Here is a 72,089-nt window from a genome sequence, read left to right as displayed (position 1 = left end):
ATTCCTTAATGCAATTATCTTGCTATCCATTGCCATTTCCCTAAATATGGCAATGATCTGACTGTTGTCTCTGATAAAAAAAAAAATACAGAATTTTGCACATGAAGAAATGTATCTTACAAAACAGAAGATTTAAAATTCTCCCATGCTTACCTGTTCTCTTTAAAAATGTGTGTCTTTTGGGATTTCTCCTAAGGAGAAATCCCTTAGCAACTTTAAGAAAGATTTGGACTTAATTATCCCTTGCCTACAGTGTGTACAAACTTCAACTATTGGACTTATGAAGTATAGAAGTGTTATTAAAAATAGAAATGTGGACATAGAATGTTATTTTCAAATATTAGAAAAACAAGGAGGAAAAATCAATAGACAACGAGTGTGAAGTTCCTAGAATAGTCATAATTACCTGTGTGTCTAATCTGTGTTTATTACTTTAGGGATGTTCCATGTTAGAGTAATTGTCTCAGATTTAGTAGTGTTAGAAGAAGTAGTTTTGGTTTTGTATATTATAAAAATGCTTTTTTGTATTGTTTTTGTCTATCCCCATTTATTTCTGAATAAAAAAATAATTAAAATGTGTATATTTTAGAATCTGGATATTCAAACCATCTTCATGTTATCCATCCCCTGAAATTTGCAAATTGATTTGAAAACGAGTGGAAACAGATCTGTGGTTTCATCAATTTTTTAAAAAATCTGTACAAAGCAAAAGAGGCAGGTTTGTCCATCCTTGTTCATAATTCATCCTTGATATCCCAGCAGAACTTGAAGGGCAGCTTTTCCATTCGTTCCTTGAAAACACTGTCAAACCTTTCATTCTGTGCAACTGTCATTATGTTTTTCCAGTCTCCAACTGTACCTGATATAGGATTCAGAAAGACAGTGATTTGAAAATGATGGTTAGCATCCATTATACTTAATTCTTCACCAAATTTTTACTATGTGGAACTGATGCTATTTGCCTTGCCACTATCGTACCACTACTTGCTGTCTCATATTCCTTGTGAGATAAGATAAAAAATACTACAACTGCCAAGGACTGTAGTGGGAGTTCCTGGGATTTTTTGAAGTGCTCAAATGTGGGAACTGTTGCTCATATAAAATACAGAGAATCAGAGCCGGCCCTAGGTATTTTTCAAGTGTAGGCGAACAGAATTTTGCCCCCCCCCCCAAACCAATCACTGAAAAATAAAAGCGTTGGATAAGCAAAAATGTTGGATAATAAGGAGGGATTAAGGAAAAGCCTATTAAATATCAAATTACATTAAGATTGTACAAATTAAGCACCAAAGCATAATGTTTTACAACAAATCAACATGTTTTGCGCCCCAAGCGACCGCTTAATTCACTTAATTGTTGGACCAGCTCTGCAGAGAATCCAAAATTAAAATATTATGGCTCTTGATTTCAATGTGGTTCATTTGAATGACACAGATATTATGTTTCCATACATGATGTAGCAGTTAGAGCTTTGGACTATCACTTTGAAAACCAGGTTTGATTCCACCACCCAGCTTTTCTTTCCAAGTCAAAAGGGAGGAGAGTGAATTGTCCTTTATGGAAGTCTGCTGGAATGGCAAATCAGTTCAATTTGTAGAGCTGCTTTAATACTGTTTAATTGTTTAATATTGTATTTTTCGCCAAAGCAAAAAGGCTTTTGGCTACTTCTATTTGTTTATTTATTTTTGCACTTCTCGTACATCCTGGAAGGTTTTGGGCAGAAAATTGACTTCTAGATTTAGTAGAGCTGCCTACCTCTAATTTAAAGCCTTAAAATGAAACCATATACGGGCAGTTCCTGAGTTGCAAACATCCAACCAGATATGACTCCGAGTTTTAAATGTGGGAGGTGGTGGCACCAGGTAGGCTCAGGAGCAAGTGCACCAGCCAGCAGCGCACCAGGCCTTTTACAGTATTTGAAATTTTTTAAGCATTTACATACATGGGTAAAAGTAAAGAATATGTTATGGCAAAAATCTGTCTAAGTTGTATTTAAAATAGAACTCCATGCAGATTTTATTTATTAATTTTGATTAGTATGGTGTGGAATTATTTCCTGATTATAAATATTTTATCTCACATCTTGTCTCTGAGACAACAGGAAGTGAGAAGAAATCTGTCCTTAGGAAGGCAAATTCACTTCTGAAAGAGTTATCATGGGAAAAATGTGTCTCCACTGCAGCTTTATCACCAATAAAATTTTTGAATTCCAGTTGTCACAGGGACAGAAAGTGAGCTGAAATTTTCTGAACAGGGGTACAGACAGCAAAACAAATATTACAAGTGTATTAACCCTTTCCTATGCTATCCAAAACTTTAAATTTACATTAACTTAATTAAGAAAGATGTTTTAAAAATGCTACCTTTTATTGCTCTTAATAGTCTGCTGTGATTGTTTCCAAGTTTTGGTTTGGGGAAAGGGACACCTATGTTCCGATTTACATACAAATTCAGCTTAAGAACAAACCTACAGAACGATCTTGTTCTTAACCCAGGGACTGCCTGTAATTCAGCACAATAAAGCATATTTTCGAAGCCTCAAAAATTATAGACTTTTTTTCCGTATAGCTGAAATTTGTAAGAATAGAGGTCTGGTATGGTTATGGGATATTCACACAAGTTCCACCCCACTGACATCATTGGACACTGATTTACCTTTGCGCAGAAAGCGTCCTTTGCTGAAATCTAGGATATCAGGAGGCATGGTGGTATAATTGGTTCTGCGATCCACACTCATTTTGCCAAATGAAGCCTTATCCACAACATCATCTATCTCTTCTTCAGTCAGTCTCTTTCCTAGGAAGTCGCATATTTTCAATACAGTGCTTTTCAGATCCTAAAATAGGATATGGTTTACAAATGACACTATGTATAACTGGAAATTACTACAGCCTACTCATGTTACAGATTATACTGGACAGTAAGAACAGTTTGGTATGAAATAAAAAATGACCTCTTAAAGCAGTGGTTTCCCAATTGCGTTCCGCAGAAGCCCAGGGTTCTGCAAAAACATCACAGGAATTCTGCAAAAACCTTAAAAATTAAATTTAAAATTAATTTTTAAAAATAGATGAGGTAAACTATTTGATTTTGCTGCTGCTCAGTCATTTAGTCATCTCCGACTCTTGGTGACCTCATGGACCAGTCCACGCCAGAGCTCCCTGTCAGCCATCACCGACCCCAGTTCCTTCAAGGTCAACCCAGTCACTTCAAGGATACCGTCCATCCATCTTGCCCTTGGCCGGCCTCTCTTCCTTTTTCCTTCCATTTCCCCCAGCATCGTGATCTTTTCCAATCTTTCCTGTCTCCTCATGATGTGGCCAAAATACTTCAGCTTTGCCTCTAATATCCTTCCCTCCAGTGAGCAGCTGGGCATTATTTCCTGGAGGATGGACTGGTTGGATCTTCTTGCGGTCCAAGGCACTCTCAGGATTTTCCTCCAACACCAAAGTTCAAAAGCGTCTATCTTCCTTTGCTCAGCCTTCCTTATGGTCCAGCTCTCGCAACCATAGGTTACTATGGGGAATACCATTGTTATTTGATTTACAGTTTCTGTAATAGCTATTTTGTGCTACAACTATTGCTTGTAGTTATTTGCTACACATTTCAACATTTTTTAAAATGTTGCATTACAGTTGGTCTTCTCAGCTACTTTGAGAGCTTGAAAAATATTGTAGACATAAACATTTGAAAATTGAAAAACATTTGTGTACAGAACTGAGGGTGACAGGGAATGGAATCCCTTTAGAATCCCTCCGCTTGCCACCAATATGTGCAGAGGTGAGGTGTCTGACAGGAATGTGTGACAGAGATGGAATCCTTTTGATCCCACACACACACACACACACAGATACCACCACTTAATAAAGATGTCTTATGAGAGATGATGTTAATTAATTATTTATTTGACTATCTTCTTCGCTGCCACCAATGGAGGAGATGGTCAGGCAGATGGCACTGGTTCTTTTAAGCTTTCTCTATTTGTTCCACTTTAGATGTTGTTGTTGCTTAACTTAATATAAGAGTATGACAGAGGCTTAGTTAGAATAAAATCAAAATAAGTTTATTGCAGGTACAGAGCTTGATGGTTTCATATAACTTGTTAAAGGCACCGCTTAATGGTTACAAACGGATATGACGTGGTCAAACTTTCAAAATATTCCTTTCTCTGGATTACACTAAACCCTGATCCTCCTGGATCCCCTGGGATTAACTTTCCCTAATCCACAGGTTCTATAAATGACCCTAAACAAGTCACCTAACTTGCCTAGTCTGGTCCAACTTAGATCTGACTCAAATCCTTCTATTTGAGCCAACCTGATCCTCTACACAAGAATCAGTTCCTTCCCTGTGAATGGAAATCACAGACTGCCTGGGTCTCCAAAACATTCCCCCTTTTCCTTTCCAAACGGCGGTTGGCTCCGCCCCTGTTGCTATGGTAACCTGCCTTAAGATGGCTACCTTCCCCCATACATCATCAACTCAAATACTCACCATTTTAAACTTAGCCAAACCTGACTGTTCAAACAAAATCCAATAAACATGTCATCTATAAACAAAATATAATTATACACTTCTTCACAATTTGCAATCACGCTATTGATGCAAGAAAAGCCTGCTACATGTCTTCAACAGTGAAGTATATGCAAATAGTCAATTCTTTTCCAAAATAAGGTGTGGTGAAGGAGAAGGGTGGAGAAAGGCAGGAAACAGTAACATTCAGTTTAATATGCATACAAGCCCTCACTCTTCTTGAACATCACCATTTGCCTGTCCTGGCCCCCAGCCCTGGACTTCCTGACAAATTTGGGTAAGCTAGCATGGCTTTTTAATACCAAGTGAAAAAGTTTTGCTGTGACTTACCTTCTTCATGTCTTCATACATAAGGAAGAGAATATTCATGTTTTCTCTCTGAGCATACCAGCCTTCGATATGATCTAGCCATAGATTACCCATCACTTGGAAGAAACAGAGTAAATGTTAGAATAGCTGAAAACAAATTTTGGCATCATACATTGCAGTGTTGTCTGCTGCTAAGTTCCAGTGCAGTGTTGGTTTCAGACAAATCTTCTGGGTACTATGTGAAGCCTTCCTTTTGCCTTGAGATGCAGTATCTCAAGGCAATTTTAAGGAAGATAGAAAAGCCAGCATTGCTGGCTTTTTTCATTGAATGGGATGCCCTTCTTTTCCTTGCCTCAGGCTGCATTATGTCATGGACCTCTCCCACTATCTTCAGATTGGGAAAGATGCACACAACACTGTATGTGCTAAGCTGGTGAACCAATCCAATGAAACAGAAGATGGTTGTTCTGTCTTTCCATGTGAGTAGCAGCACTGGAGATCAGTTTATATTTTGTGCTTTTATGAAAACATTCTAAAACTTAGAGAAATTACGAGGCAATATGACAGTGTAGCTATGTGCATCACACAATAACCTTGCTGACACATCGTGTACTTGGTACAAGTTTCTGAACAACACATCCCCATACTTAATGTACTGACACCAGATCAGTTCTCCATGGTATCCTGGCAGGGACTCCCTGAATGCCTAGTCATTCTAACATGGTTCACCGCTCCTGGGGAACCAACTCCTACCCCGCATCCCAGTGTTGCGGCTCTCCTTAGCGGCAACATGCCTCCTAGTTGGTCTTTGGCAATTTGGCTGATATCAGTCACAGTACAGTCTCACTAAGGTTAGTGGAGAGGGGGGAAAGGAAAATAGGGGATGATGACAGGGGATTGCCATCCTGTATCCCCAGGCCACCTGAGCTTGGGGAAAAAAGGATAACAGTCAAGAGAGTTGCCACCAGTTCTGGTTAGGAACAAGCCCAGCTGTCTTGGTGGCCCTTCAACCCTGGGTCTGAATTTGAGCTTTCTCTTGACTTAGCTTAACCCAGGGCAGGACTGCATTAAGATATCTTTACCCAGCTTAAGCCAGATCAGCCCCTTATGGCATTTAACCATTCTTGGGCTGCTCTGAGTATACAGCAACCTAAGTGACCTGTGTAGATGAGCCCAGTTATAGTATACCAATGAATGGGTCACCTGAACTAACTTATCTTTATCAAGAAATGACTATAATTCTTGCATAAGTGGAATCTGGTAAAAGGTACTCCTTGTTATATTTGGGGCTCAACTCAAACTTCTAGGATGTAATTACCAGACTATAGAATTGATTGCTCTTTAAGAGGGAGCAGAATCTCTTTTAGATCACAAAATACTTCTTCTTATTAATGTCTCTGTAAAGGTCTTGCAAACTCAATACAACGAGTTGCTTAATTGAGTCTCTGCTTGTGTGAGTCAACTTCCAGCTAACTTCAAGTTGTGGAATCAGATGGTCTTATTCTGTCTCCAGGACTGAATGCCATGTAGTCATTGTCAGTTGCTTATGAACTGTATTATTCCTATAACTTTCATTTTTTTTCTTGTGAGCTTGTGTTGTAGCTCAGCCATCATGGCCTGTATTCCATCAAGAGATGAAGTTGGAAACAGATGATGCTGTGGATTTTGCAGACATTTCTGCCTCGGACTGGGGCCCCTTGGCCTTGCAGCTGCCTGATATGGTTGTTCCAGAAGAACCGCTAATTGCCGAACATTCCGATGTCTCCTCATTGTTACCTACACCGGTGTTGACCTGGGTGAAGATGAGACTTTTAATCGGAAGGAATTTGTTACAAAAGATAGGAGCAGGAGAGAGGGAGTGAGATGGAGTTGAAGGTTAGCTCTCAAGTTGGATAATGGCTAACTTTCCCATGGGAAGTTTTGTGGGCCCTGTACTCCTTAATTTTGCAGACTTGGGATTCTTTAAAAGTGCCCCTCACTGTATTCTCATTGCGGTGTCAAGAGGTTCCAGTTTCCAGCTCCTTGCCTTGTCTCCTGTTTCCGTGCCAAGTTCCCAGTTCCAGGCGAGCCACGCCGTGCCACGACTCCTGAGAAGAGCTCTCCTTGCACCAAGTTTTCCTTGTTCCTGAATCGAGATTGACTCTGCCTTGTTTACCTTGCTTTCTTGCTCCTGTTACGAGACTTTTCGAGTGGATTTGGAGTTTGCAGATTTGCAGCGCTCTGTTCCTGCTATTGTTTCATGGACAAACTTTGATTTCTTGAAGGAAACTATTGAGTTTTCATTTGTGGATTACAATTTGGACATTTCTGAACCCATTCTGAACTACAGTTGACTATTTTTAAGGAACTATTTCTTACTTTGACTTTCTGCCTTAATTCCACATAGATATATATTCTGTTTCAATAAACGGCTTGTGTGTTATATTGGCTCCTGTCTGGTTTTCGAGTGCTCACACTGCCTTGGGGTGCAACAGCTTGCACATGAAATAAATCTAACTTCAGTTGTTGCCTCTGCCCAATAAGGTGTCCACTACTTGTTATTTGTGTTCAGAATGTGTGGCATTACAGTAGAGTCTCAGTTATCCAAGATAATGGGGCAGGCCCAATCTCGGATAACCAAATGCTTCGGATTGCTGGGAGGCCCTATTATCCCTCCTGGCAATCTGGTTTAGGGAAGTGCCTGTGAGTGCATCCCAAGAGGCGAGTGGTTGCCAAAGGACGGGGCTCCGTCCCTACGACGAGCACTCAGCCCAGGGAAGTGCCTGTGAGTGCTGCTGCCTAGCAATGCTCATAGGTGCTTCCCAAGAGGCTAGGGCTCACTGAGGGATGTCTCCCCGGATCTTCCTCGGCCAGGCCCTTGCTGGAGGAAAAGGTTGCCTCCAGTAATGGCTTGGCCAAGGAAAACCTGCAGCATGCTCCTCATCTCTCGGAGGGACAGGCCCTTGCTCCAGTAAGGGCCTGGCCCTCTGAGAAATGCCCCTCGATCTCCCTCGGCCAGGTCCTTGCTGGAGGAAAGGGTTTCCTCCAGCAATGGCCTGGCTGAGAAAAACCCGCAGCACACTCCAGCAAGGGCCTGTCCCTCTGAGAAAAGCGGAGCACGCCAGGATCTCCCTCGACCAGGCCCTTGCTGGAGGAGACGTCCCTCGGAAAGCAGCGCTTGTGGGGTGCTTCCCAAGGGGTGAGGGCTTGCGGGGCGCTTTTCTGGGCCCAGCCCTTGCTGATCACGGGGTGCTTCTGGGGCGCTTCCTCCTCCCTCTCCCTCTCTCAAGCTCCCTTCGCTTGAGAGAAGGAGAGGGAAAGGGAAGGGCACCCACAGCGGTGCCTTGAATAATACTTAGGTTCGGTTAACCAGGGCTCGGTTAACCGAGACTCTACTGCATATAATTATTCTTCCCACATTGCACTGTTTAGTCAAACAGTATAACAGGCAAAATAACTTCCTATTTTAAATCTATCATAGCTTACCTTTTCCAGCCAAAAACTTCTCCATAATAATTTCAAAGTCTTCAACTTCTTCAAGTAGGACAGAAACTTTGGAGAAATGATAGTAGGAGACCAAGACATCTTTTGGGTTTCTGGCCACATAAATAACCTGCCGAAGCAATGATATTAAAGATCTTGTGAGTTAAAATATTCTGATCAACCAATGTCTTCGTAATTGGACTTTCTCTCAAATCACATGCTTCCAAGGCTGGATCTACACTTGCATATAATGCAGATTGAACTGCATTGAACTACACTGTCTACACTGACCATACCTTTTGTGGTGATTGGCATGGGATCTGGGTCAAGGGCATCATTTATGGATATCTCACCGGCATTAATAAGATAAGATTAAGGGGGGTCCCCTTAGAGGACTTGGATGGAATAGATCTTGCCCATTTTGATGCTGGATGTTTTTTCTGCACTGCCTGCAGAAAAAAAGGGGGACTGTGCAGGGCTCCACACCCATGTGGATAATTTCCTGTCATCCCAAGAATTCTGGTGTTGGGCTGGAAGATCAATCAGCAGGTGAGTTGGTCAGTTTCTGGATCCAAACATAAACATGTTTGAACTCTTTTCCAAACAGTAGTTAATAAATCCAACTTCTGAAGGGAGCTATGTCAGTTTAAGAAATGTTTCAACAAATTAATTATAAAATAAAGCATCCCCTCTTGAGTATTTTCCAGTTGTCCTATCATAACTTTTACAGTATGCATGTCAGGTACTTTTATTATGGAAAATGATACCTTACCCTTTGAAACGTTTGATTATTAGCCTTCTGTCAGTAACTGAGCAATGTGCCCTCCTTTGATAAAGATACTAATTTGTATCTCAGTTTTTAAATTCTTCTCACTCCAATATCAAAACTGTCTGTAGATTCTTTAAGGCAGTGGTGCTCAACCTGGGGGCCCCAGATGTTTTTGGCCTTCAACTTTCAGAAATCATAACAGCTGGTAAACTGGCTGGGATTTCTGGGAGTTGTAGGCCAAAAACATTTGGGGATCCTAGGTTGAGAACCACTGCTTTAAGGAAGGTCTCTTCCCCTGTTATGACAGCAAATTAAGTGAATGAAATGATAGAAGTATTAGCCCTTACTTTTCCTCTCCCATTCTTTAATCCCTTTGGCATTAAATAATAGGGCAGATGGCTGGAAAAGAGACGTGGTGATGGGCCAGTTCCATGTCTTCAGTCCCATTTCGATGACCTTCATGATAAATCAAGCTCAAAATATTCTGTGTCCATACTGTTCCTGTGTGGATATGAACAAATTAATATAATACATTGCTGAGCATCAAGGGACCTTTTATTTTTAAGATAAACTAAATGAAAAGATCGTATCTATTTCTGGGGAAAATATCTAAATTGCTATACTGGAGAGAAAATACAGGAATGACAGGAAAGGAAATGCAGGCAACCATAGCTTAACCAGATCAACAGAGGTTAAGATATAGGAATTTTAGGAAAATATAATAGCATCCAAAATTCTAGCTAAATGCAGTCCCAATAAAAAAAGGTTTTGAACTTCTCCACTCCAAAAACCTTTTTAGTGCTGTTGAAATCTCAAAGAGCTAAGTCCAATTCCTTGGTTTTCTCTTCCAGTAAATTTCTCCCGTTGCAGTAAAAACGAGGTATTCTCAAATCTGGGAAGGGGGGGGGGGGGCAGAAGCAGCGATGAAAAATACCATGCAAGCTTTCAGAGCTACACTGGTTTCTGTGTTTATATGTTGTTAATATTTGTTTATATTTTCCCCAGGCCATTCTCAGTTACAATCAGTTTATACTCCATAATATACCCGTACTTCCTTTTGCAATTTCTTCAGACATATCCTTCTGTGGACCAAAATGTTTTTTTGGGTGGGATTTTTTTTATATATTTGACTGCCAGTCATAAGTAATTCATATAAATGGAACCCATCATATAAATATCCATCAACAACAGCCCCATAAAATGCTATTAATTTACATATACTTAAAATACTTTTCCATCAGTGTTTTCTCTGTTATTTCACAATACCCTTCTGCCCTCCCATCAAAATAGGGTTGCTTTAATTAGTCAGTTATAACACTCGATTAATCTATTATATGAAACAAAGAAAATATCATTTCTTTTGAGTAAACGATTTCCAGTCCTACCTGATTTTGGGAAAGTGACCAGAAATACATCACTGTCCAGGATTTCAAAATCTTCCAAGGAATCAATGTATTCAGGGGTAACCATATTTTGCATAAAATAGTATCCTTTGTATTTCACCAAGTACTTATCTAATGACTCCATTGCTAATGCTAGTGACAGGACAATAGAAAAAATGGCAATAGTTCTTCTACCTAGTTGGGAAGAATGAGAAACAACAAAGTAATATTAGAAAAAAAAATTATTCTAAGTTTTCATGAAATCCAGTTTTCCATTCTTCAGAGATCAATAACCTAGGGAGGAGAGAATAACAGGCTATGCCCAGGAGCTAAAAAGCTTTTGAATTGTTCAAAACACTGCAAAGGTCTAAAACTTACTGACTAGGGTTATATTTGTAACTAGCTGTGCCTGGCCACACGTTGCTGTGCCTTATGGGAATCATTTGTTGACCAGGTGGAATAGCAGTGAATAGTCTTGCAGCCTGAAAGCCTGGTTGTTTTCTTCTTATGTGAATCCTTGTTTGATGAGCTGGAATACAATGGAATAGGCTTGCTGCTTGGAAGGCTGGGTACTTGCGTTCTGGGGAAATGCTTTTTTGGCCAATTTGAATTGCACTGAATAGCCTCGCTGCTTCAAAGCCTGGCTGCTGTCTATATAGGGGCATCCTTCCTTGGGCAGGTTGAATGGGATGGAGTAGCCTAGTAGCTTCAAAACCCAAGAGTTTTCTATCTAGGGGAAATCTTGGTTGGTCAGGTTGAACAGCACTGAATAGCCTTGCTGCTTGCAAGCCTGGCCACTTTCTACCCTATCGAATTCTTGGTTGGCCAGGTTGAATAGCAATGAATAGTCTCAGTGCAGCAAGTATGAATGCTGTAATTAATCACCTTGATTAGCATTTAATGGCCTTGCAGCTTCAAAGCCTGGCTGCTTCCTGCCTGAGGGAATCCTTTGTTGGGAGGTGTTAGCTGGCCCTGGTTGTTTCCTTTCTGGAATTCCCCTGTTTTCAGAGTGTTGCTCTTTATTTACTGTCCTGATTTTAGAGATTATATTATAAATACCACAGTAATTATTATATATTATATTTATAATCTTCTATTATCTGCATAGAACTGGATTATATGAGGCCCCTTCTACACAGCTGTATAAATTCCACACTGAACTGGATTATATGGCAGTGTGGACTCAAGATAATCTAGTTCAAAGCAGATACTGTGGATTATCCTACATTGGCATTCTGGGTTATACTGTGTGGTAGGGCCAGGGGCGGCCCTAGGTAATTTCGTCTTGTAAGCAAACCTAGTGCCCCCCCCCCCCGAAATTGCGCCCCCATCCCAAGGCTCCGCACATACCTCCTTTGTCATCGTTGTCATCAGCAGGGAGGACCATCACCTCCCTCCGAGGCGAAGCCTTTTCTCGCAAGGCCTTCCACATTCGCCGAGGGGGGAGGCGGCAGCAGGGACCATCGCGTCCCTCCTTGGCTAAAGTTGAGGCCTTCACCGAGGAGGGAGGCGATGGTCCCTGCTGCCTCCCTCCTCGGTGAACGCGGAAGTACAGCGCCATCAGCCCAAATGACCAATGGTGCTGTGCGCATGCGCACAGTGTCAATCTGCGCTGTGTGCATGCGTACAGCACCATCGCCTATTTGGGCCGATGGCACTGTACTTCCCTGTTCGCCGAGGAGGGAGGCGGCGGCGGCGGGGACCATCGCCTCCCTCCTTGGCAAAGGCCTCAACTTTAGCCGAGGAAGGAGGCAATGGTCCCCACCTCCGCCTCCCCACTCAGCGAACGCGGAAGTACAGCGGACACAAGCGATCGGCGCTGTGGGCATGCATAGAGCACCATCGGCCCAAATGGGCGATGGTGCTGTGCAGGTTGGCACGGGATTTCTATCGCTCGTGTGGACGCGAGCGATCGAAGCCCTGCGCCAACGGCAGCGGTGCGGCAGCACTGGTGGCACTACGGGGGCACTGTCAAGGCCTCAACAGCGCCCCTATCGGCGTGTGCCTGAAGCGGCAGCTTCAGTTACCTCTACGTTCAACTGGGCCTGCATAGGGCCTTGAATCTACACTGCCATATAATCCAGTTCAAATCAGATAATTTTATAGGCAGTGTAGAACAGGCCTGAGTGAAGAAGCCCTGAGCTCCATTGTGGCTGAGTGGGTTGCTAGGAGATGAAGTGGGTGGGGCCTACCCTTCTAACTGGCAGCTATGGGAAAAAACTGTTTTTCCTGGTCCTCTAATTTGGACTTTATTTTTCTAGTTTTTTTGCTTGAAAGACATATTTTGGATGACTTTGTCTTTTGTGGCCAAATTTAGTGTGATTTGCTTCAGTGGTTTTGTTGTTTACTCCATAGTAAAATGCACATAACATTTTTATACATATAGATAGGTGACTTGATTGCATAGATGCAGCAAACTGGCAGAGTAGTAGGACATCAGTCAGGCATTGTGATGGGGAAAGCTCATTAATAGCCTTCAGCTTCACAACACAGTGTGAGGGCTCGCAGTGAGCCCAGGCACTTATGTGGCAGCATCTGGAAGAAAGTGGCACAGCAGGAGGGAAGCACAGCTTCACACAGTTGCATGTTGCAATTGAGTGATGCTAGCAGATTTATGAAGTCACTCGTCACCATAACATAAGATGCCGCTATCCCATGTCAAACATTCTATAATGTCTTCAATGTAGCCTCAGAAGTGGAATTCTGAACAATTTTTAATCTTCTTTTAAGCTAAACATTTTAGGACATAACTCATTGATCACAACTGATTTAAAAAATAAGGTTTAAATCTCACAGTGAATCACAAATCCACTAGGACCTCCTCTACACTGATCAAGGGACTGTGCCCAATCTATTGTGCCAGATGCCAGACTGGGCCTGGTTGGAGTCCTCATTGGTTCTCTCACATAGGTAGAAGGGAGTCCCTGCTGCCCAGCAATGCAAAACTGACATCAGAAAAAGCTTAGGAAAAATGTAGACGGTGAATGTGTGCATTGTTCTCATTTTAGTCATATTGACCAGGCTGTGGCACAGCTGGTTAGTAGCCAGCTGCAATAAATCACTACTGACCAAGAAGTCATGAGTTTGAGCCAGCCCGGGTCGGAGTAAGCTCCCGACCATTAATAGTCTAGCTTGCTGTTGACCTATGCAGCTGAAAGACAGTTGCATCTGTTGAATAGGAAATTTAGGTACCACTTTATGCAGGGAGGCTAATTTAATTAATTTATGATGCCATAAAATCTCCAGCAGCATGAGGAAAAATGAGGAAGTACTGCATCAAGGACTCGGTTTCACAAGTGGACAGTGAAGCAGCAGCTCCCCCGTGGCCGAAATTGCGCATACTCTCATGAAGCCAGAAGCTGGAATGTTAAATTGCCTCTGTGTCTGTCGATATATGTTGTATGACTAATAGCATTGAATGTTTGCCATGTATATGTGCATGGTGATCCGGCCTGAGTCCCCTTCGGGGTGAGAAGGGCAGAATATAAATATTGTAAATAAATAAATAAATAAAATATCAATGGTGAGTGCTTAGAAAGGAAGGGAGAGAAAGGGAATTTCTTCCTTTCTCCCTCCCTTCTCCCACAGCAAACTGTCACTTTGCCTGATGTCAGAATAACTCCAGATAAAAGGTAGGTATCATGTTTTGGCTAGGAACTGCTGTAATGTGTGTGTGTGTCTGGGTGGGTTGGGGGTGGGGGTGGGGTGGTCTAGGCTGTTCAACATGGTTGGGCAGTAGGGACTCCTAAGGAAAATCTGTCAGTGAACTATCTTTTAATTTTAATTAGTGCTTATTTCATGTATTTTCAAAGTGCCATAATACTGTTTTTGTTTGATACAGAAATTGAAAATGTGATGGTAAGTGTAGAAATATTAAAAATATCCAAAGGTTCTGAGGAGATTATTCTGTGTAAATATATGTGTATTTCTGTGCAAAAATGTTTTCTGCGCAGAAAGAAATGTGGATAAAAATGTGTATATCCTCACAAATGCATCTCCTAGAAGACATCAAGATGTTTGAATAGTAGGAGAATATGATGTAAAAATCTCACTCTCTGTTCTTCATTTCAACAGACAGTTAGGAAACAACGTTTTCACCAGGAAATAAATAAACTAAGCTATCCTTCCCACCCACACAGTTGATACGTACATTTTAATGTTACATGTGAATAGTAAAGAAGCAGTATTCAAAACAACAGTCTGTGTATACATGTTCACAGACTGTGCTAGTGCTGTTAAGGATGAACACTCTTAATTTTTCTCATTCTCTTATGTTCTTATCCTGCTTTTCCTCATAGCACAATTTCTATGGCAGTAGAAAGGAAAAAGAATATTTCACATGACAAGAATTCTCATGCATCTCAAGTAGTAAGATGTCTCTTCTGAAAGCTACCTTCCAGTTTTGGAAGAAGGAAGAGACAACAACAACATAATTTTCACAAAACTATGTATTACTTGCATTTTATTTGTTTGCTTGTTCATTAAGCCAATCCTGACAGCTATATTTAAACAACACTTACCTCCTGAGTTTTGTTAAATAAGTCAGCAAAGTATATTCTGTTGCTTGGACTTTTCAATTATCAAAACTGATTTTGTAGTTTTCCAACAAACCAGCTGTTTAACAGTATATTTTAGGGAGTGTAAATTTCAATATTTAAATAGAGGGTTGGATTCTGGTAAATCATTACATAAGCTGCTCTATCATTACATAAACTGCTGTACACAAACACTAGAGTTCCTCTTTCCTGCCAAGAATGAACACAGGAGTCAGAGGAGTCAGGAGTTGTGTAATTCAGGACAAATCAAACGCTCAGTCAGTAAATTGGGCATGCATCCAGTTTACTGCTTTTTCAAACTAAATAAACTAAAAAGTTATAAAACAAGACATATTTTTGTAAGGATTGTACAAGTTTTGTAAGGATTGTGCAAGGACTGTACAAAACATTGTTAAATTTCTCTTTCTTGCCAAAAATGAACACGTGGGTTGGGTAAGTCATGGGTTATAGTGTAGTTCAGGTCAAATCAAATGAGATACAAAACATTGATCATGCATCCAATTTATTGTTTCTTGAAGCCAAATAAGCAGGGAAAATGGTTATAAAACATATGTTTTTATAAAGAGTGTACAAGTTTCAGCCTTCATTCCTAAATCTGAATATATTACATTCCGGGTTTCTGAATCAAAGTCATTAATAACCAACACTTGTGCTAAGTAGCTGATCAAGCTACACAGAGTAGTTTACCATGGCCACAAAACCTTCATCGACATTAGCCAAAATTATCTGGAGTATTGTGCTATGGAGCTGCTCTGATGCAGCACAGGAGCATCCTCAGAGCCCCTTTGGTGTCCAGATGGTCTGTTAAGGCAAGAACACTTTTGAGCCACTACTACTGCCAATGTGTTGCTGGCCAAATGCAGCCCCCTTGCAGAGGCTTGCTGATGATGTCAGTTGTGCTGAGGTCACAAGAGGGCACGGTGCCCCTGGTGGGAGTACGGTGCTGCTGGACTAGTCAGCTATTCGGTCTGATTGGCTGGAACACACCACAGACATGTAGGGTGTAAATGTTGCTGTATTACTATCTTATTATTTGCCCCTCATATTTTCCTTTTTTGTATTTGGTTATTTGTTCCTGTACTGTTTGATTTTAATCCAATGTACATGGAAACTGAGGCTACAATACAAGTTGTACAGGGCAGAGGGAGATATGGTGATGGCAAGGGGATGTGCTCTTATAGAGGAAGGAGAGGAAGGTGCTTAATACCTATCTCACCTTCCAGTCAGGAAAAGAGAGAAGGGAGCTGGTAGATATAGTCTATAAAGGCCATCTTAACCTGACCAGATTGCATACTTACTAGGCAGCTGAATCAAATTGAGTGTGTGTACATGAGTCTAAAAACCAGGGGTAGACTGGGGATTCTGTTAGTGTGCCATCCATCCCACTGCCTAACAAACTCCTTGCCCAAACTCATAGAACTTGCCAAATGTGTAGGTCTGGAAACCAAGGGGGAGAGGCCCATGTTTGTCATGGATACCATGAACTCTTGAGCTACACCTAACAAACTGGCCTCTACTGGTAGGTTGAAATAATCCAGATTTTTGTTTCCAGGTGACTCCTGGCCAGTCAGAAGGCAGATCAGGAAATAGGGATCCAGCCTGTGCAGAATGGGTCACACTCCTCCTGAAGACACAGGTTCGCAGTTTGGAGGCCCTCCTGGATTGGGGACTGAACCTGGAGGCCCAGGTATCATTGGTAGCCAGAAGGGTCTTTGCACAATTAAAACTTGTGTGCCAACTGCACCCGTTAGTTGAGAAGCCAGATCTGGCCATGGTGGTACACACCTTAGTTACATCCCGTCTGGATTACTGTAACAAGCTGCATGCCTTTGAAGAGTACTCGGAAACTTCAGCTGGTTGAAAGAGCTGCAGCCAGGTTGTTCACTGGGGCTGGGTACAGGGAGCAGACAACCCCCCTCCCCCCCTGTGTCCCCTGTTTGGACACAATTCAAAGTGCTGGTTATAACCTTTAAAGCCCTATGCGATTCGAGTCTAGGCTATTTGGCTAACCACATCCCCCTGTACAAACCTGCCTGGGCCCTGAGATCTTCAGGACATGCCGTTCTCTCAGTCCGCCCATCTCAAGCTCAGTTGGTGAGAACGAGAGAGCAGGCCTTCTTTCTCGGTGGCTGGCTACCCCTAAACTCTGGAACTCCCTGCCCAGGGAAGCCAGAATGGCCCCCTCTTTGTTGTGCTTCCACCAGCAGGCTAAAACCTTTTTATTCAAACAGACTTTGAATGAATAAGGTTTTTAGATCCAGTCAGGGGGTGCTGTGGGTGAAATTGCAGGGGAATATGAGTTTTAAAAGCCATTTTAGTGTATTTAGTGTATTTTAATTTTGTTTTTACCACACTTACTATTTAATTGGGTTTTTTTTAACTTTTGTATTGCACCTTTTAAACTGGTCCATTGTGGAGTGCTAGCCACCTTGAGTCCACACGGGAAGAAAGAGGTGTATAAATAAAGACAATAACAACAATGACAACAACAACAGTAACTACAAACACATTTTTTGTAAGACCAAGTTACATGTCCTTTATAGCATATGTACTGGCCATAGCCAGACACGTTTAACTTAACTCCTACATTTCTCTATTCATTCTTATCTCGGTTTTTATTTCCTTTCTTTTTGTTGTGTATTGACAAAAGGGGTGAGGATATATCATTTGTAACTACCATTGGAAACAAAACATAATGAGAAAGTGGAGCAACTGGTTTTTCAATTATATAGAAAGATATAAGGAGACTGAGGGCATGAATGACACTACAAGTGAGTCACTGTAAGTGAGAAAGAATCAAATACTCTGCAGGTTCGATGAAGCTGTGAAAGCTGGCTGATGTTTATAGGCTGATCATCTAAAAACATAGAATGAAAATTTAACAAGGAAACTAATCAGGGTGATGACGAGAGTGGTTACAAAATACTTCGACTTACCATGTCTCTTATGAACTTGTATTCAAATGAAGTAAAAGTTCAAACACAAATGAATTCAGTTCTACAGAAAAAAGGAAACACAATCATTGTGTTGACTTGGGGCCCTTTCACACAGCCATGTAACCCAGAATATTATGGCAGATAATCTACAATATCTGCTTTGAACTGCATTATCTGAGTCCACATATAACCCAGTTCAATATGGATTTTATACAGCTGTGTAGAAGGGGTCTTGGAGTGGTTACAAAATTAACAATATAGGCAACAATCTAGATGGTTTAGCTAATCTGAAACTCAAGCCCCGTTTTTGGAAGCCCAGCTCCTATGTACTATATTTATACCTACAAGGTTGAAACCCTATGCTATTTTACTATTTTAACTTTCTAATACTCATGCGCTCTAGTAAGATTTGTCATTTTTACCCCATTATAATGACAATTCAAATTATGTGGCTTCCACTGCACATGCTACAAGCACTGCTGGTTTTTTTTTAATTCATTGATCTTGTCAAATGTTCTGATATTTTGGCTACAATATTGTGGCATGGTGTAGTGTAGGATGAGGTCCGTGAAGGTGACTTCATGCACTGGCGACACCACTGTTTTTGAGTAGTTAGTGTTCTCACACATTGTCTAATGCGAAAAGGAAAACCTTTGTAGGTCAGGGAAGATCACATCCACATTATGATGAGAATCTCACATCCGTCCACTTTTAAGTCATTGTTCACACTGTTCAATTGCAACTCCCCCCCCCCCCCGCGAATGATTCCATAACATTGAACTATGGCATTTAAAGCGGTGCAATCATCATCATCATCATCATCATCATCATCATCATCATCATCTAAAGTTGATTCTACACTTTAGATGAAAATGATGATGACGATGGTTCCAGTAGATCTGAAATGGTGGGAACTATACACTGAACTCCTATCTCCTTTTTCACAATCCAAAATGTGAAAAAAACCAAAACAATTTTTTTAAAATCAGCCATTTAATACTTTTTGTGTGTCCTATTGAAATCGAGCTATAATTTGGGGGTTCCCTTCCTTGGGAGGGGGGGGACCCAAGCTCCTTCCGGCAGGTCTGATGATCCTGGCAAGAGGGGATCCCCTAAAGATCAAGGTTATCCCGTTCCCAATAATTTCACCCGCAGACGTGAAGAAAGAGCACAGAGTTGATGATTTATTCAATTCAGCTGAAAGGGATGACCCCTGCAATCATTCATCAGGGAGCCATAACATACAATACAGAGCATCAACCTTTATAACACAGAAAACAGGGAGGCGCGATTTGAAATTTGCGACACTTGTTCCCCCGCCCACTTGTGCACTGATTGGTCCCTGAGGGAGCAGCGCGAACCCTCGTCCAGTCAGAGAGCTCCTGCCGCTTCAGTTTCTCCGCCAACCAGAGGCAAGGAGGTGGGCTGAGCCGAGAACAATGAATTTCTGAGCGGATTATGAATGAGCAAATGGTCAGATGTGCGAAAAGGAAATGCCGAGGACCCTGCTGAGCCCTCAAGGCAGCTTCCAATGGTGCAAATATACATATGTGTCTGACAAGCCTTGTCAGACCCTACGAGTCAGCTGTGCAAACATTAGTTTTATGAATGAGTCCAGTCCATTGACAAAGGAGAGCTGTCACCCAGGATAATCCGGGCTTTCCTGCTTCAGGTGTGAATGAAATGTCAACCAAGCGGCCAATTCCTTGCTTAATGGTCTGCTCCGAGGTTAAGAATGGGAGAGGCCAAATCTATTATCCATGCAAGATGATATCTGGTAGTCTCCTGGGGTGAGGAATAATTTCCTCCAGTCAGTGTTGCAACTATCTGTTCATACTGGTTTCCAGGTCAGATTTCAATCACCCTTTAATATTTCATAATACAGTAGAGTCTCACTTATCCAACACTCGCTTATCCAACATTCTGGATTATCCAACGCATTTTTGTAGTCAAGGTTTTCAATACATTGTGATATTTTGGTGCCAAATTCGTAAATACAGTAATTACTACATAGCATTACTGAGTACTGAACTACTTTTTCTGTCAAATTTGTTGTATAACATGATGTTTTGGTGCTTAATTTGTAAAATCATAACCTAATTTGATGTTTAATAGGCTTTTTCTTAATCTCTCCTTATTATCCAACATATTCACTTATCCAACATTCTGCTGGCCTGTTTATGTTGGATAAGTGAGATTCTACTGTATAATATATATTTTATGGGGATAAAGGAAAAAGGGAGCATGCGGGGTACAAGGGACACATGTGGGAACATAACTCATCTTGTACCACCCATCCCAGAGCCCAAGATTTAATACATAAGATTCATAAAGAAATAAAAGTTAAGAAAGGGGGAAGGAATCTGTGGCAATGCATATGAGATGGCCATGCTGGGTCAAAGGGCAGCAGGGGTCTCCGATGGTGAGGGCAGCTCACAGATGGCAAGCAGATAATCCTAGGTGACCCTCTCCATGCCCAGCACGCAGTCCGAACCTCCCATGACCCGATTCCGCAGGGAGATCCCTGCCGCGGCTCGAGAAGCTTCATTTTGACAATAAGCTGATTCGCTTCTTTAAACCTTATCATTTTGAGAACGGATGGTCTCCTCGTGGTGGGGAGGCTTTACAAGTTATTAGTTAGGAAAATAGTCATGCTTAGAGTTGAGATGAGGGAGATATGACCAAAAATGGAGGCGGGGGGGGGGGTTAGTCCACATTTTTTAAAAGGGGAAAGCCTCTCTCTGGGGACTGGGCTTTTCCAGCCGGCTTGGAGTGAGGGAAAAGGCAGCGAGGCTGTTTTTGAGAAAGGGAGAGGGTTTCATACTGTAGCCAGGAGAAAAATACATAATAACCACCAAGAGGAGAAGTTAAAACGAAAAGATACTTTTGATTAGGGATTAGTTACATGGTTAGGGATAGGAAGGGAATAGGAAGGAGGCAAGAGACGTATCTTAAGCCAGATTGGTTCCAGCCGATCAGTGGAACTCTCTGCTGCAGGTCAAATTAGATTAACTGCAGATGGCTGGCCTGATTCGACCACACTATATATACAAAATGTATATGGTACAAGAAATAAATTCCTTGTACATTGCATAATAGTAGTACAACCTATAAATCTGCAGGTTAAAACAACTTATCCATTAAAGACCTTTAAAAACATTTCTGTTATTATAGTGAATGGCTCTGGAATTCCTGAACTACAGAGATGAAGATCAGTAACATGTTTCCTGCCCTGATCCAAGTTCAGTTATTCATAATTGCAAGATTTGTATTATGTAATTTTCTATCTAAAGTGTCTGGACAGAATGTTCTGTGATAACTCAAAGAACTTCTCCCTTTGGACTATTTGTTCAAATACACTTTGAAAAATGTGCTACCCTGTTGCAAAATAATTGTGAGGTGAAACAAGTTCAGAAGAAATTGGATCCATTTCAGGGCCTTTCTACACAGTCATATAACCCAGAATTTCAAGGCAGATAATCCACAGTATCTGCTTTGAACTGGATTATCTGAGTCCACACTGCTATATAATCCAGTTCAATGTGGATTTTATTGAGCTGTGTGGAAGGGGCCTCAGTCTCAGTCAGAAAAGGTTATTCTGCTGTCTGAAATATTTCATTTGAATTATTAAGGCTGATCTTTGGCTTCTCCAAGCCACAGCTTTTAGATAATATATTCTCAGGGACATGTGCTTCTTTATAGCATCCAAGAGCCCTTCCGCACAGGGCCCATAATGTGGGAGCTCCCATGGTTTTACCGGAGGCATCCAAATGACATTTCCAGTAAAACCGAATTAATTCAACACAAAGCAGGAAAACCCTGCTTTTCCCCAAATTAATTTGATACTACATTAAACCCAGGTCTTCTTGAAATACCAGGGTCTAATGCAATATAGGCACTTTGGAGACTTGGCAGTCTTGGGACTACTGAGGGGTCAGTCCACACAGCCCTCTTGAATTTTCCAGGCTGAATCAGCCCTGAAAACTCCAAAGACACCAACCCCCCAACCCCCCCCCCAAAAAAAACTTTTAAAAATAATATAATTTACCTGATTGCCATTTAACTGCTGCCAAAGCTCTCCTGGTGCATCATTTTTATGTGCCAGGAGAGCTCCGGCAGCAGTTTAATGGCAGCCAGGTAAGTTATTTAATTTTTAAGTCTTTTTTGGGGGGGAGGGTTGGCTATCTGGGTGTTCTCTTGAAAGGTACCGTGAGAACATCTAGACACCCCCTGTGAAAAGCGCGGGCTTTTGGGGCTGGTGTGAGAAGTAAAGTCCACCCTGATTTGGGTTTTTTAAACACAGTTTGAAGCTGACTTTTCCACTGTGTGGAACTGACCCAACTAGTTAAATGAAAAAGCAATCTTTAGTAAATAATTGCCTCTCAGATTACACATTCCCTCAGTGCCGGTTCAATATGGAGGCCAATGAAGCCCCCGCTTGGGGCGCAGGTCCCCAGGGGCGCCATTGAGCCCCCCCCCCGCGGGGACCACTGGCTCCGTCGACGGCTAATGCGATAGGCCTCAGTTGAAGCCTTCCATGTTCGGCAGCGGCAGGCATGGCTTTTTCTTCCCTTCTCTCTCCTCTCTCCTCTCTCCCCCCTCCCTGCTTCTCTCTCTCTCTCTCTCTCTCTCTCTCTCTCTCTCTCTCTCTCCCTCCCTCCCTCCCTCCCCTCCCCTCCCTCCCTCCCTCTCCCTCCCCCCCTCCCTCCCTCCCTCTCTCTCTCTCTCTCTCTCTCTCTCTCCCCCCCCCCAAACTCTGAGGCCTGGATCCGCCCTCCTGGGCCTTCTCCCGGCCTCCGAGGCCTGGATCCACCCAACGGGGCCTTCTTCCGGCCTCCAGGCCCTTCGCTCGCCCTCAGGGGCCTGTGGCAGGCATCCTCAGAGGTTTTGAGGTCTGTTGGAAGCTAAGTAAGTGGGGTTTATATATCTGTAGAAGGTCCACAGTGGGAGAAAGAAGTTGGATGGCCATCTATAGGGAATTGTATCTCCTTGCCTGGGAGTCTGCTTATCTACTTATCTGGTGCTTTTTTAAAGCAGAGGCTGGATGGCCATCTATTGGGAGGATTCTAATTGTATCTCCTTGCCTGGGAGTATTCTTATCTGTTTATCTGGTGCTTTTTTAAAGCAGAGGCTGGATGGCCATCTATTGGGAGGGTTCTAATTGTATCTCCTTGCCTGGGAGTCTGTTTATCTGCTTATCTGGTGCTTTTTTAAAGCAGAGGCTGGATGGCCATCTGTTGTAAAGGTTCTAATTGTATCTCCTTGCCTGGGAGTCTGCTTATCTGCTTATCTGGTGCTATTTTAAAGCAGAGGCTGGATGGCCATCTATTGGGAGGGTTCTAATTGTATCTCCTTGCCTGGGAGTCTGCTTATCTGCTTATCTGGTGCTTTTTTTTAAAGCAGAGGCTGGATGGCCATCTATTGGGAGGGTTCTAATTGTATCTCCTTGCCTGGGAGTCTCCTTATTTGCTCATCTGGTGTTTTTTTAAAGCAGAGGCTGGATGGCCATCTATTGGGAGGGTTCTAATTGTATCTCCTTGCCTGGGAGTCTGAGGAAATTTCCTTCCCTGGTGCTTTTTTAAAGCAGAGGCTGGATGGCCATCTATTGGGAGGGGTCTAATTGTATCTCCTTGCCTGGGAGTCTGAGGAAATTTCCTTCCCTGGTGCTTTTTTAAAGCAGAGGCTGGATGGCCATCTATTGGGAGGGGTCTAATTGTATCTCCTTGCCTGGGAGTCTGCTTATCTGCTTATCTGGTGCTTTTTTAAAGCAGAGGCTGGATGGCCATCTATTGGGAGGGTTCTAATTGTATCTCCTTGCTTGGGAATCTGGGGAAGTTTGCTTATCTGGTGTTTTTTTAAAGCAGAGGCTGGATGGCCATCTATTGGGAGGGTTCTAATTGTATCTCCTTGCCTGGGAGTATGCTTATCTACTTATCTGGTGCTTTTTTTTAAAGCAGAGGCTGGATGGCCATCTATTGGGAGGGTTCTAATTGTATCTCCTTGCCTGGGAGTCTCCTTATTTGCTCATCTGGTGTTTTTTTAAAGCAGAGGCTGGATGGCCATCTATTGGGAGGGTTCTAATTGTATCTCCTTGCCTGGGAGTCTGAGGAAATTTCCTTCCCTGGTCCTTTTTTAAAGCAGAGGCTGGATGGCCATCTATTCGGAGGGGTCTAATTGTATCTCCTTGCCTGGGAGTCTGCTTATCTGCTTATCTGGTGCTTTTTTAAAGCAGAGGCTGGATGGCCATCTATTGGGAGGGTTCTAATTGTATCTCCTTGCTTGGGAATCTGGGGAAGTTTGCTTATCTGGTGTTTTTTTAAAGCAGAGGCTGGATGGCCATCTGTCGGGAGGGTTTTAATTGTATCTCCTTGCCTGGGAGTCTGCTTATCTGCCTATCTGGTGCTTTTTTAAAGCAGAGGCTGGATAGTCATCTGTTAGGACAGGTCCTTTTTTCTCTCTCAAGTCTCTCCTCTTTTTTTCTTTCAAGTCATCCTGCATAAAGGTAACTATCATGTCTCCAGTGGGTTAGTGAAATGATGTCCTTTTGGATTGAAAAAATATTTTCAAGCTATTGATGGTTGAATATGTGGGTACAGAGTTGGTTCAGATAACTTCATATAGCTTTATCAAACCACTTCTTCTTCTTCTTTTAAAATATTTATTCAGGTTTTACATATATATGATAAAAGAAACATGGCAACGCCAAAAGACAAAAGAAAAAGAGAAAAAATAAAAAGGGGGAAAATGTAAAAATAAAATAAAATCAAAAAATAAAGTTCCCTACTTCTGGTCTGTAGGATTCAGGAAGAAAGGCAAGTGGGGTTTATTTATCTGTGGAATAATGTCCAGGGTGGGAGAAAGAGTTCTTGTCTGTTTGAGGCAAGTGTGAATGTAGCAATACAGTAGAGTCTCACTTATCCAACATAAACAGGCCGGCAGAAGCTTGGATAAGCGAATATCTTGGATAATAAGGAGGGATTAAGGAAAAGCCTATTAAAAATCAATTTAGGTTATGATTTTACAAATTAATTACCAAAACATCATGTTATACAACAAATTTGACAGAAAAAAGTAGTTCAATACGCAGTAATGCTATGTAGTAATTACTGTATTTACGAATTTAGCACCAAAATATCACGATATATTGAAAACATTGACTACAAAAATGTGTTGGATAATCCAGAATGTTGGATAAGTGAGACTCTGCTATACTTTTATTTTTGAGCTATTGGTTTTTTTGGGGGGTGGCAAAATTCGGGGGGGGGATGGCAAAATTCGGGAGGGGGCACCAAAATTCTGTTCGCTTACACTTGAAAATTATCTAGGGCCGGCTCTGCATTCCCTCTTTATTTCCATGAATTAACTGAAAAACACAGCACATAAATGGGTAAAAAAAAACACGTTTAAATCCCTCTTCAAACATGACAGAATGAAATGACCTATAGTAATAGTTTTACTGTAATCTCCAGCAACTCTAAACAAAATAATTTCCACAAGACCAGTTTCACTGCTAAGGTAGAATGGCAGTGACATCACAGCATCATGGGAGGCAGGTGTGGAGACAATACAATGTTGTTGATCCCAGGCTATGTGTTCTGTGGGCAATCACACAGTGCCTCCCACTGAGAAACAGCCAAAGGATATGGTGATGTAAACTGGGGAAGCCCAGAGTGGGATAAATGAAGATCCCCAGATTAACACTGAGGCTGCTTCACCGGATATTGGAATGAACCCTCTAAGCAAATTGTGGGAGCCTTGGAACCTGCTAAATGCCAAAATGAGACAAAACTGGCAATTCTATCTTGTATTCATACAATGACTGACTGGGGAACCTACTCAAGAGGTGGTACATGTCTTGGGGAATGGATATGAGATCACAAGCAGGAGTAAGTTCTACCTTCATCAGTGGTAATGTTTGACCATATCCAGTTCATCCAGTTATTAGTTAAAGCATTGCCCAATTATTCCCATTGAATTATGGGCTTTGGTCCATTTGCAGACAAGAGCAGGCTTACTATTCAAAGCATTAGAAAGCTCTACTATCAAAAACCACATTTACCGTTCAAAGAATCGGAAGGCAAGAAAAGCATTGTGTTCTGAGAGAAGGACAAATAATAATATAATCTATATCTATAATATATCCATACTAAAAGAGAAGTATGTATGTATGTGGCTGGAGGTCCCACTTCCACAGATAGGCTTCCACTCCCACAAACAGATATGATCCTCACCAATGAGGAGTCATCAAAGGCCCTCCCTCCAATAATATTGCAGGTTATAGAGAGTGATCATGTACAAGACCCACCAAACTCTGCCAATGTCCTCCACAAACACAATACTGCCCTCCACCCAAGTGAATGCTTTCATACAGGGACAATTTCATCCTAGATTTTATGTGTTTCCTCCACCACAGATAACTCAGTGTTTTTTACTCTCTCCATTGGTGTGGAATTTGCATGATCTCGCCACTACCTCTACCATAACCCTCTCGTACTCTTTTCTATGGGTCATAGCAAACAGAGTGGAATTCATCAGCTACTGAACATACTGGAAAGGTTTGGGGGACTGTCTCTACATGATGGAAGTTGTAGTCCACCCTGCATTAAAGTAGAGCACTGTGATCCCCACTGACAATGGACCTGGACCAAATTTGGCACACAGAATCCCTAGAACAACGAAAAATACTGGAGAGGTTTGGGAGGAACCTCCTAAACCCAAACAACGATGGATCTGGATTAAACTTGGCATGAATACACAATATGCCCAAATTTGAATACTGGTGGGGTTTTGGAGAATTAACCTTAACATTTGGGAGTTTAGGTGCTGGGATTTACAGTTCACCTACAATCAAACAGCACACCAAACCCCCATGACCAACAGAAAATACTGGAGGGGTTTGGGTGGGGAGTTGACCCTGCTTTTTGGGAGTTGCCATTCACCTACATCCAGAGAGCACTGTGTACCCAAACAACAATGGATTGGGACCAAACATGGCATGCATACCTGATATGCCCTACTTTGAATACTGGTTGTGTTTGGAGGAAATTAATTGTAGATGCTGAGATTTATAGTTCATCTACAATCAAACAGCATTCTGAACTGACCCACCAGGTTGGGAGTTATAGTTCACCCTGCATCCAGAGAGTACTCTGAATCACACTGATGACTCATCTGCAGCAAACTTGACACATATGCAGAACATCATCAACTTTAAGTACTGATGGGGTTTCAGGGAGTTAACTAGGCATAATGTGACATGTAGTCCTTATGCATTTTCTTAATGGGACCATTCATAAAATTTTAAAAAATGACTTTTTCAAATAACCTGGGCATTGCCAGGTACCTAAGTAAGATAATAAAAGGAAATGAACAGAACATGATGGAATTGGTTGCTTGGATATTTGATTAAGCAGGAGTGTTGGTCAAGACTCAGTCATAGGGGCCTTCCACACAGCCATATAACCCAGAATATCAAGACAGATAATCCACAATATCTGCTTTGAAATTGATTATCCTAATCCTCACTCCCATATAATCCAGTTCAATGTGGAGTTTATATAGCTGTGTGGAAGGGACCATAGAAAGTGTTATTTTTATTTCAACAGATTAACATAATTTTCATTGACAGTGTCAAGGACAGCACAGAGTGTCAGAAGAAATAGTGGTCATTTAATTAAGTGGTATCCATTCAGCTTTTTTACATATGCATTAATCCTACCCATTAAACACTAAATGAGGAGTTTGACACTTGGGGTACTATAACAAACACCCCTCTAAGAGTGTGCTTTGCCCCTAATTCATCCAATAAAAACTTCCCCTAGCAAATCACCTAGAAAATTTTGGTTCCCCATCTCAGGCAGAATGAGGTGTAAAGCAGCCCTTGTGCCATAAAATGCATAGTGTCAAGGTTTATGCAGTTCATGCTCAATTAAGGCAGAATAGTACCTTGCGCAAAACTGTTACAATCAAGATTGTGCACACAGTAACTTACACCCAGGAGGATTGGGACTAGCTCAATAGCAAGCCATGGTCATTCTCATAAAGGCAAATGCTTTGATGTGTGATGGAGGACAATGGCACTGCCCACAAAGTTAATTTTGTTAGGTTCTGGGTCCATAACTCTTTTGTTATGTTTTTGTTAGGAAAAGCTCTCAAAAATACAGCAGAGCATCCAAAAACACAAACAGGATACTTATAGTTGAGCATTCAATTCACAGCAAACGAAGTGTGAAGTGTTGTGGCTGGAAAAGAATGTAGAGCTTAGCAGGCAAACATGCAGAGTTCAGTCTTTAAAATTAGAAAAAGTTTATTTACAAAAATAACTACATTTCTTAAAAGTAAAGAACTGGGTCTGAGCTACTCTCTAACTCCATCTCTCTAGGGTTCAAAAAAGAGGGGGGGGGAACCTCTAAGCACTACATCTCTCCTGACACACACAAGCAGAGAGAGGTCTCAATACTAAGATGTAAGCAGAAGCCTGAAACAAAGGCATGCAGCTGGAAAATATCAATTCTACATAACCAGTTAGAATGAGAGTAGAAAGAGAGAGAAGAGAACAAATAGATACATTCCAACTGTCATTCAGGAGTCGGTGGGAAGGGATTCATTCAGCCTATTCTAAAACTAAGTAACTGTTCCTCATTGAGGACTGCAGACTTGAGCAGTGTGGGGTTGAATTCCAACAGAGGCCAACAGACCTCCTCATTCAGTGAAAGTGGCAGATGCCCCCCAACACTCTCCATTCCATCTTGTGTGGTGGAGGCCACCAGCACTCCCCAGACAATTGTGCTGAAACAGCTGTGCCCCATAGACTGATGAAGTATACCAAAAAAGCCAAGGACTATACCAGATTGGGTGAGATGGTAAGACTATAACAGTGTGCCATAGCCTGAGACAGAGTTCCAAAATGAATATGCTAATCAGGCTGAGACCGTGAATAAAAATACTGAGTGTGCCAAGAGCCTGAGGAAGAGTTTCCTAAGAATTTTAGTGTATATGTAGGACACCCTGCCTATGCTCAGAGTCTTTTGCTGTATCATTTCACTTCACATACAACAGAAATACATTCAAAATAAGTTCATTTAAGAATTAAGGTTGAACTTGTGCTTCAGGTTTTTTCACTGACATTTTGCAAGGTAAATAAAATGAAACAAAGTAATGGATCGAAATTAGCCAGGACAGCAAATTCTCTGGAATTTAAGATTCTTTCTCCCACCCTGGACATTCCACAGGTAGATATATGTGTGCATTTTTTCCATTACCTTGTTTTCCTGAAAAATAAGACCTAGTAGAAGTTTAGCTGAATTGCTAAATATAAGGCCTCCCCCGAAAGTAAGACCTAGCAAAGTTTTTGTTTGGAAGCATGCCCAGCGCCTGCCAAACAGAACACCAGAGCATTCAGGATTGGTAAATGTACATACCAGTTGTACATGGAAATAATGGTAGTGACAAGAAATTCTTGATAGGATTCACAGTTTGTCTGGTTATGCTGGTTTGTGATGACAACTGTACAGTATATAATAAATGTTCATTTTTTTGTTCAACAATAAATGTGAATTCTTCTTCATGGAAAAATAAGACTTCCCCTGAAAATAAGACCTAGTGCATCTTTGGGAGCAAAAATTAATATAAGACACTGTCTTATTTTTGAGGAAATACGGTAGTCATCGTAAGTCGTATCAAATTTGTTAAATTTATACTTTCTTACGATGCGATATCCAACATGTGGGCATGGCTCACACCAAAAACTTGAGAATCAAAACTTACCCAATACTTTTTTGTTTCCCATTTTGTAAATCTTGGAAGCATTCCAAAGTCAGTTTCATTTTCAGCGCAAGGAAGCAAAGCAAAGCCAAACAGGCGGCCTTTCCTCTTTAAATTAATGGCCTCTCATCATTAGGAGAAGGAAGCAGCAGGGAGAAAGCAGAGTTCACTGGGAAATTGATTGAGATAACGCAGAATTCTGGGAAATATAGTTTGGAAAAGCGAGGAGCCCTATGCCTTTGGTGGTTCTCTTTGTTTGCAGTTTCCAAGGCTATTGTTGTCTGGCTTGCATACTTTTCTATCCATCGTCTGGCATTTCTGAGGAATTCTTGCTTGTATTTATACTCAGATGAGAAATCCTAATAGCTGGTGAACTGTCTGGGATTTCTGGAAGTTTTAGGCCAAAACACCTGGGGACTCACAGGTTGAGAACCACTGCCCTAAATAGAAGTTCTATTGGTTAATATGAGAGACATTCAATAAGATATCTGTTGTGGCTTTAAAAAAAAAATACATTTTTTGTCAAAACTTTTTTTAAAAACCCTAAAACCATTAAATGTATAAATATTTCTGAAAGTTGGGGTGAATGACCCCCTATTGCCTTGTGTCACTGTATAGAAAATTCAAGAAGATTGTTCTTGTAGTTTTTTAAAAATAAAATGTTGTTTACAATAATTTTGAAAATTCCCCAAAAATCCGTGTATACGTGAAATGTTCTGAAACTTGATGGGCTAACAGTGGTAAATGAGGTCTACCACTGTAGAATGTTTCACCCCAATAGCTGTAAAAATGAAGGAGAAAAGAGCCCATGAAGTTTCCCCCTCTTGCTCAATTACTATAATGAAAAAGTAACAAAATTTCGTTACTCCTGTTATAGTAATGAGACTTTTGCTAATGATACTTTAGAAACAAAATGCCATTGCCCTCTAATTTTGTAATGACTTCTTAAACACATGCCTATACACTCCACTTGCCTCACTGCAAAAAGATCTCCGAAGATGCCACAGATGCAGGCAAAACATTAGGAGAGAATGCTGCTGGAATATGGTCATACAGCCTGAAAAACTCACAGCAACCCAATTCTCTGGACTGTTTGTTCATTTCCCTCATAATAAGTTCAATGTTAATGGAATTCTGACATCAAGTTCATTTTGAAATTTCAATTAAGGTGAAACACTCAGATTAGATGTCCCTTCCTTTTTTAGGCTACATCTACACTGATTACTTATAGTAGGTTGATTTGGTACAGGATTTGGAAAAAGCATTTTCATTATGAGGATGCAAAGACTAACATGGCAGGAACAAGTTTGAACCCAGGAAGGTGATAACGTTAACCATGGAAGGTGAACTCAAACAAGTTCCCGGATTTTTTTTTTCCATTTCTGGATGATGTGCTCACCAGGTATAAAAGGTGAAATAAGTAAGTAAGTAAGTAAGGAAGGAAGAGCAACAGAGGTAATAAATTACCTGTCTCCCTACTGCCTTGTGGTGTTTTTCTGCAGTCCCCATCCCCTTGCTCCAAATGTTACATTATCTATAAAGTGCTTCACATTCTGCTAAGCCCATTTCCTTGTGCAAGGGGACTTAGATCTGGACCGCACTGAAGCATATTAAGAGGTTTAACTTGGACTTACCTCCAACTTAGTTTGATGCATTTTAAATCCTTTAATTCACATTGTAGCAAGCTTTGGCAAAGTAAGTTTTGCAGCTATTGAAGTTTGAAGTTGGCAGTGTAGATGTGCCCTCAATAAGCCCATAAATCTTTAATTCTTTACATGACAGTGCAGTATGTGATTAGCAATTCAGAACATATCTACAGTAGAGTCTCGATTATCCGAGACTCACGGATAATCACCTAGCAACACTCACGGGCGCTTCCCAAGGGAGCAATCCAGATACCAGGGGAGCAGGAGGAGGTGAGGGGGAGCCAGGCGCTTCTCCCTCAGCGCATCTGCCAGTGGTGAGGCATGAGCTTGCCCTCTGTCACAAAGGGGAAGAGAGACCATGGACACGGACAACTATAATTAAGGCAGGGCAGACCTCTTCACACACTTAAAGGATCCTACCCCTGCCTACAATATGATAGCAGGACGATGATGGATATGTGTTAGGGTAAAGTGAACCCTGCTTGTCTTTTAAACTTTATTTTGAATTAAAGCTGCCACCAACCTAATAGGTTTTAGGAATTTTCCAAGGTATTTGAGGTAAATTGCTCCCACTCCTGCCAACACTGCTTTCAGCCCTGGCTCCCAAACAACTGTTTATTAAGAGGTTTTTCTGTAGTAACCAGGTGTTACTAATGTTGGAACTATCACAAAGGCTTGATGATGGAATGATGCGCTGTAGAGACCTTTTGACCTTTAAATAGAATAAGATTTATTTATTTTAAAACAGACAACTAACCACTCCCGAGAGGTACAAAAAAACGTGTTTTGTTACAAAAGCACTTCAGCTTGAATTGGCTGCTTGTTCAGTTCTCTTCACTTTGTTCTAGACAGATCTAAACAAACCGATCTAACTGTTATTAACAAAACCCTCACTCTATTTCAGAGAATAGTGACAAGTTTGACTAATCTATCTAGTTAGCCCCCCTGGGTTCTTAACTAACTCTACCTTAGAGTTCTTCCTGTTAACTAAGCCGGCCTGGAGAGTCAATCTCTTGTGCTAACTCTCACAAGAAATCAAACTGCTGTCTGACCTTTTCCTGTCAACTCACAGCACTCCACTCTCTCATGAACCCAGTTTTTTTAAAAACCCTACACCTTCACACACACCAGCTCTCTCAGACCTCTCCACTTCCCACCTTCTCCTCTTCTCCTTTCGGCCCCTCCCCACTCCTCTGGCCAATCCTAGGAGTCTCCTAACTCCTCCCCTTTCCCAACCTTCCTCACTCAAGATGGCTGTCTCCCTGGCATTCTCTCCCAACATGGAGGCCTGCCATACTGTTATCCAGGCTCCCTTTCCGGCCTACCAGGTAAGATTCACTACACCCTCCCTCAACTGCAGCCTTGTTGCCTCAAGTAGGCTCCTGGCCCTCGCTGCCCAACCAAAGAGGAGAAGGCGGAGGAGGAGGAGAGAGGAGAGAACATGGCCAGAGAGGGAAGAAAGGAAAGAAAAAGGGTTCCCATGGGGAAAGGCATTTGAATGCTCTCCTGCCCAGCCTATGCATTCCTGGGTCACTTCTGCTGAGCCCTCACCCCTTGGAAAGCACCCCACTGCAGCAGTAATCGCAGGGCTCTTCCGGGGCTCTTCCTCCTCCCTCTCCCTCTCCTTCTCTAGAGCTTCCTTTGCTCGAGAGAAGGAGAGGGAGAGGGAGGGGTGCCCCCGGTGGCGCCTCGGATGATACGGAGGCTCGGTTAACCAGGGTTCAGTTAACTGAGACTTTACTGTAATGTGAAACAATATGCCCATAGCAACAAATACATAAGCTCCTGTTCTTATATCAGGTCTGTAGTCCACATGGAGTGATTTTTTTCAAATAAGATTCTTACTCCTGCATCTACATTTTTGACAAATCTACTTTCAAATGCTTTTAGGAAGAAGGAGATATGTCAGTGTAATAATAAAATATTTAATATGTTTATTCATTGTATTTCAGAATTATAGTATTATTTGAACAAGGTTTTTTCCCCGCATGCCTGTTTCCAAGCAATGTGGATTAAAGTTATTCATGGCATAATCTTGCTATCTTTTAAGTCAGTATTCACTAATTGTTAGTGATTGTGGAGAAATCTCATCATTTTGAAACAATATATAATCCATAATGAAGTTAATCTTTCTTTCTTTCTTTGTAATCTTATTGCAATGCATTGAACATTATACTAAATATAAGAATGAAATTGTATTGGTTCCTGTTTAATTTGGCATTGACTCCTCATTAATGGTAGGGAAGAACTGAACTGAATCTCATTTTACAAACGATACACAATCAGTAACACAATGATTGTTTTATCCGTTGCGATCCCCTAAGCCTTACAATGATCTGACTTTTGTCTCTGACTAAACGAAAATACAAAAAATTGTACATGAAATTGTACATCATAAAAAATAGAAAATTCAAAATTCTCCTATGCCTACCAATTCTTCTCAGATATGTGTATATTTGGGAAAGGCATTCTGAATCTGGACTTTATGAGAATTCTGTTTAAATTGTGTCCACTTTACCCAACAAAATTTGTAACCTGATTTGAAAACAAGTTGGAACAAATCTATAGCTTCATCAAATTAAAACAAATCTGCACAAAACAAAAGAGTCAGGTTTGTCCATCCTTGTTCATAATTCATCATTGATATCCCAGCAGAACTTGATGGGCAGCTTTTCTATCCGTTTCTTGAAAACACTGTCAAATCTTTCATTCTGTGCAACCGTCATTGTGTTTTTCCAGTCTCCAATAGTACCTGGTCCAGAATTCAGAGAGAAAGGGAAATGAATGGGATAGTTAGTGTCCATTACTGTAACAAGAATGGTAATTCTTATTGTGGAGACCTGATGATGATAGGTGTGCCATTACTGTGCAACTACCTGCTACTCCAGTAATGACACACCTATCATCACAGAAACCCCATGACAGGATTACTGTAAGTCAGAAATGACTTAAAGGTATACAATATAAACAATAACATCAGCATTAACATTAGCTTTTCTTTTTAGGTCAAAAAAGAGAAGAGTCAATTGCAGCTTGCTGGAATGTCAATTCAATTTGAACAATTTCAGAGTTACCCTGCACTTCTGAACTTTTTCAACCCCCCCCCCCCCCCCCCCGGTCCCAAACCAGATGTAGCCTTCTTTCTGTTTACTTTGACATTTTGGCACTTCACAAAGCTCCTAGAAATATCTAGGGCAGAAAGTTGACTTCCAGACTCAGTGGTGTTATCCTCCTCTCATTGAAATTCTAATTTAAATATAATTCAGCACAATAACGCATGTCTGCTCATGCCTGGAAAATTAAATTCTTTCTGTGTAGCTATGGGTGATTCACATCAGTACTACCACACTTCCTTCATTAGCCACTGACTTACCTTTTCGTAGAAACCGTCCTTTGCTGAAATCTAGGAGGTCAGAAGGCATGGTGGTATAATTGGCTCTACGATCTACACTCATTTTGCCAAATGAAGCTTTATCCACAACATCATCTATCTCCTCTTCAGTCAATCTCTTTCCAAGGAAGTTGCATATTTTTATTACTGAGCCTTTCAGATCCTAAAATGGGAAATGGTTTACCAATGACACCATGCACCATTGTTACAGATTATACTGGAGTTCAATAAGAATTAAAGACACTCCCCCATTTTGTGAGCCCCTAGAAAACATCAGAATCTTTTTATGTTGGTTCAATTTTATATACTTGTCTACTGTTCATGTATTGAGTCAGAATATTTTTATTTGTTGCTACTTAAGTTTTTAAATGTATTCTCTTCTGTATCTCAAAGGTTATATTTATCCTTACTGACCTTTTGGTCAGAATATCCCATGTATTTCCTGTTAACGATCCCTGCCACTCATTGTAGCATATCTGTGAACATTAAGCAATCATTTCAAGAGGCACTATTGACGCAGGAAAAGTCTGCTACATGTCTTCAACAGTGAAGGAAAAGTAAATGGTCAATTCTTCAGCAAAGTAAGGTGAAAGAGGAGACTGGTGATGAAAGGCCTTAGGTTTTAATCTGTTGGTATTTATTTAATATCCATATGAACTGCACTTATCTTGAGCAACCCCACTTGCCTACCCTGTTCCCCAGCCTTGGACATCCTGACGAACCTGGCTAAGTTTGCATGGTTTTTAAAACACCAACGGGAAAAGCTGTGCTGTGCCATACCTTCTTCATTTCTTCATACATAAGGAAGAGAATGTTCTGGTTGTCCTTCTGAGCAGACCAGCCTTCTACATGGTCTAGCCATAAGTTACCTATCACTTGTAAGAGATGAAATAGTTAAAAACAGATTTTGGCATCACAAATTGCTGTGCTGCAAAGTTATGGGGTGGATGTGGTCACAGACAGATGTTTTAATTGATTTAGCTCTATGGAAAGACTGGTTCTTCCATAGAGATGGGTCCTTCCATTAGGCAGAGTAGGGAAGCTGTCTCCTGAAGATGATTCATGGCATATTTACATGGATATTACAAGTCAAAACAGACGAGAATCAGTTCTGTGGTGTTTCCATGTCGCATACAGCCATCACATTCCCAATGCAGGGTACAGCCAATTAACGTAGTTGTGCCATATTAGACAAAGCCAGGGAGTGCTCTGGAACTTCCCAGAAGCTACAGAGAAGCCCAGCACTTTGTAGTATATATGTATGATAGGGGGAATGGGCCCCCCAGTTCACATGGGTCAGTACTGCCGCTCTGGTGTTGTCAGTCAGCAAAGTGGATGACCACACAACTCTAGAGGGTTTGTGATTGTCACAACAATATTGAAGATGTAAGCAGAGGTGCCTGCATGACTCAGGGAGGGGAGGGTGGAAAGGAGGGGAACAATCTGATTTGGAACTGTTCCTGTTGTTCACATGGGGAAGTGCTGTCATCTCACGTTGTTGTTTGTTATTGTAGCTGTGGCCTCTAAGTTCCAGAAAGATTGTGGCCTTTGCTCACAAAGCAAAGGGAAGGGGGATTGGAGAAGGGAAAAAGAGAGGAGGGAGATTGTTTGTATCATCAATGGTCACAAAATTTCTGGATCTCGGATGCCACTGATATGGTGACAAACAGCAGCAAAGATAAGGGTTACTGTCCAGCAGGACCAAACCAGGTTCGGCCTCACTTAACAGTGGGAACTCTGTTTCTGCCATTGACACCAAAGTTAAATCCAGAGCTGGTCCAAAGCAGAGGATTGTTACAGTAAGTAGTAACAGGATCAGGTATATATGTGTGTGTTAACAAAAAACCTTATTGCGTTAATTATTATGAGCAGCTGCTGATGTAGGTCAGCAAGCAAGCTTGGGCCACACCCGGTGGGGTATAACTGTATGAGTTTTTAGAATACAGATGGTGATGGTTATGCTGCATGTGCAATGACTGACCAGCAATGCTCTTTGCTATGAAGAACTGTGTAAGTTTGTTGAGTTTACTTCATTTTTGATTTTGCAACTCTGCTGACAAGAGTAAAAAAAAATTTGTTCCTTTTTCCTCTTGTTTGTGTGTGTATTGCTTTGGACCTGACTGATATTTGCTTATGCATAACAAGGATTTCATTACCCTGGCTTGAACCATCTCTTACTGACCTAGTGGGTTTCCTTTATTTAGAAAAGTATCTATAAAGATGTGTCCTCTGCAGAAGAGGGAACATCTGTGCATCTGACAAGTTCTCCTGATACTATCTGAAGCCTTCCTGCTATTTGGAGATACAGCATAGTGTATCATTCTCCACCACTGATCACATCCTGACTGTTAATAGAATATTGGAAGCCGCCTGCGAATACCAGATGCCACTCATCCTAGAATTATAGAATCATAGATTTGGATTCTAGTCCAACCCCCTGCCAAAAAGCAGGAAAATCACATTCAAGGCACCCCTGACAGATGACCATCCAGTCTCTGTTTAAAAGCCTCCAAAGAAGGAACCTCCATCACACTCTGGGGCAGAAAGTTCCATTGTTGAACAGCTCTCACAATTAGGAAGTTCTTCCTAATGTTCAGGTGAAATCTCCTTTCCTGTAATTAGAAGCCATTGCTCCGCATACATTGAATGATCACTATAAATGGAACCTAAGTAATAGCATTTTATCCTCTTGATTCTTTTCCAAATAAAGGAAACGCACTAGATCAGTAAGAAATGGTTCAAGCCAGAGACAGTGATCTGCACGCATCATCTGAAAATACATCACACAGTCCTAAACACTCGGGAAGTTTTTGACTTGTGATTTTGTGATACAAAATCCAGCATATCTATCTTGTTTGCTGTGTCATACAACGTCATTGTGTCAATAATAATAATAATAATAATAATAATAATAATAATAATAATACTTTATTCGTAACCCGCCCTCTCTCACTGAGGGGACTCCAATAAGTTACAAAAGTAGCAAACATTCAATGCCTAAATCAGACAAACAACAAGGCAAGTCAAAAACAATAAATTAAATAATCTCAATATAACTTATAAAACTAACCAAAAATTAGCTGAGAATCAATCTTAAATAAACATAACACAGAAACTCATGTATTAAACAGAATACATTAAAAGCATGAGATGGTGTACGACATGGTTTCCAATGGAGCTACATGCACTTTTCTCATATGATGGGGGGAAAGGGCAGGGCAACATGCATTGCTGCCCTTTCTCCCATATGATGGGGTCAGGGTGCCCATGCGCTTTGTCCTGTCCCTACCATATGATGGTAGAAGAAGGAGGGCATGCAGGACACCATGAGCTGACCCTCGTGCCTTCCCTTTCACCAGCAATTGCCAGAGAAATGGCATGGCCCCAAGATTTTTGTCTCAACAAATGTTGTATAGTTTTGTGAAAAATAAATTCCACATTGAAATTTAGTTGATGGGGTGGATTTATTCTTCCAAGGAGGCCTAGAATTGGGCTTCAATCATTGCCTCAAGCACCTTTCCCTCCAAAATGTTTTTAAGTACTATTATGTGTTACCTGGGATGGAAATATTTACCAATGTGAAGGTACAGAAATGTGCAGTACTTTTCAATTAAATGTAACAAAGAAGACCATGGAATATGGTTAACTGATAAATAATGAACCAGAAATATAGTGTTGAATATTCAAAACATTTATGTGTATACTATACTTAAATGCACCTATTATGTGAGTCAGCTTTCAGTTCACTTCAGGGCAGATGTAATACTGAATAAGAAAAATCTTTGAATGGCCTTATTCTGTCTCCAGGACCCAATGCCATGCAGTCATGGTCAGTTGCTTAGGAACTGTGTATTAGTCCCATAGCTGTCCTTTCTTATGTGAATTTTCATGTTACATAAATCTAACTCATTTTTTTCCTCTGCCTAATATGCTGTCCACTATTTGTTATTTGTGTTCAAGATGTGTGGCCTTATGAAATTATTTCTCAACCAACCTTTCATTTTTTGGTCAAATGTCTTCCTATTTTAATTCTATCAAAGCTTACCTTTACCAGCCAAAAACTTTTCCATAATAACTTCAAAGTCTTCCACATCTTCCAATACTTGAGAAACTTTGGAAAAATGAAAATAGGAAACCAATACATCCTTTGGGTTTCTGGCCACATAAATAATCTGCAGAAGCAATAATATTAAAAAATCTTGTGAGGTAATATGTCCTGATCATCTAAACAATGTTCCTAGTAATGGGACTTTCTTTTAGATCAAGTTCTTCTGCTAGTGTTATTTGGTTTCCAATTAATTTCATCTTTAATGTAATGAATCATGGTCCTAGCAATGTTGGTAGCCCCTGAATGAATTAACCATCTGCAGGTTATAAAGAGCCCAATCAATTATAAAAGCCTTGAGCTGCTGAAACAGGGAAAGGTAGATGGAGCAAAATGATTGGGAATTCCCAGATTTTTACCTCCAACATAAAGTAAAGCAAGTGAGGAATTTATGTTATTTTCTTTTGTTATGCTTTTAAAAACTGGTTGCTCCAGAGGAAAAGGACCCTGTGTAATGCGAATTCCTTGGCTGGCCTGCCCAACTGGATCCATGCTGGGGAGTATATATAGCACCCTGCTTCACCACTTGTTTGGTGGATGCTTTCAAAATGTCATGGGGACAGGATGATCAGGTAGTCATTGAGAGTCCAGTTGCATATTCATGGAGGCAGGACAAAACAAGAAGTTGGCAGAAAAGCATCGCCAGCTGAGAAGTGCATTTGCCACAGGATTATTACTGTATATGCATGTATGTGACTAAGTTTCTGTGGGATCACTACTTGTGTAAGTGTGTGTTAAGAGAAAAACACCTGGTCAATTACAACTCATGGTTGAGTAATTGGAACAATCAGGGCTAACAGGCTTGAGCCACTCCCTGAATGGGGTATATCTGGGAATGTTTGTAATGTCTTTTGGGGACTTACTGGGGGACTTACTGAATGCTTGCTGAGAGCCTACTATGAAGTTGCATGAATTTAATGCAAGAGACTATGTGAGTTTTTGTTGCTGGAAGTTTTATTATGATTTTTGACTCTGCTACTTAAGAGTAAATTTTGATTTTCTCTTCCATTTTCGTGGCTTGTTTTTCTTTTGCTCATTGTGGATACAACAAAGGACTGGATAAGTCTGGACAGGACTGCACGCAGTTTGTTTTTTCTACAAACCCGTAACAGGTTATGGGCCCAGTCTCAGGTCCAGTTGCAGACCAGTTCCAGAAGTAATCCACAAAAGACTGTAGCAAGAAGAAATTGTTTTGTTTTGCATTTTGTATTTACTTGCAAACAAGGAAGATGGATCCTGGGGTGAATCTTGCAGCTTTCCCAATGGCCAGGCTTAATGGCAATAACTATTCCATTTGGAAAGTAAGAATGGAAAGTTATTTAAGGAGGGAATCCTTATGGGAATGTACAGAGAACCCAGTCCAACAACCAGTTACAGCAGAGCAACAAAGGGCACAGGAAAGGGCCAAAGCAACGCTTATCCTGGGTGTTGACGATGACCAGCTCATCCATATATGCAGCCTGCCTACTGCCAACGCGATTTGGGTAAGACTGAGAGAGGTGCATGCTTCAGACTTAGCAGCAACAGTGGCTGTACTAGCGAGACGACTATATAGAAAGAGACTGAAGAGAAATGAAAGTCTCAAGGACCATTTGCAGATATTGCAGAGTTTGTTTTTGCAGCTAGAGGAGAGAGACTTTAAACTTACAGAGGCAAACAAATGTTTTATTGTGTTGTCCTCAATGGATGATTCTTTTGACGGAATAGTGAATTCCTTAGAGTCGCTCCCACAATCACAATTAAACCTGCAATACATTTGTGCGAGACTTTTGGCAGATTGGGAGAGAAGGAGAGATCGTGGCCTGGAGTCTGCAAACACAGCAGGACGTTCCCAGGAGAAGCAGCCAGCTGGAGTTACACACGAGGAAGAGACAGAGAGAGTCTGTGTGGTGAAAAGGTGTTTCAACTGTGGGTCTCCAAACCACTTAAAGAGAAGCTGTCCAAAGCAACAAGGGAAGAAAGGGAAGAAGGTGAACCAAAGGAGGGGTTCCTCGCATGTAAGAATTGTAAAGTCCCAAAGAAGTTCAGCAAATGAGGACATATTTTATGTGGACTCTGGGTGTTCCCAGCACATAGTGAACAACAAAAAATTAATTCAGAATCCTGTAGATCCTGAATGCTCAAATGTTACCCTTGCAGATGGAAAGCTTTATCCAGTTCAAGGTCAAGGGGAAGTTTTTGTTAAACATTTGGGGAGAACATTAAGAAATGTATTTTTAGTTCCAGAAATTGACTATAATCTTTTATCTGTTGGGAAACTAGATAAAGAAGGGTATGCAGTGAACTTTTTTGGAGGCAAGGTCAGGATTCTGAAAGGGAATAAGTTATGTGGAATTGGGGTATTACAGGGAGATTTGTATGTCTTAACCCCAAGAGGTAATACAAATGAGGTAAATGTAATTAGTAAGAATGCTCCATTACATCAAGGTTGCATTCATGATTTACATAGAGCACTAGGTCACCCAAGTTTCAAAGTATTATATAAAATGCAAGATTTCAGTGAAGGCATTATTTTGAAAGATTGCAAGAAGTTTCTGGATTGCAATGTATGTAAGAAAACAAAAGCACAGTCAGCTCCAATTAGTAAGAAAAGCTTAAGAAACTCAGAAGAAGCTTTTCAATTAGTGCATGCTGATTTAATTGGTCCTTTTCAGCCAAGTAAAGGTGGAGCAATTTATGTTTTGTGTATTTTAGATGATTATTCAAATTTTGCATGGAGTTTTCTGTTAAAACAAAAGAGTGAGGTTTTTGAAATTTTTAAAAATTGGGTAGCATATGTTAAGAGGCAGTTTGGAGCTGGAGTAAAAGCTCTACAAACAGATAGAGGAGGAGAATTTACCTCACAAAATTTGGAACATTTTCTAAAGCAGGAGGGGATAAAGCACCGACTTACATGTGCTTATCAGAGTGCAGAAAATGGAAAAATAGAAAGATTTGTGAGGAAAATACAAACAGTGAAAGATTCATTATTAGAAGATTCAGGGTTATCACAAAATCTTTGGGGAGAAGGAATGTTAACTGCATGTTATCTTATAAACAGACTCTGGTGTGAGCCTATTCAGAACACACCTTATTTTATGTTATATGGTAAGAAACCTCCATTAGGGCATTTACGAACTTTTGGAACACAGGCATGGGTTTTTGTACCCAAAGCAATGAGAAAGAAAGGACAAGATAAAGCTAGGAGGTTAACCATGGTTGGGAACGCTCAAGGAGCCAAAGCTTGGCGGTTTTTAGACAAAGATGGTACAATTGTAATATCTAGATCTGCAAATTTTGCTCATAGTCAAAACTGGGATAAAATACATGCTAATCATGAAGTTTTCCTTCCAATTTCAAATGAGAAAACTCGTGAGCAAGGTAAACAATCAGAGCAGAGTAGTATTGCAAAGCCAACATCTGCTAATCACCAACTCTCAAGTAGTCAAGTTACTCAGCCTGAGCTAGTCAGAACTAGGCATCCCAAGATAGAAGTAAGTGAACCTGAAGAAGCAGATATAAGACCAGAAGTAAATGAGCAAGAAGATGCCATGCCAAGTACTAGCCAGGACATAGGTCTCAGAAGGAGTGAAAGAACCAGGAAGAAACCTGACAGATTTAAAATTCAAAATGTAAGAGTATGTTTGGTCAACCATGAACCTCAGCCTTTTGAGGAAATGGAGAATTTGCCACAAGGGGAGAAAGAAAAATGGTTCGAGGCTATAAATGAAGAATTAAAAAGCATGGAAAGGTTAAATGTATATGAACCTGCAACTTTACCAGAAGGAAGTAATCCTATTGATACAAGATGGGTTTTTAAGCAGAAAATTGATTCTGATGGTAAGGTACGCTACAAATCGCGTCTTGTAGCTAGAGGGTTTACACAGATCAGGGACATAGATTATACAGAGGTGTACTCACCCACTGTGAGCCCCAGTTCTGTAAGATTAATTTTAAGTCTTGCAGCGTGTCTAAATTTAAAAACATATCATTTTGATATAAGCACAGCATATCTGAATGCTAATTTAAAGGAAAACTTATATATAATACCTCCACCAGGTTCTAAGTGCAGAAATACCAACACAGTTTTCAAATTAAACCGGGCACTTTATGGTCTTAAACAGGCAGGGCTTGCCTGGAATGATTGTTTGAATGATGCTTTGACCAAAATGGGTTTTCAGAGAAGCCGAGCAGACCCATGTGTGTATATAAGAAATATACAGCACGATTATCAAATACTTTTTGTATATGTAGATGACTTATGTTTTGCAGCTGAGAGTCAATCAGAAATTGATCAGTTTGCAGAAGAACTAGGCAAACATTTCAAACTGAGAAACCTTGGTCCAATACGGTATTTCCTTGGAGTACAAATTATGAGAACTGAACAAAGTTTTATGTTGAGTCAAAAAGGAAAAATATTGCAAATTTTGGAAAAGCTAAACATGAAAGATTGTAAAGGGGTTCAGTCACCCATGATTTTAGGTTTTACAAATGAAGTAGAAAATTCTGAACCATTTGAAGAAAAGATTTTGTATAAAAGCATTATTGGGCAGTTGTTATACATAAGCAATTACACAAGAGCAGACATAGCATTTGCTGTAAATTTCTTAAGTAGATATGCAAGCAATCCATCCATTTCAGCATGGAATGGACTTAAGAGAGTGGCAAGATATTTAAAACAAACTCAAGATTTTTGTTTAGTTTTAAGTCCGGATGACTCACTGTCTTTAGAAGTATACGCAGATAGTGATTTTGGAAACAGTGCAGATAGGAAATCAACAACTGGAGTTTTAGTTAAATTTTCTAATACAGTCATAGATTGGAAATCCAAAAAGCAGGGGTTTGTTGCTTTAAGTTCCAGTGAAGCTGAATTTGGTGCTCTCAGCTTAGCTTATACAGAAATCTGTGTGATAAAACAATTATTGAAAGATTTGCAAATACCTGTTGAAGATCCTACAAAAATATATGAAGATAACCAAACATGCATTTTGATGGCAACACAAGCCAGAGTAAAACAAAGAAGCAAGCATGTCGATATAACGTACAGTTGTGTAAGAGATGCAGTAAAGAATGGTGAGATTGATTTAATGTATTGCAACACATCTCTAAATCTGGCTGATATATTGACAAAGCCACTAAGTGTTCAGAAACATGAACAGGTCTTAAATGATTTAGGAATTTTTGAATGTACTATGTAAAATGTACTATGTTTTTCCTCCTAACACAAGGAGGGGTATTACTGTATATGCATGTATGTGACTAAGTTTCTGTGGGATCACTACTTGTGTAAGTGTGTGTTAAGAGAAAAACACCTGGTCAATTACAACTCATGGTTGAGTAATTGGAACAATCAGGGCTAACAGGCTTGAGCCACTCCCTGAATGGGGTATATCTGGGAATGTTTGTAATGTCTTTTGGGGACTTACTGGGGGACTTACTGAATGCTTGCTGAGAGCCTACTATGAAGTTGCATGAATTTAATGCAAGAGACTATGTGAGTTTTTGTTGCTGGAAGTTTTTTTATGATTTTTGACTCTGCTACTTAAGAGTAAATTTTGATTTTCTCTTCCATTTTCGTGGCTTGTTTTTCTTTTGCTCATTGTGGATACAACAAAGGACTGGATAAGTCTGGACAGGACTGCACACAGTTTGTTTTTTCTACAAACCCGTAACAATTTGCTTGAACAGATCTGGCTCTAGCAAAGGAGCAGTAGACAAGCATCACTAATAGTGAGCTATCTTGACCATCAAGTTTTAGAATGGGGAATCCAGTAGCATGACAGTCCTGCAAGTGCTGTAGCAAAACTGGAGAAGGATGAGTTGCTGGAGTCCCAGTCAGCATTAGCAGTCATTTCATGTGATGGGGGATCTCGAGATAGTGGCACAAGCAGCAGCTGAGGATCAGGCAGCTAAGAGTTCCAGAATGATTTGCAAAGGAGAAAGGGGGAGCTAGGATCATCACAAGGATCCAGATATCAAATTAGACAGGAAAACAAGAGAGAAACTCTTGGGTGACTATTACATGGACATATTCTCACTTCTTAAGCCAGATGTCAAGAAAGGCTGTATGCCCAAAGTGGACAAAACGAAAAAAAGAGGCTCAAAAAGGGGAGTCTGTTGAACAATTCAGCAATTGACTGGTAGGGAACAATATTTATGGACATGTTTTAATATTTATGGACATTTTGAAAGCATCCACCAAGCTATCTTGTTGTGTCACTGTCTCAAGATCCCACATCATGTGAAATGACTGCTAATGATAGCTGACTACTAGTGCTGCTCTTCTACTGCTCCTTTAATATGAGCTGGGATCTGTCCAACCATCATCAAGAAATTGGACCCGTCTCCTAAATGATGGACTCAATGTAAACTACATGATTTAAAAAAAAACATACAATATTGCACTTCCAGAAAAGTGGCTTCCCCTCCCTGCTCTTTGCCTACTTTTATTGACACTACCATGGAAGGCTGACAGATTGCACACCCTAGAGACACTAGCATATTCCCTATGAATGACTGGATCACCTCAAGGAGAGGATCCACAGGAAATGCTTGTATACTTCCCAACCCCCAGACTGGTATTATTTCTGTTTGTTTAAGGGGCTTTTAAGGGGGTGTTTAAAGGGGCTTTCCTATGCTCCTGAATCTGCCTGTGTATTCTCTTGAGAGTCATTCATAAATCCTGCATAACTTCCTTCATAATTCTTGCATGGTCATATGTTCATTGCCACCCATTGTGAAGCTAATACCATCTTGTATGGTTTTTCCAGCTTATTGATAAGATTTGGAGGTATCCTCTTTTGAGGATGAAGACACAGATAGCCAGTGTATGCCTTCCACTGAACTGTTTCCTCAGCATAATTTCCCATTGTGTTTACTGGACTTTTTCCTTTGTATCAACTAGAAGCAATTAATCCCATCATTGACTATTTTACATATTGTCATACTACATTCTGGAAGTCTGGAGGTCTTCAGACAGACCTTTAAATGGACCCACGTTTCAAACCAATTAATGACAGCTCCTTGAATTTCCTGCCATCAGGAGGACCAATCTCAGCAGCCAATTACAACCCAGATCCTAGTCAGGTGGGTTTTAAGCCAATTAGAGGCTGGCACTGATTTTCTGAAGAGCTGTCAAATGTTTATAAACATGTTCTGTATTTTGTGTTGGGTTATGTTGGATCTTTGAGCAAGCAGACTCTATTCTGACATCCTTTCTGGTTGGATTTAGTATAATGCCAAGTTTATTTTAATTTTGTGTTTTCAAATACATTATGAATTGTATCCTTGGTTCGCTTTTGACATGATAAATAAATAAATTCTGGATGGAAAGAATCAATCTCTGTCCTTGCTGCCTTTGTGTTTTATGTTTTAATCTGGCCTTTAGTGTAGCTAAGCACACCGAGCTCTGAACCCCAACCTGCAGACATAGTTGATAGCTGAAATCACTCATCACAACCACCTAGCTAACATCCAGCAGCAGGACAAAGGTGAAATATTCTGGAGCTGCATATGAATGCAGGAGGCAATTATTAGCACACACTCCTGTGCGTGTCATTGCTTTGCTCCTCTTACCAGCAAAGTATCTGAATTAAAAAGTGGAAAGATTAAGCAAGGATGGTTTTGCTTTGAGGATTAGGACACTGATTGAGAGGCTATGCATAGCATTTGAATTGTGCTACTTTATGTTGCCTATGGAATTATTTGAGGTGGTGGCTGCGAAGGATAATTTCCTGAACATTCCTTGAGTAATATAGGAGTAGCTTCACTGGGTATAGTCTCTAAGAAAACCTAGGGGAAATTTGAGCTTTTATATCTTCTATATACATAAAATGTTATGTGCATAATTAGGACTAATTTCTTCTAGATAGAAAACCCCCAGGCTTTGCAGCCACAAGGCATCCTATTCAACCTGCCCAAGGAAGGATGCAGCTATATAAAAAGCGGCCAGGCTTTTAAGCTGCAAGAGTGCAGTTCAAACTGGCCAAACAAGGATTCCCCTGCAAAGGAAGTAGCCAGGCTTCAAAGTGCCTCTTTGATTGAGGGTGCTACTCTAGCTCACCGAACAAGGATTCCCCTAGGTATAACACAACCAGGCATTGAAGTTGCTAGGCTATTCAGTGCAATTCAACCAGACCAGCAAAGGATTAACCTTGGTAGAAGGCAGTCAGGCTTTGAAGCAGCAATACTACTCTGTACTATTGAAGCTGATCAACCAAAGATTCCCCTAGGTAGCAAGCAGCCAGCTTTGAAGTAGTGAGGCTATTCATTGCAATTCTAGCAGCCCAAAAAACCATTCTCCTAGAAAGCAAGTACCCAGCCTTCCAAGCAGTAAGCGTATTCCATTGTATTCTAGCTCACCAAACAAGGATTCCCATAAAAAGAAAATGGCCAGGCTTTGAGGCTGCAAGGCTATTCACTGCTATTCCACCTGGCCAACAAAGGATTCCCATAAACCACAGCAATGCGTGGCCGGGCACAGCTAGTCACCATATATACCCCAAATGTGCAGTTAATGATGATATCCTGACATGGTAGTGTTCATCTTGCCATGTTTTTCTGACCTGGCAATTTGTCTGATACGTGTTTATTTCCTGGTTGGGGTTTTAGCTCCTCTAAGTTCATCTAGGTTATTTCTGCCTGCTGGTTTTTAGGTTTTGAGGTCAGTGGTAATATGCTGCTACTCTTTCACTACTTTGCTTGAGTAGGATAGTTCAGAGTCAAGTCACCCTTGGCTAGTCACTGCTTGGATAATTTTTTTAATGATGAACAGGGTTGGGGAGGTGCATTATGACAATTTGCTGAAAGTGTTTTAAGGATTGTATAAACCTTGTTTGTAATCTACCATAAATCTTGTAATATATATTTGGGTTGTCACCTATGCCACCTCTCTTGATTATAAATTTGTCAGTTATTCAATGTCTCATAGGCATTGATAAGGTATGGAGGGGTCCCCTTAAGGGACCCAGGGGTTTCAGAACAGAATAAGTCTTCCACAATTTGGGGTGGATGCTTATCCTGCATCAGAAGAACTAAGCTGGGGCACCTTCCCAAGTGGATTCCATTCCTGTTGTCCCAAGGATTCTGGCATTTAGTTGGTAGGTTGGGCTTCTGAAGGGGGTATATCAATGGAAAAAGTCATTATTTCAAGATGTTGATTTAGAAATGAAGAAACCTTTCTTGAGCATGTTCCAGTTGCTGCATCATAACTCTTGCAGCATGTATGTCATGAACTTTTACTATAGAAAATGATAGATACTTTACTCATTTAAGCCTTTGACTATTTGTCTTCTGCCAGTGACTGAACAGCAAGATCTCATTTGCTAGAGAGGTTCATTCTCAGAAGACTATTGTATTTTATTTTTTCAATCTCACTCTGATATTGAAATCTTCTGTAGATTTAAAGAAACGTCTCCTCCCCTGTTAGGACAACAAATTAAATGAATGAAATGACAGAAGTAGCAGTCCTTACCTTTCCTCTTCCATTTTTTAATTCCTTTGGCATTAAACAATAGTGCAGATGGCTGGCAAAGAGACGAGGTGATGGGCGATTAACATAATCTACCTTGCGGATGTTGTACTCCAGCCATGGAACTCTGTCTAGCAGATCTATGTCTTCAGTCCCATTACGATGACCTTCATGATAAATCAAGCTCAAAATATTCTGAGTCCATATGGTTCCTTTGTAAATATAAATGGTCTGGGATAATTCATTCATGACATCAAGGTACATTTTACTAATGAAGTTGATATTGTCTTGCCTGGATTTTACAATCTTTGTATTCCAGCGTACACATAGTAAAAGAGGGGAGTAAAGTATGCCTATATGGATATCACATATTAATTGACAAGAACAAAAATAATACTTCAAAAAACAAACCTTCAAAGACTATATTAAGAAGAAACTATGACTTGAGAGGGAAAGAAATATCTTTTTTATGAGTTATTTTGGGACTAAAAAGTAATGGAACGGAAGGAAGAAAAATGGAAGTTATGGACCTTTTCCATCCCCTTTCCCCTCCCTCTTCCCCCTTTTTTCCATTTTTCCTTACCCTTTTCTCCCCCCCCCCCTTTCCTTCCCTTTTTAAATTTGTTTTAGGTTCTGTTCTCCTTAAGGGGGTGCTAACCCATCCCCTGTGTGTGCCCCTTCCCCCTTCTACCCATAATCTTTATTTTTTTAATGTTAGACTTAAATTTCATCAATAAAAATATTTTTAAAAAATACTTCATTGAAATAAAGGCCTGTGACTTATTGTTTTTCCCCTTCTCATTTCTGATTTTAACACTTTTGCCTGATGAAGAAATCAATGGAGCTTGAAAAGCTTGCATGAAGTATTTTGTGAATTTTTGGTTGACTCAATAAAGGTATCATTATTTTGTGGATTTTTGATACTATTGTACTATTGTATCCAAAATGAAAACATACTGTCAAGGCAACCTGTCAATATGTTTTCAAGAGATTTAGGTCTTGGGATGTTCCTTTTGAACAGTCCTTGGTTGTCATGATCATCCTGGGGGCTCAAACAAAAGCAACATGATTGTTTTATTTGTATATAAAGGAACTTTAATTTTATCAGTTTCTTCAAAGTATCCCAACTAAATTCTTTTTAATTACCTTAAAAATCCCAAATGCTATAAGTCCCTGGTTGATGTTTCCCCTCCTTATATTAAGTAATCATGGGACTTAGCTATATTTCGGTTATTACAAAAGAGATTATAAATTGTTTGGAAAGTCTGAGGAAGATCAAACCTTTGTTCTTCCACAACTGATATCAAATGAAACTGTACAAGCTAACTTGTGCAAGGGAAATATAAATAACTGTAGCTAGATGAGTGGAGATTTTTAAAAAATGTATTTCCTAAATTAAGAACTTTCTACCTCACTATATAAATACTAGACTTTGAGATCTTCCTGTTCCTGGTTACTGATGAGTTAACTGGTAAAGATGTGGGAGGACAGGAATTTATTGATTTCAATATAAGAATTTTAGAAGATGAGAATGTGGGTTACAAACTGAAATTTATGGTTACAGATTGAAATTTTCAAAGAAATTTTCAAAAAAAATTTCTCTGGTGATTATCAACCAGAACTCTCCATACTTCTAAATTTGTCTAGTCTCCTCTTGTAATCTCTTTGGACATCTCTTTCTGTGTACCTTCATGTTCATTTTCTACATAAATGGAGGACCCAACAATAGCATATCCATAAAATGACATTAATTCACATACACTCCAAGAACCTTTTTTCCATTAGTTTTTCCCTCTGTCTTCTTCTTCACAATATCCATCTCTTTACCCTCAATATGTGAATGCATGAAGGAATCAATTAAAACACTTACATTTTAAATGTCATATTTTCTAAGTAAAATATTTCCAGTCCTACCTGATTTTGGAAAAGTGACCAGAAATACGTCACTGTCCCGTATTTCAAAATTCTCCAGTGAATCAATGTTTTCTGGTGTAGCCAAGTCTTGGACAAAATAAAATCCCCTGTGTTTGAACATGTATTTATCTGATGGCTCCATTGCTACTTCAGCTGACAGGACAATACAAAATACAAAAACGTTCTTCCAACTAATTGGGTAGAATGAGAAACAGCAAAGTAATTTCAGAAAATTGATTTTTTAAAATTCTAAATCTTCATGAAATTCAATCAGTTTTCCATTCTTCAGAAATCAAAAACACCAGAAACATCATGGGGAAGAGAATGTGGGGACATGTCCAGCTCAGGACACAAAAAGCTTTTGATTTCCTGCAAACATTTAAAAATTATGATATTTGCTGACTCCTTACTAATAGGTTTGTACTTATAATAGATTAGGGACTTTATCACAGAGGAGGTACACTGGCAAAGTAGTCACCTACTGGATGACATCATACAATAACCATTGCCAGTCTGGCACCTCCTCACGATAAAAGTGTCAGGAGCTATTGACTGGAAAATTCATCAATAGCCCCAGGACTTGTGGTGAGTCTGGATACTCCACTTTCCCTAAGATTAAAAACAGCAAAAATAGGAGAAGTGGCACAGTGGGAAGTTTGCGTTACACTACTCACCTGGAAATGCCAATTCACACAGCTGTAACATCGCAATCACACAATGCCAGTAGCTGTGCAATGCCACCAATCTCCATGATGGTAAGTTACTGCTCTCTGGTATTGTGGGAATAGCATGGGACAGCAGCAAGCATTCAATCTTGCTCTGAAAGTAGCTTCCCAAAAGGTCTTCTGAACAATTTTGAATTTTATTTTAAGCTTAACATTTTCTGATATGACCTAATTATTATAACTAATGAAAAAGATAAGGTTTAGATCTTATCTAGATATGTCTGATAGTCCCACAACTACAGTAGGTCACTGAATTGTTTAGCAAGTACCATTGATTCAACTAGTCTACTCTTGAGCAACAATTTGATTTAGGCCACAGAAATTTAATCAATAGTCATTCTTGACAATACAAATAATGTGCCACTACGCCTGGCAAATAATCACTTCTAATGAATGTTCTGTCTGCCACCTACAAGGTAAGGAAATCTTCTTAAAACAGCAGATATCACATGGGAGACATTTTTATTTGTGAAGTCTTCCAAAACTTATACAATGCAAATAACAAGAGGAATAGTTCATTTACTTTCAGACAATACCTTCCATAATTGCTCACCATTCTGGCTGTTTTTTCTGGGTATAAAAGTCTAGGTATAAAAGCCCTTCCTCAACTTAAACAAAAGCTGCTCATATGAGGGTTCTTTATATAGCATATTGCACATATCATTACATTGCATGTATGCATATTCAAATATATGTGAGACTCCCTAGACCTGTTTTATTTTCAGATTTGTACCCAGTCACAAATATCCTCTTCAAGCTAAGGACCATTATTCAAATATGCAGCCTACATAGAACAAGCAGATATGTTTTTGCATTGATTGATTAGCAATTGCTCACTTATGTAAGCATGTATAGTACAGTTCTAGAGAGTTCCTAAGAAAAAATTCCCCAAGGAAAAAATTAAGAAGAATATTCTGTAAATGAAGATAAATGGGAGAATTCAGAGAATAAAGAAATCTAGGTCTGCATGGAAAGAGAGTGAGAAGGCACTGAAATACTGGTTCTCAACCTGTGGGTCCCCAGGTGTTTTGGCCTACAACTCCCAGAAATCCCAGCCAGTTTACCAGCTTGTTAGGATTTCTGGGAGTTGAAGGGCAAAACATCTGGGGACCCACAGGTTGAGAACCACTGCACTAAAGAGACAGTGGAGAAAAGATCTACATCTAGCAGCAATTTTGAGACAAGAAAGTCACAGGATGAGGCTCAGATTCCCATCTCCCATGTCCGTATAGTAACAGGCAGATCTTTTCATCCTGCTACCAGTACTAGAGTACAAAGATGCATTGGATTTTTAGGCTTTTGACTTTATTGGACTTAAAGATATTCCTTTAATGGAAATAAAATCAGTATATTGATGTGGAATAATCCCCTGAAGAATACAGTCTCATTCCCTGTTATTCATCCTAAAGGGGTTTTCTGACAAGCAAGCTTTTCACCAGGAAATGAATAATCAAGAATATGCTTTTCATCCTTCATATAGTCAATACTGTTACATATGAATAATAAAGGCCCAGTGTTCAGACCAACCATCTGTGTGCACACATGATCCCAGACTGCACATGTCCTGTAAAATCTAATCACCCCTAATTTCTCTCATTTGCTTATCTTCATACCCTGCTTTTCCTCAAAGCAGCTCATGGCACATTTTTTCTGGCACCAGAAAGAAAAAGGGTATTTCCTATGACACGATTTCTCATACATCTAAAATAGTTAGATGCCCCTCCTAAAAACCATCTTGAGTCCCAGTTTTGGGAGTTGGAAATATACTACAATTAATAATAGTAATACCACTTTTACTAAAAATAATGATAGTAACAGTGCAGTTTTTTTTGAAAAACTTGACTTGGATTTTGTTTGTTTATTTGTTCAATGAGCTAACAAAAGCAAAGATATTTAAACACTTACCTCCTGAGTTTTTCTTTTTGTTAAAGTCAGTGAAGGATCTTCTCCTGCTTCTTTTTATCTCAGCTTATCAAGACTGCTCTTTAATAGTATATTCTTCAGGAATGTAAATTATAATATTTAGATGTAGGGTTGGATCTTGGTAAATCATTACATAAGCTGCTCCATCCTGCCAAGAATGAACACAGGAATAGGAGGAGTCAAGGGTTATGTAATTCAGATCAAATCAAGTGCATCCAGTTTATTTATTTTTCAAACTAAATAAGTTTAAAAACAAGACATATTTTGTAACAATTGTTCAAGTTGCAGCCTTCATTCCAAGATCTAAATATTCTAACTGCCAGATTTCAAAATCAAAAGAAGTAGGAAAAGGGAAGATAATCACTAGTAAATCTTTACACTCAATATCTTCCCTTCACCTCATTCTTTAGGAATTGGAAGTAGGTTATTAATCATTCTTTTCACCTGCTAAGAGATAAAAAATAGTAAATATTTAATAACAAAAATGGGTTATTTTGGAGCAGTAACATCACTAAGGGATTGTGGGAGATGTAAACCTCACTGGATAACACCAAAATGGATAACTATAAAGTTTTTGTGTAGTGTTTCAGAATTATTTTTCATAACAATATTACTACAGTTATCTATAACCACAAAAATGTTTTTCGTAAGCCCAGTGGGCAAAAAGTTGACCAGTGGGTTTCTTTGGCCAAGTGGGGATTCAAACTCTAGCCTCTCGGTGCTCTAATGCAATACTGCAACCATGACACGACACTAGCTCTCTCTGCAGCCCCTGCTTGAGGAAATCGTTGAATCACTGTTCAAATGGGCCAGTGGAAATTTGAACAGGGTCGGCAACTGGTCCCTGGGTCGGACTTTGGACATGTCTGGTTTAAGGCAAATGTCTCATTCATTCTATCACAATGGTTTTAAAAAAAGAAACATGCCAAAATTATGCTGGCACATACCACTAATGGGATACCAGTTAGTATCACAATAAAATTACAAACTTCTACAATAATAAAATGTTAATATTAAGGTGTCACCAAATAAAACTGTTCATACCACCTTAAAGATAACCTAGTATAATGAGGTTTTAAGATTGATCAGAAGCATCCAAAAAGTGGGTGTTATCTTATTTATTTTAATTAAACAATTATTACTATCTGCTCAGGTCTATCCATATTATTGCCTTCCCAAACTACATTTCCCAGAATGCTGCAGGTGGCAGAAATGCGGGCTGCCCACTTTAAAGCCCTGGTGTGTTCTTCACTTATTTATGCATGGTGTTTTGTCTACATCATGCCCCATTTCAGAACCTGAGAAGCTATGTACTAGAAATATGCACCTTTCTAAGAACAAAACTAATGGTGCTTCCAGATAGCGCAAAAACACACGACAAAGAAGTGGGTTTTGAAAATACAGGACCTCAAAGGAAGTCCAGACACAGATCTGTCAGTCCCACTGCATAATTCCCTGTTGTTCTCACAGCTCTTTTTTTTTTTTTTTTTTGAAGTGGATTAAGATGGAGGGCGGACAGGGGACATCTGGCAGAAGTTTTTTTTAAAATTCACACCAGAGATGTGCATATGCACATATGAGGTCCAGCGCATAACAGAGCAAATTTTTAAAAAACTTCCCTCGGATCTCTGTCTTGCCCCAATGGTTAATTCGAGCTCTGTTTAACAAGTGTAAAAGGCAGAAGAGAGAGGTGTATTTGCTTTCCACTTGTGCTTCCCTGAGCTACCTGTGTCTCTGTATGACATCTGATCAGCTGTTTCAGGCTTTTCAGAAATGCACCTGCTCTGGAGAAGTCCACACCGGGGGAGGAAAGGTCTTGAAAACACATGTTTTCCATGACTGCTGGAATACACAGGCATGGGATGGCACATGTTTCTCAGGAAGGATCAGGTTTAAAGGGCACCTTTTAAAGACATGTTTTCCAGCCCTTAACTCAATTCTTTCTGATTTTTTCCCCACACATTGGCTAAATGTTTAGCCATCCCCACCCCTTTTTAACCTGCTTCCTCTCAGATTTTAATGCATGTGTAGAAAGCCCCAACTGAAATAGACATAGATGATGTTGTGGATAAGGTTTTTTTTTTTGGCCTCATTTGACTTGTACTCCAATATATTTTAGGCATGTGCAAAATGTGTTGGTTTCCTAGGCGTCACATATTGGCCCCTTCTGTACTGCCATATAAAAACTCGGTTATCTGTATTAAACCGGATTATATGGCAGTATAGACTCTTTTAGTCCAGTTCAAAACAGATAATATGTATTTGATCAACTGGATTATATGGCAGAGTAGAAGGGGCCATTCTTTCATTTGTAAGCATGTAAATAAAAGGTGAGCAAATCCAGTGGCATGGGAGGTAATTTTTCTGCCCCAAGACCTTTTGAGAGCTGAACAGACTGGCAAAAATAGCAAAAGCAAAATTGGATGTGACCAGAGATCAGTTTCTGGTTTAGAAGAAAATGTCTTGAACATTGAACAATGTAAAGAGGGGACTCTGCATCTCATTAAATGGTGAACTGCCATTCTGGAAGGATCAGCAAACAATACATCTCCTTCCCCTTTTTGGTAGACTAGTAAAGGGAAACACTTGGGAGTTAGGAGGGTTGAGGTGCACAGAAACAGTCTAGTTGGCTACATGTTCTTGGGGTGAACTTTGCCTATCCATAATTGAAATGTAAATGTTACGTCTTTCTAATGAATATTCAATAATTAAAACTGCTAAAGCCATTCTTCCAGTGCAGCATTCTTCTAAAGAAGTAGCTAATAAAGGTGAAAAACGGGGTTCAAATTCCAGCTCAGCCATAGAAATCTACTGGGCGACCTTTGGCATGTCACAGTCTTCCAGCCTCATAAGAAGTCAAAGGCAACCCCCCTCTAAACAAATCTTGCCAATGAAATCTAATTATAGTTTTACTTTAGTGTGATTTAAGTCAGAAACAACTTAAACGCATACAACAACAAATTTTAGCATTTATCCCCTATATATTTTCTTGATACAATCCCAGTATGACTTTACTATGTGTGTCTTCTAGAGTATAGAGCAGTTTTTAGGTAAAGGTAAAGGTTTTCCCCTGACATTAGGTCTAGTCATGTCTGACTCTGGGAGGTTGGTGTTCATCTCCATTTCTAAACCAAAGAGCCAGCATTGTCCGTAGACACCTCCAAGGTCATGTGCCCAGCATGACTGCATGGAGTGCTGTTACCTCCCCGCTGGAGCAGTACCTATTGATCTACTCACATTTGCATGTTTTTGAACTGCTAGGTTGGCAGAAGCTGGAGCTAACAGTGAGAGTTCATCCCACTCCCCAGATTTGAACCGCCGACTTTTCATCCAGCAAGTTCAGCAGCTCAACAGTTTAACCCACTGCGCCACCAGGGGCTTTAAAAAAGTAGCTAGAAGACAGTTATGATTGAATTTCTTCTTGGTTAAATACAATTACATGTGCATAGTAACATTAATGTACCACCAGAGTTACCCTTAGGCAGACATAATCTCTGGGCCAATCGGATGATTCATGCTGGAGTCAGGGACAAAAGGTTCATCTGTAGTTCTGTGTAGTTTACATAAGCAGTTTCCACATTCATGATCTTTAGGAAATCTCAGGTGTTCTTGCTACAGTACATTGGAACTTTGCAATGTTTTGATCTTATATAAAAATGGGGATGAGATAGCAGGCCATTGTATATTAGCCATGCACAAAACAGTGTCTAGTTACGACAATATAATAAGATTTAAGTTTATTTTTTTAAATCCCATTCTATTCGCAATAAAAGATACTAATCCTTTCTCTCTAGAATAGGTAAAATTGGAGACTAGAAAAATATGATTGTGGCACAGACAAAGCTTGTTTTCAAGGAACAAAGAGAAAGCTGCCCCTAAAGTTCTGCTTAGATATCAATGAGGATTCATGAATAGAGGTGGATGAATCCATCAGTTTTTGTCTATTTTTTCATTTTGGGAAACAGTTTTTTTCACTATTTTGCAGCATTAGCCAAATAAAGTGTAGACATTTTTGTACACATTTCTCACCATGTTCCACTTTTGAATATAATTTCCCAAAACATGCAAAGTTTTGGGAAGCAAATTTTCCTCATTCAAGATGAAGCCTGGCTCACTTAGTAGGAAACATTTATGCCAGAAACAAAAGGACAATTGCAATAGGGTATTTGCATTCTTTTTGACAATATGAATGGAATCAATTCCTATGAAAAATAAATTAAATTAAATATGAATTGCACCAATAAGTCAAATCTTCTATTAAATCAACATCTCCACTTCTTTCCTAAAATATTATTTAGACACAACTCTGGAGCAAATATAGCCTCAGGCAACATTTATTATTATTATTATTATTATTATTATTATTATTATTATTATTATTATTATTATATTTTATGACACAGCAAACAAGATAGATATGCTGGATTTCGTATCACAAAATCACAAGTCGAACACTTCCCAAGTGTTTAGGACTGTGAGATGTATTTTCGGATGATGCGCCCAGATCCCAGTAGGGTGGCCTTTTTGCAGTTGGCAGTTCATAATTTTGTCAATGTCTATTGTTTCCAAATGCCGGCTGAGATCTTTTGGCATGGCACCCAGTGTGCCCATCACCACCGGGACCACCTGCACTGGTTTCTGGCAGAGTTTCTGAAGTTCAATCTTGAGGTCCTGATAGCAGCTGAGTTTTTCCTGTTGTTTTTCATCAATGTGACTGTCACCTGGGATGGCAACATCAATGATCCAAACCTTTTTCTTTTCCACAACTGTGATGTGTTGTGTTCCAGAACTTTGTCAGTCTGGATTCGGAAGTCCCACAGTATCTTTGCGTGCTCATTTTCCAATACTTTTACAGGTTTGTGATCCCACCAGTTATTATTATTATTATTATTATTATTATTATTATTATTATTATTATTATTATTATTATTATTCCCTGTTTATCTCTTCTGCAGGAGACTCAAAGCGCAGTTAACATCTTTGGCAATAATCATCTTATATACCCCAATGAATCCAGTCAGCTCAGGGAAAGTGTTGTTTGCGTTTGATGTTTTATTTTATGTTGATATAATTTATTTGATAGGTTTTGTCTTACTTTATTTTTAAATGTTAAGCTATAATTTATTTATTTTTAGAGTGGGTCATTTGGTTTTCTTTTTTGTGTTTACTGGTTATTGTATTTAGGCATTGAATGTTTGCCTTTTTGTGATTGGAATCCGTCCTGAGAACCTTCGGGGAGATAGGGCAGAATACAAATAAAGTTTCATCATCAGCATCAGCATCAGCATCATTACTATTGTTAGCATCCTAACATAAAAACAACAGCATACACTTGACCTTTTTAACCCATATAGAACAAACAGTCTGTCTACATCCAGCTTCTGGCATTCCTCATTGAGACTGGATCTGCACTGCCTTATAATTCAGATTATCAAGGAAGATAATCCACATTATCTGATTTGAACTGAATCTGATTTGAGTCTACATTTCCATGTAATCCCATTCAAAGCAGATAATCTGGATTTTATATGGCAATGTGGAAGGGGGCTCAGTCAATTCATGGAAATAAAATGGGAATGTATACTCTGAAAGTCAGCCTGGGCAATTATTTACTGAAGTTTAATCTTTTATTTAACTGTTTGGATGCAATCCAGGAACTGAGGGCCCTTCCAGAGATATCAAAGTCCCGAGAGGAATCAGGATATAAAATCCCGATTTTTCTCTAGACTTTGTCCCTAGTCCGACCTGCAAACCTGAGCCTTCCTTCAAGGGGCTGGCTAGATGCCATCCTTCAGCCCCATTCCCTCCCCCAAAACATACTAGAAGGGCCTGCCAGTCCCACAGGCCCCTTTGGGGTGCCCTATAGTTCTGTCAGAATGACCCTTCAGGAGATGGGGAACGGGAGGAGGAATTTTGCCCCCCCCCTCCTAGTATCTCCTAAGAGCTCTCCAGAGGGGCCTGTGAGGCTGGCAGTCCTCTCTGGTAGGTTTTGGGGGAGGGAATGGGGGCTGGGGGGGGGGAAGGGGTGCCATCCCGCTCCTCCGGGCTTTTAGGATCCCAAAGAAGCAAGATGGCTGTGGGACCCCCGGGACTCACAGGGGTTCTCACCCTTAAAGATCCAGACCTTATCTTAAGGTTCAGATCTTTAGAGATGTTTTTTTTTAAACCTGGATTAAACAGAGTAAATTCAGTTTACTCCAAGTTGAAATGAACTAGCTTGAAACATCATCTGAACGTTTCAGGCTAATCGGTATTTGAGCCTGAGTTTTAGTACTGGATAGAAGGGCCCTCAGTTTCTCTGAAAAGATATTATTTCAAAGATGTGGCTTAGGCTGAATCTACACTGCCATGTAATCCGTATTAGCAAAGCAGATAATCCAGATGATCCGATTTGAACTGGATTTTATGAGTCTACACTGCCATATAATCCAATTCCAAAGCAGATAATCTGGATTTTATTTGGCAGTGTACATGGGTCTTTAGAGGAACCAAAGATCAGTTTTGATGATTTAAATGAAGTATTTTGGATAGCAAAAGAACCTTTTATAACTTTTAATATAAATTCAACATAAACAAAACATTTTAGACTAGGTTTTTGAATACCAAAAGTAATAAATGTTGATTTCATTGCATCAATGACAGTTTATATCATGTTTAAATGTTGGGTTAGAATTCACTTTGAAAGCCTTGTAATACATAAATTGGCTTTTTAAGGAGGAAATTAGATATTTTCTGGTAAATCGACAAATGACAGACCCCAGGATCCCACAGGACAGTACCATGACAATTAAAGTAAAATGATATGTCTATTGTTGTGTAATTTGAATGGGCCATTGGTATAGTTAGAAACCTACAGAAAAACCTATCTGATGCAGTTAGAAGAGAGAGAAAAGTCAAGAGTTAAATGCAGGAAATGAAAATAGATGGCAACTGAACACCTTTTTACACGGCACTATGGCACCCCACTTTGAGTCTCCTTTGTGAAGAGAAAAAGTGTGATATAAATAAACATGATAATGATGATTATTATTTCAGTTTGACTACCATGGCTGTATCCACGTGTTGAGCATAAAACCAGTGCCATAGCCAGAAAAAAATTGGGAGGGGTTGAAACTTTATTTTAGCAAATCATGAAAAGTACGTAATTCCATATTACAAAATAATTTAGAAATCAGGCTCTACCGGTAAACTTCAGTGGACACTCATGGGGATTTGGTTAATCAGTTAAAATTCAAGTGTAAACCAGGTTTTAAAAAAAACTGAAAATTTTCGGGGGGGGGGGGTTGAACACCTATTCCCCCCCCCCCCCCCCGGCTACAGCCCTGCATAAAACTATCGACCTTTTAATATTGGAACCAATCCAATTGGGCACATTGTCATTTTCTTCCAGCTAGAGAAGCTCAATATTGTACGGTTTGCCACTAAGGACCAATTTATCATGGTTATTTAAGTTATGAGCAACAAAGTCCATTTACATCTGAACTTTTTTCAACCTCAGAGATTGAGCAACAGGGTGGCACATTTTCAAGAGCATATTTAAACAAATAGTTCAAAGGCAGAAGTTCTTTCAGCTCTTATATAACTTTTTTCCAAACACTTTAGATGGCAAATTACAAAATATCAAAGCCTTACGGAAACTAATCACAAATCTGCAACTTAGCTAACTGCAGGAAACATGTTAATGACCTTTATCTTTGCAGTGCATGAAACGTCAAGGCCATCTACTCTGATAACAGAAAAGGTTTTTTAAGGTCTTTAACACATAGGATTTTTCTGGTGCAGATCTATATAGGCTGTGCTTAACCAATCTACTAGGAATCTATTTGCTTAGCTTCACAAAGAGGCTATATCTATTCTCTTTTAAGTGGTTAGGTCATGAACCTTCACAGGCAAAGCTTGGATAGCTGCCACAAAAACATTAGGAAACGGCATCCAATGGTGCAGCAGAATTCCTCCAAAAAAAGGCCAGTATGAGGCCTAGCATGAGGCCAAAAAAACACATCCCTGAAAACCATGGCCGAATTTCTTGGTTGGTTGGTTTTAACCAACTTTTGGAGAGTTGGTTAAAAATAAATTAATTCACTTTGAAAGCCTTATAATACATAAATTGGCTTTTTAAGGAGGAAATTAGGTATTTTCTGGTACATTATTATTATTATTATTATTATTATTATTATTATTATTATTATTATTATTATTATTAGTATTATGATGACACAGCAAACAAGATAGATATGCTGGATTTCATATCACAAAATCACAAGTTGAACACTTCCCAAGTGTCTAGGACTGTGTGATGTATTTTCGGATGATGTGTGCAGATCCCAGTAGGGTGGCCTTTTGCAGTTGGCAGTTTGTAATTTTGTCAATGTCTATTGTTTCCAAATGCCAGCTGAGATCTTTTGGCACTGTACCCAGTGTGCCGATCACCACCGGGACCACCTGCACTGGTTTCTGCCAGAGTCTTTGAAGTTCAGTCTTGAGGTCCTGATAGCAGCTGAGTTTTTCCTGTTGTTTTTCATCAATGCGACTGTCCCCTGGGATGGCAACATCAATGATCCAAACCTTTTTCTTTTCAACAACTGTGATGTCTGGTGTGTTGTGTTCCAAAACTTTGTCAGTCTGGATTCGGAAGTCCCACAGTATCTTTGCGTGCTCGTTCTCCAATACTTTTGCAGGTTTGTGATCCCACCAGTTCTTTACTGCTGGGAAGTGGTACTTGAGGCATAAGTTCCAATGAATCATTTGGGCCACATAGTTGTGCCTCTGTTTGTAGTCTGTCTGTGTGATTTTCTTACAGCAGCTGAGGATATGATCAATGGTTTTGTCGGTTTCCTTGCACAGTCTGCATTTTGAGTCATCAGCTGATTTTTCAATCTTGGCCTTAATTGCATTTGTTCTGATGTACAGGAGTCCCAGTGGCGCCCAGCAACACCTTGCCACATGCAAAGTGAAGTGACCAAATATTCCCAATTTATCCCAATTCTCCCTGGGTGTCCAAACACCAACACCCAAAGAGCAGGTGTCCCAAATCCTTAATCTGAATTAGAACTCCACACAGCTAACGCTCGTGGATCGGGCGCGCCTAATTCTTCATCAGAATCCCAATCATCCTGCCCACGCCCAACACCATGCACACCTGAGGATCCATCCTCCCTCCTCCAAGCAGACCAAGTGGGATCTGCTTCTGAAGATACCCAAGGTTCAGCAGTATCCATGGGCCCCAATTCCCCAGGCATCTCCGGTGCCCGTGCCCAGTCAGTGCCCACTTCCTCAGCCACCACCTGTTCCCCAGCATCCATTTCTTCCACAGACTCCCCATCTGAATCTTCCATAGAAGACTCGCCATTGAGGTCCCTAATTCTCTTTCTGTGCAAATCCTCCAACGAGCCCTCCTCGCGAGGGTTTTTCCTTCCTCTCCTGATCCCACCACTATCATCCACAGTCCCCGAAGACACAGTCACAACAGTGTGTGTGTGTGTGGGGAGGGGGGGTCCACCTGGAATGAAGGAACACCTCTTGGTGAGACAAAACATAACCATAATGTTATCCTATGAGAAGTTCAGAACAAAAGCTCCATGTACTTGGTTATGAGTGCAGAAAAAAGGGTCTGTGTGCAAATGGGGGCAAAGGTGAAAATGGCCTCTGTTTGTCACACTCTGATAATGTCTCCCAATGACTCTTAGGCCCCTTCCATGCAGCTGTATAAAATCCACTTTGAAAGGAATTATATGGCAGTGTGGACTCAAATATTCCAGTTCAAAGCAGATAATGTGGATTATGTGCCTTGATATTCTGGATTATATGGTTGTGTGGAAGGGCCCTCACTCTGCAGCTGCATGGGTAGCAAAGTTCTGTCTCCTATGAACCTAAGGTGGAATCAATACACGAATGAAACTTTGTCTCTGCTGCTGCCCTTTAGGGTCTTTTTCAGAGAAAAGTGTGATATCTGTTTTGTGAAAATAACCTCAGTGTCCCAGAAAAAAAAAAAAAACCACAATAAGCCCCACAATATTATTTTCCTTTTTGCTGCTAATTTTCTCCTAAAAGAGCTTATCAAACCTTTCACCCTATGGAACTGTCATCATCACCATCATCAATCTGCAAAAATACCAGATGGGGAGAGAAGATAAATCAACAACACAGTCATTCAATAATGTCTCTTTATATTATTCTTTGTTGTTTGTATTAATTTTTCAGTCAGTGTGGGGCAGTGGTTTGTTTCAGTTGTATAAATGCTATTCTGGGCAGACAAAGTTGGCAATTACTCTGCCATTTATTGTAATCCAACACCAAGTTGGTATTACGTAAAATACCATACACACCCATATCTCTCAAACAATGCCTCCAGTGAAGCAAAGAGTTTTTAACAATTGGAATTTCATGCCATTGTGTAACTTATATTGACATCAAAAGCTCTTAATTTTTAGTTTATCCTTATAACTGAATTTGATACTCCCACAGCAGATTCCAGAAAGGCAATCTATGAGACCTTTGGCTAGGATACGATGCCTCTCCCTTTTAATAAATGCAGGTTGGAGTTCACAGGCTTAGCGTGCAGCAAGAAAACAGCAGTTTTATATAAGTGGAAATGCCAGCACCTGCTGATAAAAGAGACTGCTCTCTGGTGGTGGAAGCTTATAAAGCTCTGGAATACATGTTTCCTGCATTTTTGTGGATTTTGCCTCTACCAGCAAGGATAATGTATACTATCTCTGTCTTTAAATAAAACAGAGAGATGAATGACGATCTTTCAGGAATAAAATTCAAGAGTAAACCAAGTTTTTTTAAACCTGAAAAATTTCGGGGGGTTGAGCCCCTACCTCCCCCCCCCCCCTTGGCTACAGCCCTGCCTAGAATTCAGGCTAAAAAACTGATTAGCCTGAGGCATCCACATGATGTTTCAGGCTAATCCATTTCAAACTGTAGCAAATCAAATTTACTCAGTTTAATCCAGTTTTTTAAAATTGCCTCTACAGGTCCTCTTTGTCACCAGGATAAGCTCAGGATGTTTGTTTATTCAACTTGAGGCTGAGAGTCTGCCACTCCCATGGAAGAGGGGGCTCAGAAAATACAAAGTCATTCACTATCTATACAGGTAGCTAAACCCTTGATTGTCTGGAATTACCATCTTTGTCTTTTGGCTTCTTTGTTTCATGTGGAACTGGACACTTGAGTTAATCAGGGATTCATCAGCATATCCACACCACCATTTCCTCCTGGATTGCGTCCTCCCAAGGGGTGTCTCTTTAAATTGTCCAATCACCAGCTGTCTTTCTTCCCACCACAGGAATCTCCTCCTGCAGGCTGTGACATCAAGGAACCCCCCCCCCTCCCCCTGAGCAATCCGGGCACAGATCCTGTCCCGCCTCTCTTTTCAGCCAACCAGTAGAAGACGTAGGAAGTCTTAATAGTTGTCAGAATTGAATAAGATGTCATGTATCTGTCTGTGAATTTATGCTTGTAACTTTAGAAGAGTATTGCTTGTATTTGCATCCTTTTTGGTCAAATTACAAAAATCTGCTGTAATTTGCCTTTAACTCGGCCAGCCTGTACTCTGTCCTGGTTGATCTGGTTTAGCAAAGACTCACTGGTCACTGACCTCTCAAACCATGGTCCTAGATGAAATCATGACAATTATGAGGGGGAATGGTTTGTTGCAGGCGAGGACCATCATTTCATTTACATTTTTAATCACCAGGCTTCTATAACAGGCCCATAAATCAGCCTAAATAACTATAAGTGTTCCTATCTAATGAGACCTTGCTATACCAGCCTTGCATACCAGTATCCACAGAGCATGAGAAGCATATATGTGAACACGAACATAGATAGCTAATACATTGATGCAATACCATAGTACAGATGTGATGTGGATATACACAATAACAATATGTGTCTATACATAACAGCAATATCATGTCCCCAAAAGATGCATGGCTGGATTTAAGCATAAGGACACTGAAGGATCTTGCATTATGGGTCTTAGGTCACATCTAAACATGAACTGTAACACACACACACACACACACACACACAAAACTATTTTCAAAACTCTGATTTGCTTCAGGAATGAATTTTTAAAAAGATTTTAAGATGCCAAGAAGGGGAAATGTCAGTGGGAAGAAGGGGAGATGTCAGTGTGAGAATAACATAATTAATATATTTGGTCTTTGTATTTCTGAATTAGGTTGCGACAGTGCTACAAAAGGACTTTTCTAAGACATTTTTGTTATCTCTGTTTCCAAGCAATATGGATTATATGTGTACATGACCTAATCCTTTTGTCTTTTAAGTTGGTGTTGGCTTCTTATAAGTGACTGTGAAGACATTTCACTTCGTCATAGTATCTCATCCAATTTAAACTCTTGAAGCAATAAGAAATCCACAATGCAATTATTCTTTTTGTCTTTTGTAGTTTTTTTTTTGCAATGCATTGAACATTGTGTCAAAAATAAGATCTAATCTTTTGAAGACATTCCTTCGGTTTACTTTTTCATAGGACTTGATCCAACTCACATTTTATTTACATTATACAATCCACAATACAAATATCTTTTTACCTCACAACCTCTGAGGATGCCTGCCATAGATGTGGGTGAAACGTCAGGAGAGAATACTTCTGGAACATGGCCACACAGCCCGAAAAACATACAACAACCCTATCTTTTTATCCTTTGAAATTCCCTAAAACTTGCAATGATCTGATTGTTGTCTCTGATCAAGGGAAAATACAAAATTTTGTATAGGAAGGGATACATGACACAAAATAGAGGATTTAAAATTCTCCCACATCTCCCAACAAGTCATCATCCAGCCTGTTCTTTTTGAAATGTGTATATTTGGGGAAAGCATTCAGAATCTGGACATTATGAGAACTGTATTAAAATCATGCCCACTTGACCCAAGAAAATTTGCAAACTGATTTGAAAACAAGTCAGGTGGAATATTTTGTTTAACCAAAATTTTAAAAATCTGTATAAACCAAAAAAAGAGGTTTATTGACCCTTATTCATAATTCATCCTTGATATCCCAGCAGAACTTGAAGGGCAGCTTTTCCATCCGTACCTTGAAAACACTGTCAAACATTTCACTCTGTGCCACTGTCATTGTGTTTTTCCAGTCTCCAATAGTACCTGGTGCAGAAGTCAGAAAGAAATTGTTGAAAATGATGGTTAGCATCTACTGTCCACAAATGGGATGATGTATGGCCAAAACCATAATCCTTACCAAGGGGAAGTGATACTATTTGGAATGTCACTACCGTGCCACAACTTGTTGTCCCACATTCCTTGTGAGATCAATTAGAGATCAATTACTGAGGACTGTAACAGGAGTTCCTGGGATTTTCCAAAGTGTCTGAAAGTGACAATTGCTCATACAAAATGCACAGAACCCAAAATGTATTATTATTATTTTGTTAGGATTCTTGTGTGGTTCAGATATTAAATCTCTGTATGTAGCATAAGCATTTCAGTTTTGATGTACCACTTTGGAAACCAGGTTTTGGTTCTTCGCTTGGCCTTGGAAACACACTGAGTGACTTTGGGCAAATCATACACTCTCAGTCCCAGAAATCCCTGTGATAAGTTCGCTTTTGTGTTGCCATAAATCAGAAATGACTTAAAGATACAGAATAACAAACAGCATTTGTGGAGTCTTCATATTCTCCAGCCTATCTTTTCGGGGTGAAAGGAGAATGAATTTTTGCTTCTGGAAGCCTTCTGAAATGTCAGCTCAATTCAATTCAAACAAATTTTAGTGCTGCCCTACACTTTTTAACATATTTTAAAAAATGTTTCCCCCCGCCCTCCCCAAGCCAAAAGCACCTTTCAAGCCCTGCTTGCTGTTTGTTTATTTTGGCATTTTGGCACTTCATGGAACTCCTGGAAGGTTCTGGGACAGAAAATTGACTTCCAGATTCAGTGAAGTTGATAATTTATCATTTAAATCCATATAAATGAAACTATAAAGCTATATAATTTAGCACAACAAAGCATGTTTATCCAAATCCGGAAAATCACAAACTTTTAAAAAGTAGCTAAACCACATGGGAATATAAGTCAGCTACAGTTATAGCATAGTCACATAGGTTCCACCACACTGCCTGTGGTAATTTCAGAAAGGAAAAAGCATTCAAAAATAGTTAAGCAGCAACAACGGCAGTACCAGCAGTTTTAGGAGCTCAGAAGCTTCTTGAGCATAGCAGTAGAGTGAATGAGTTTCAGCAAATCAGGAGCAGAGTCAGGCTGTAAAAGTGACAAAAGTCTTTATTGAAAGAACTACATTTCTATATTGGAAAGTTAGGGCCTACTTATCTAACTATCTATCTCTCTAGAGACATCTTGTCTTTCTCCATGTTCACTAGAGCAGAATGAAAATGGGGGACTCTTGGGCTTGCCATGTAGTCAGAAAAGGAGGTGCATCCTTGAGATGTATCAGTCTAACAAGAAAGGTGGTAGGAAGGGAGACAGACGGGCAGACAGACAGACAAAGAGGTTAATGGGGAAGGGCTCTTTTCTGCTAACTACTCATCTCCCTATCTAAGTCCTTGATGAGGACTACAAGCTTGTGCAGGATGTGTGAGTTCCAACACTGCCTTCATTGGTTACTGACTTAACTTTGCGCAGAAAGCGTCCTTTGCTGAAATCCAGGAGGCCAGAGGGTCCAGTGGTATAATTGGCTCTACGATCCACACTCATTTTGCCAAATGAAGCCTTATCCACAACATCATCTATCTCCTTTTCAGTCAGTCTCTTTCCAAGGAAGTTGCATATTTTTATTACACAGATCCTAAAATGGAACATGGTTTTGAAATAACACCATGCATAACTGGAAATCATCACAGCCTATTCATGTTACAGGTAATACTGGGCAATAAGAACAGTTTGATAAGAAATTTAAAAAATGGTCCTCATTTTGTAGCCCCTTAAAGAACCTTAACTTTTTAATGCTAGTCTGATTTTACATGCTAGTCTAATGTTAATGCAGCAAATCAGAATACCTTTCATTGTAGCTATTTTGATGTTATTCAATGTTGTATTGTTTTAGTGGCTTGTGTTTTATTACATTGTTGTTTTAGTGATTGTCTTCTCAGACAGGTTTTAATGGCAAAGATCACATTTAATCTTCAGAATATGTCTTTCATTTCCAACGGTGATCTCTGCCATTCACTGTAATATATTGGGCAAACATGAAGCAATTGTTCCAAGAGACTGTTGATACAGGAAAAGCCTGCTACATGCAAATATTTGCAAACTGACAATTAATCTCAAAAGGAAGGTTTGTTGGACAAGGAGTGGACTGGTGGGGAAAGACAGACATCCATGATATTAAGATTTCATTTGTTGGTATTTTGTATCCATACAAGCTCTCAGTCATCTTGAACATCCTGTTCTGTTGCTTAGCTCTGGATTCCCTGACAAATTTGAGCAGGTCTGCATGGCTTTTTAACACCAAGTGGGAAAGCTATGCCTTACCTTCTTCATTTCTTCATACATGAGGAAGAGAATATTCAAGTGGTCCCTCTGAGCAGACCAGCCCTCTACATGATCCAGCCATAAATCACCTACCACTTGTAAGAGACAGATTAATGTTAGAATGCTTCGAAACAAGCATAGATTGCTGTGTTGTGTGCTGCAAAGTTACAGTTGCAGTTTTGGCCTTTGGGGATGATAAACACAGACTATCATGTTGGCTAAGCCGACGAACCAACACAAAATGGAATATGATATTGCTATGCACAATTATTTAGGCCCATGACAGAATTTCATGTCAGGGAACCATACTCTCTTCCTGTACTTGGAATGAGCCAATAGGACCAGCATATTGCCCTTTCTCTCCACTTCAGCAACATTATTGAAGACTGGTTTATGTAATGCTATTTTATCAACATATGAAAATACTTCATTTCATATTTATAGAAACTATGGGGCAATATGATAGTGTAGCTTCCTGACACATTTTGCACTTAGTACAAGCTTCTAAATCACACACACATCCCCACACAGAATGCATTACAGTTATCAAGATGTATAATTACCAATGCATGGGTCACCTTGTCTAAATTAATTTTACGCAGGAATGGCCAAACTGTTACACAAGTGGAATCTGGTGAAAGGTACTCCTTGTCAGTGGTCTCCACCCAAATCTCTAGGATGCAATCTCCAGAACATGTCCCTGCCTGCTCCTTAAGAGGGAGTAAAATCCCTTTGAGATCACAAAAGTTTCTGGCTCCTAGACCTCCAAGACCCCCTCTTACTGACATCTGTGCTAAGGTCTGGCAAATTCAGGACCATGGCTTCCTTGACTGAGTTTATCGACCCATAATGAAGTATGTTTCTGTCCCTACTGCTTTCCACTTTAGTAATCATCATTGCGTTTCATAATGAATAATGCAATCTCTTGAAATGTGTAGCCTCAGTATAGTAATCTCAGTGCTATTTTCTATAACTAGTGCCACAAGTAAGCAACCAAACAATCATTTTATATATATATATATATATATATATATATATATATATATATATTACTGTCAACATGCAATGATGTCCAGTTGGTTTCTATGGTTGATGGTATGTAAACCCACCAAGAGGCTGAGCAACAGTAGTAATCTCTTTCCAAATAAAAGTCATTAATTAGGCCAGTGAAGAATTGTCTCATCCCCAAACCAAATTTCAATCCAGCTTGAAGCTAGACCAGAAATGTAGGCCTAAATTTTCTTTTTTGTCTCAACTAAAGTAGAACCATTTTGTTCAAAATAAATCCATCATATAAATTCAGTGGACTGGATGGATCTACTGCCCCTGGATACTTCCAAAAGGACCTAAAACTGGTCCATCACCATTATCTCAAGCACCTTCCATTTCAAAATAAATTTATGACCTATGATGCCATTACAAGAGATGTATACAGGTGTGCAGTCTTTCATTTTAGCATAATACAGAAGGTACATGAACCTGGTTAACTGATAAATAATCCACCAGAAATATAATTAGAAATATCCCAAACTTTCTTGTGGACACCATATTCAAATGTACTTGTGACAAGCCTACATTAGTCAGCTCTCTTGGACATACTGAATCAGAAAGTCTGTGAATTGTCTCCTTATTACATCTCTAGGACAGGATGCCATGAAGTTATGGTCAGTTGTTTAGAATCTGTGTATTATTCCCATAACTGCCCATCTTTCTCTTGTTCCATTCCACATTAAATAAATCTAACTTCAATTTTTTTTCCTCTGCCCAAGTTGTCAAATACTTATTTTTTTTGTGCTCAGAATGTGTGGCATTATGAAATTATTCCTTATCTCACATTTCAATTTTTGGGCAAACTGTAAAAGAGACAAAATAACTCCTTACCTTTACCAGCTAGAAAATTATTCATAATAGTTTCAAGGTCTTCCACTTCTTCAAGGTGGAGAGAAACTTTCGAAAAATGAAAGTAGGAGACCAAGACATCCTTTGGGTTTCTGACCACATAAATAATCTGCAGAAGCAATTATATAAAAATCTTAAGAAGTAAAATGTTTCAGTCTCTCATCCCAAGAATGCCAATATCAAACTAGTAAGTAGGGCTCATTGATTAATAGGCAAATTGGTTAATGCCTAGATCTAGACCCATGCATGTGCCATCCCTGGCAGCCACTGTAGTCAATAAATCTGTAATCTAATTCTTCCATTCATATATTTGTGTTGGTTTATTATGTGATGCAGAGGAGAACTCACTCCTGAGTACATAATGTAACTTCAGGTGTTTTTTTAAAAAAACTTTTGAAAAGTCTTAAATCTCAAAGTGAGGAAACAACACCAGCAGCAGCAGCTACCTATTAATGAACTTTGGAACCAACATCAAAGTAAGAAGTATTTCAACATGCAGATTATGAATAAAGCATCCTTCTTGTACATTTTCCAACTGCCTTATATAACAGAGTTTCCCTTACAGAGGGAAATATCCAGGGTAAACTAAGGTGGGGGCTCCAGAAAAGAAGGGAAACTAGTGGAAGATGGAAGAGCACAGTTAGAAAAAAAAAAGGTTAAGGTCAGATGTGTCTTGAAGAGAGGGTGGAAACAGAGGATAGCCTTTGAAAAGGCAGGTTGCCATAGCTGTGAGGGAGAAGTGAGATACGGGAACAGCTGGGGATTCAGAAAGAAGCAGGTGTGGAGAACAAGACTACTAGGAACAATGTGAAAGAGTTAGCTGAAGACACTCAGCCATGGGGTTTATCTTTGGGAAATATAAATAACAGCGGCCTCCATGAGTTCTTCTAATAAGAAACTGGGGAATTAATTACATACTACCCTGTTTCCACTAAAATAAGACATATCCATAAAATAAGCGGTAGCAGGATTTCTAAGCATTTGCACAATATAAGCCATACACCGAAAATAAGACATAGTGATAGGTGTAGCTATACACATACAAGATCGACTCCCCCTGTCAGGTCCCAGTCATTCTGCGTGTGCTGCAAGCTGAGGCATAAAGGGAGACAAAGAAAGTAAAAGTAACAGTCACCTCAGTGAAGTGAGGAGTAGGACACGCTGCTTTAGGTATTGTGTGTCCTCAAGAGAAAGAAGTAAAAGCTGTGGCTGCTGTTTTACTCAGCACTGTAGGTTTCTCTCCCCAGCACCAACCAGCAATAGTCTGTGGTCCTCTCTCACCCTCCACAAACACCAGTAAAGCTGCTGCTCCCCAGCACTGATCAGCAACAGTCTGTGGGTCTCTCATGCCACACAAACATCAGGGGATAGGGAGAAAACTTCAGCAAGCAGTCTGCTACCAAGCCCAGCGAGATCATCCCATAAATGCAGATTGTTGTACCATACTTAATAAAAAATAAGACATCCTCTGAAAATAAGCCATGGAATTTTATAACATCCTTGCCATTGGGAACACTGAAAAAAAATGAATTCCTGTATTTCATCCGTATATTATCATATTTGGGGCAAACAAACAGAGAATGGTGAAGTGTTTTAACAGAGACCAAGTCACAAGAACAAACACTTTTAGAATGTTCCACATTTTTATATTTCCCATCCAAAAGAGCTTATGGCAACACATTACATCTTGTAGTAGCCAAAGCTCTCCTCTGGGTTGGATTAATCAAATTGCAAAGATAAACTGCCATGACTCCACGCTTGCATGAAATTAATGATGTGATAGGGGAACATGTTGTCTTTGCTGCAAGAATCTGATTATGAAAGTCTGCTCTTGACTGATTTCCACAT

At 40.0% G+C, this 72,089-nt stretch overlaps 2 protein-coding genes and 1 long non-coding RNA gene across 4 annotated transcripts in view; 1 reads left to right on the top strand and 2 right to left on the bottom strand.

Annotated features, from left to right (window-relative positions):
- Positions 1-15,722, bottom strand: part of LOC100555448 (amine sulfotransferase) — an 18,559-nt gene extending 2,837 nt beyond the window's left edge. Inside the window, 8 exon segments of the mRNA XM_008120483.3 lie at positions 1-859; positions 2,656-2,836; positions 4,864-4,958; positions 8,308-8,434; positions 9,421-9,497; positions 9,500-9,574; positions 10,459-10,650; positions 14,976-15,722. The exon segment at positions 1-859 is cut by the window's left edge and continues 2,837 nt beyond it. Of these exon segments, the coding sequence (XP_008118690.2) occupies positions 735-859; positions 2,656-2,836; positions 4,864-4,958; positions 8,308-8,434; positions 9,421-9,497; positions 9,500-9,574; positions 10,459-10,600 (822 nt within the window). The 5' untranslated portion in view covers positions 10,601-10,650; positions 14,976-15,722 and the 3' untranslated portion in view covers positions 1-734.
- A 17,543-nt stretch (positions 15,723-33,265) lies between these two features.
- LOC100564832 (amine sulfotransferase) lies at positions 33,266-53,002 on the bottom strand. 2 transcript variants are annotated; one of them, XM_003215572.4, is made up of 7 exons: positions 52,845-53,002; positions 50,215-50,405; positions 48,304-48,512; positions 38,793-38,919; positions 35,528-35,622; positions 34,730-34,910; positions 33,266-34,108 (listed from the first exon to the last, which is right to left on the bottom strand). In XM_003215572.4, the coding sequence occupies exons 2-7, from the start codon at positions 50,354-50,356 to the stop codon at positions 33,984-33,986; spliced, it is 879 nt and encodes a 292-aa protein (XP_003215620.2). In that variant the 5' UTR covers positions 50,357-50,405; positions 52,845-53,002; the 3' UTR covers positions 33,266-33,983. The 2 variants fall into 2 exon arrangements, with proteins under 2 accessions (XP_003215620.2, XP_008118683.2); XM_008120476.3 differs by having other exon boundaries at positions 50,215-50,367; positions 52,845-52,982.
- On the top strand, positions 50,662-66,784 carry LOC134298679 (uncharacterized). Its single transcript, XR_010005793.1, has 3 exons — positions 50,662-50,969; positions 63,842-63,960; positions 64,153-66,784. It is a non-coding gene; the product is annotated as an uncharacterized LOC134298679 (long non-coding RNA).
- The last annotated feature ends 5,305 nt before the right edge of the window (positions 66,785-72,089 follow it).

Source organism: Anolis carolinensis, chromosome 1, assembly GCF_035594765.1.
Source record: "Anolis carolinensis isolate JA03-04 chromosome 1, rAnoCar3.1.pri, whole genome shotgun sequence".
In the NCBI taxonomy this organism is placed as follows: domain Eukaryota; kingdom Metazoa; phylum Chordata; class Lepidosauria; order Squamata; family Dactyloidae; genus Anolis; species Anolis carolinensis.
Note: the sequence above shows the minus strand (reverse complement) of the source record. Positions and strands in the feature narration are given on the sequence as shown.

Coding starts and splice junctions, on each gene's coding strand:
- LOC100564832 (XM_003215572.4), bottom strand. CDS start 50,356: ATGGAGCCATCAGATAAATACATGTTCAAACACAGGGGATTTTATTTT. Junction 34,911..35,527: donor TGTATGAAGAAATGAAGAAG/GTATGGCACAGC, acceptor TTCCCATTTTAG/GATCTGAAAGGCTCAGTAAT. Junction 34,109..34,729: donor AGGACGGTTTCTACGAAAAG/GTAAGTCAGTGG, acceptor ATTCTGGACCAG/GTACTATTGGAGACTGGAAA.